We start from the raw sequence: 72089 nt of genomic DNA, 5'->3' as shown, positions 1-72089 counted from the left end.
TAAACATGACCAGAAATCATTTTGATGTTAAGATATTTTTGACGCACTTCTCGTCATGATATTGAATTTATAACATACAACGAAACGAGGACATCATAATCATAAAGACGTTCGTTGTGCAGATATGTATTTGCTTATTAATACATACAGTGACAAAAAGAATAATGCGCTATAATCATGAGTAAAAAAACCAAGAGGTTTCGGAGAAAGGTAAAAAATCATCCGAGCAGTCAATTAGGCAATTCTTCAACAATCTTTAGTATCAAAAAGTGAAAAGGTTTAACTGTCGTGATAAAAATGAGCTTGTCATAGAGATTTATTATACAAGTGAGCATCGAAATGTTTCTTTAACGAACTGCTATAAAATTTTGAAACCAAATACTCTTGTGCTGAAATTTCATATCCTCAGTATCGAGAAGCATAATGTTCCATTATGGTTGCATCAACTATTGTAAAATAGATTAAGTCCTTCGATGTCTTGTAATGCCCTAAATGATTACTCAGCTAATTATTATCTTTCTAAAGGATTGTAGATTTGAGAGTTTCTGTTTCTTTCGTGTTACATGCAATGGACATTCAATCATCACGGCTTGATGTGTTGTGGGGAAATAAATATTGTATCCTATACGTATACAGATCATATTAGCTCAAATAAAAGTTTTATGAAATTCAATTCTTATCTTGCCAGAATCATCATTTTTTTTAAACACCGTCTTTATAACGAATTCCAAGAAATATGCCGTCTGCCTAAACAACCACCCCCCCCCCCTATTTCAAATTTGACGTCTGAGCCCCGGCCACTCCCTATTTTCAAATCCTTGATCGGCCGTTTGGGGGGGGGGGGCAAGAAATAGGCAAAGAAAGTTGAGTAGACCTTCAGATTACGCACGGAATAAATGTAACAAAAACAATATTTACAACATTCTATTCTTGCTTTAATACCTCAAAAATATTTAACGGTCAAACCAACAAAATGTATGTTTTCCCGGCCTTTTCTTATAGGCCTAGGCCTACACCATTTTTCTAAACGCGTTCGAGTTTATTTCGTCTATGCGAATAGATTTGGTGGCGGAGTAACGCCTTTAACAGAGGCTATATTTGTCAACCTTACCCGACTTTCAAATGGAGAATCTCACTTTTCGGTGAACGGGGACCGAAATACCCCACTTGCGTGTCTGGTATTACAGACCGCTTTCTTTCCCGATATCTTCGCGTACACCAAGCTTCGTGAGAATGAGCAATCTCAGAATCTGGATGAGCTTGTAGTGTGAGGTTCATGAGTAATTATTGTTATAAACTACGACATATAGTATGGATGATAATGTTTGTCAAGTTTATTGCGGACTATGTCATCCTCATAAAAGTATTAGATCAAGTAAAAAGGCTTCAATTAAAATAGTTAAACATGACCAGAAATCATTTCGATGTTAAGATATTTTTGACAATTTTAGACAATATCATATTTGTGTCCATGTACTATATCGAACTAGACAATTATGATGAAACTTGAAAGGAACATAATTATAACCAGGAAGTTCCTGATATAACTATGCTTATAAAGTGAAGCAAGGAAGATGAAACTGGCATCTCCCATGTATACCGGTAGCTATGAGAATGGACATAATCCGAACCTATATGAGACTGCGAATAAGACTAGAACAAGGTTGGGCTGGCTATGTCCTGGCAAAGTTTGTTTACACTGCAGATTAGGGACTCTAACTCTCTCTTGCTCTGTGGTGAGCTTACCACCAAAATGCACCCCACTTTCGGGTCCAAAGTGGGGTGAAGTTTAAATGGACTGTTTTCGTCATGGGTTCACTAGACTGTCAACCCACGAGACCGACATTTTCCTATATTTTCCCTCGTGTAATTCATAGCTTTGTCATTATCGTTGGAAGTGTCCATCTAATGGGTCATCGGTCTACTGGGATGGTCCTTCCTATGGCAGGCCAGTCGTGAAAAGCACCCACAGATTTGACGATAATTTTTTTATTATGACGCTATTTCTGGGAAATCAATTGAAGGTTGAAAGTTTAAGATATTCATCCTTTCGTCTCGTGCAAAAATCGGGCTTGTAAAACATATTTTCACGTGTTGACCTATGGTGCACGTATCTTTCGAAGAGTACTACAAAAGTGCTATGAAGTAGAATATCTTGTAATTATGGGTCTTTGATGGAGTACGGTTGATTTCAGGCTGAACGGGCATGTGTATTAACTATCCTAAAATGATGACAGCGTCTAAGGGTAAATATCTTTAATACATTAAGTATTTTAAAATCAAGACTTAACACAAAATTAAAATGTTTATTAACATGCTTATTTTCATTTGTAAGTTTATTTGAAAAGACGAGATCTAAAATTAAAACGCAAAATTGCCTAGGCGTGCAACTACGATAAAAAGCCTTTGTAGTCTAAATTTAAGACGCTACAATAAAAAATAAAAAAAACTTTGAGAAACGTATAGATAAGTGCTTTATGGTGTCAGCCAAATTGTTTTATGTAATTGTGACGCTGTATGATTGTTGATACAATACTGTTCAATTCATCTCATCTTAAGATAAATCCATTTCATTTGCAAATTGTTATCTTCTCATGACTGAATGAAAGAATACAATGTAGTCTTTACAAACGAACGCAAAGTTGTTCGTGTATACTAAGTTTTTGTTTTTACAGAGTCAATATGGATGGACAAGGTACACATTTCACACACATGTAGGTTACTGAGCACGATTGTTGTGATAATAGGTGCCTATTCACATTGATATCTGTTTATAACAGGGACTAACATTTTGAACAACATAGGAGTATGGAATTCTAGACTATAAAAATGAACTTAAAAGTCTACGATTATTATAACAACCAGCACGCACATTACATGCCTTCTGAAGTCACCTCATTTCGACCTCGAATATACATGATAGTTAGAAATTGAACAAAATTGGTTATCGTAGGAATGTTCGCAAACATTTAGATGCTCATGCGTATTTAAAAAAAATTAAAAAGGGATAGGGGGAAAGGCACTATAATTTTATATACTTTTGTTTGTGTAAAAACACAATATGTCATGAACAATACCATATATATTCACGTTCGAAAAACAAAGTGATATGGTCAATTATGATACTATTGTGCAAACATTCCATAACGATGAAAAAACAATACAATTTAGTAGTATTCCAGTATTAAATAGATTTGCATAACACATATTGAAGATCATCATGGGTGAATCCAGAAGGATGACAGGGGATGCAACCGTGAATCTCCCCCCCCCCTCCCGCCCATTTAACATAATAATCTTGCCTGTTTTGTATCAGTCCCACTTTTATTTTTCCCTTTTACAATTTGTCCCATTAAACAAAATGATTTCGTCATTAGACCCACATTTATTTTCTCTTCTTTATCGAAATATTTTGGGGATAGAACTCCCTTTACAGGAAGAGATATGGTGAGGGTCCAATCACTGGATCGTCCCCCCTGAAATGTTGACAAAATGCAAGAAGAGAGTATGCTATGTTTTAAAAATGCTAGACAACCTAAGACCTATTTAAAGGGAAAACAATACAAGAGGACAAATAGGGGGACGCATCTCCATGAATTATTAGAGGGGTCGTCCCCCAAAATTTAGAAAAACAAATCTTTTTAATGCATTTTTGGTTTATTCCGTCATATTTTTCAGCAAAAGGTGAGTCAAGACTGCCCCCCCCCCCCCCACCCCACATTTTGTCATGGATAATAGACTAGACTGTGTGATGGGAAAAGCACTCAAAACCTTTAAAACCACAATGCACCCCGCCCCCCCCCCCCCCCCAAGCTAAGACCAAAACAAAAATCGCCGCCATCAAGTTCAATTAACATTAGCAAATAACACCAGAAGAAACTAAGGTAGGCCTACTCCTGCTATACCCCCCCCCCCTCTCGGGCTCAAAATTCAAACAACGTCTTTTTAAAATGTAATAAATAGGTCTACATGCAAACAGAAAAACTATTTAAAATCAATCAGCATCCTTTAATACCAAGCGCCATTATTCGCTTATAATGTTTGTCTACGTATATAAAGGATAAGCGTAATGTATATGCTGCTATACGGAGACCAGTTTCCCTGGTTAAACCTTGGAATTTGCGTCACTAAAGACTGGGAGACGGCACTGGCCTAGGTCGTACCTACGGATATCGAGCGCAAGGATCCATAGTTCTACCTAGGATATTATGTGGATCGGCTGTTCTCTTACCATGAAAATCAAATGCTTTACCAGAATTAATTGATTTACCAATTGTTCCTTCCTACTCTTGCGCAATGACCGATTATAATGTATGGATCGATTATATTACACAGCAGATGTAGATAAACGTTTTATGAAAATTGTTAGCAATAATAAGTTACAATAGTTCTCACAATCTACTAAAATTATTGCATTTGATAGATAAAAGCAAACTTAAGATAGAATTTTAGCATTCGTTAAAGACAGGGCTTGTTTTATGTTTTAGAACACAAATATTAACCTGGAAAAAGTACTATGTAATGCACTATATATAACAAAACGTGTACTTTATAAGACTAGAGGTAGATATTTACTACTCATTATTTTGTCTGCGGAGTCATTACGATCCATCAGGCAACACACACAGTAACCAAGGTGATTGAATCCATAAATGTCTTAGAACAGACAATTAAAAATATTTTGAACAATAATAATCCCTGGGCACGCAACAGGAAAAATTGTTTGTTAAAGTTAAATTTATGATAGAATTTTAGCATTCGTTAAAGATATCAAGCTTTATGAAACAGGGCTTGTTTTATATGTTTTAAGAACACAAATATTAACCTTGAAAAAGTACATAAATATGTAATGCACTATAATATAACAATAGGTAGAGGTAGTACTTTTATATTCATCTCTTTGGGCAACATCGTTTCATGATTCTTCGCTGCACTCAATATGTAAGTAGGCCTACTTTGATTATTTTTCTGCCTTTTTTTCCTTTTGTGTAATAATATCGTATACAAATTCTCTCGTTCTGTCTTTAAAATTGAATATATTTCGTTATGTTTATTATAATTTTGAAGGGCAATATTTTGAACAATTCATTGCTACTTCTAATCTCAATTTTTTGTTCCCTGCTAAGTTTGATGAATGAATAGAATTAGTTTATACAACTTTGGTGAATGTATCGGATTCTTTTATACAATTTAAAAAATGTGCAACTATGTAATCTATATCAGTCTTTGGACTGTTTTCTTAACAGGAAATTTTCTTTATAAACCGAAATGAATGATGAATGAATGAATGTGCATTAGCTATTACGAATGTTAGCAAATATGCACAGACTTGCTTAAGGAAGAAAATGAATGTATGACTCGAGAAGAAAGCTAACACAAGGAACTTAATACATGTAGATTACTTTCTAGATCTCACACATAATTATCATTAATAAAAACGATTTATTTGGTAGGAACAACAGAATTCAGAAGAAATAAATATTTAAGATTTGTTTGATGTCGGTAATTTATTAACAAGAAATAAAATGAAACCAATAATAGCTTGGGTGGTACATTTTTTAAAAATCTATTCAAGTTTCAAGATTTAAAAAAAAAATCAAAGTTTATACAAATATGTGGAATTATATATCCATTGCAAGTTTGTACAGCACAAACCGATAATGATATAGATAAAATATATCAGGTCACAAAAACGAATAAAAATTGTATTAGAAAATATTATTGTCTGAAATATTTTTCATAGCCACGGACGCGTGCTAAATAAATTTTGCCTTCAAATTGAAATTTATAGTTATTGAAATCAACTAACTTTATTTTGATATTCACTAAAATCGATTCGAATAATTTCATTAATCTTCGCGATTCGCATCGCGATCTGATTCGCAGTAAGTCTTGCAATTTTTCAGAATAATCGCGATAGTTTGCCGGGCAGCGTTATTTTATTCTGCGGCACAGATTGGGGCTTTTTTTTTTAAAGGGGTCTTGATTTACAGACTAATAGTGGTCGTGTGCGTACTAGTAGTAGAGGTCTGTTTTTAATAGTGTTACATGTAATCCACTACCGTATGGAAAATCATTAAATCAACAATTAAAATGAAATCGGAAATCTGAAGAGGAGGCAGCACGTCAATAAGGAGAAAATCACAATAATTAGTCAATAAAACTTAACCAACTTAAACGAAGAGGAATGTTATCTAAACACATAGTTCGCGATGGATATTCAAACTTCTTCGCAGCGCTAAGCGCCAGCGAACATGACTAGTCTCACGTACGTGCAGACACTATTCAGAAGGGAAAGAACGGACTTCTCATAGGCTCAACACGCACCATGCCCCAAATCTGTGCCGCAGAAAAAAAATAACGCTGCCGGGCACTTTGAACGTGAATGATATTGAGAATTAAAATCGATTGATTTAATCCCGGGATTCCAAGCGCAAGCGCGCGTACGGCGTCGAGATTCAGGCATGCCCAGTTCGGACGTTCTTGCCGTCGAGCGAGTATTCTCCTGTGTGTGAATGGTCGCAAAAAACCAAAAAAAAAAAAACCTTTGCATCGCGATCGAATTGTTATGTGTAAACGTTCCTAATGCAGCTGCATTGCGAGTTAGAACTAACTTTGCCAAGGTGATGTAAAGAGCAAGTTGTATTAAATTTTGTATTTGTTTGGTTTTTGTTGTTAATTATAATTTATAGAGGTCTAAACGCCAATGTTTATTGTAATTATATAATTTTCACGTTCGTCTTCTCTCTCTCGGGAAGGAAGGCCAAAGGAAAAGTATAGTTTAGCACTGCACAGTATTAATAATCGCACCCAGTTCACGGTCGACACCAAAATTATTGCCCACATCATCGATTGAACGGAATCTATGAAACTCACTGAATCAATATTAGAGCCAGAGAAAAAGAAACAGCGCCATCTATAATCATCTTTGATGAATAACTTCAAAAACAGTCATAGCCAGGCGGAAATAATTTTTTTTCCAGATTGGACAGCCTTATAACCCAACAACCAGAGGCGGCCCTCCCGGGGGGGGGGGGGGGGGGGCAGGGGGGGGGGCAGGGGGGGGGGCACAGTGCCCCCCCCCCACACTTTTTCAGATACCCCAAAATGCCCCTTTTTACATAGGAAAAGTGCCCCTTTTATTTTGTAAGAAGTGCCCCTTTTACATAGGAAAGGTGCCCCTTTTACTTTGACAAGTGCCCCTACTACTTAGTAAAAGTGCCCCTTTCCCCTTTTCACCTCTGACGAGTGCCCTTTTTATTTTTGACACGTGCCCCTTTTCCTTCAACATGTTCCCATTTTCCTTTGCAGTAAATGTTCATTTTCCATTCTCATGAATCTTGAAATTATCTTGAATAAGTGCCCTTTTTAATCTCTAGTAAGTGCCTCTTTTTAGGTACGAGAAGTGCCCCTTTTCACTTTTAATAAGTGCCCCCTTCACCTCTGATGATTGCCCTATTCAAAACTGAGAGGTGCTCTTTTTACTTTGACAACTTCCCCCTTTTTCCTTTGTAAGAAGTGCCCCTTCTCCTTTTAATAACTACCCCCTTTTTAAACTCGGATGAGCGCACCTTTCATTTTAACTTGTGCCCCTCTTATTTTCTAATTAGTGCCCCTTTTCCTTATGATAAGTGCCCCCATTAAAAAGAGAGAGCTCCTTCCCCTTCTCATAACTTCCCCTTCCCCTTCTCATAACTGCCCCTTTTAAACATCTGAACGGTGCCCCCTTTTCATTCAACAAATGCACATTTCCTTTATTATAAGTGCCCCTTTTACATTTTCATAAGTGCCCCTTTTCATATCTGGTCAGTGCCCCTTTGCCACTCTGATAATTCCCCTTTTAATAATGATACGTGCCCCTTTTCCTTTCTAATAAGGGACCTATCCCCTTTTCACCTCTTATAAATGACCCTATTAAAATCTGATGGGTGCCCCTTTTCCGTCAACAAATGCCTATTTCCCATTTTCGTAAACGCCTCCTTTTCATCACTGGTGAGTGCCTCTTTTCAAGTGAAAAAATGCCTCATTTTCACCTCTTATAATTATCCTTTGTACTTACACGTGCTCCTTTTCTTTTCTAATAAGTGTCTTATCCCTTTCGATAATTGTCCCCTTTTCATGTGATCATTAAACGTGCCCCTTATTTAAAGCGACTAAGAGCAGTTTCCCCCAAAGTTCGCTCGCTGCGCTCGCTCGCATTTAAAGATTATATAACTATGTTACTTATCAAAGGTCTTTTCAGTCTTCCGTTATGAGAATGTGCTTATAACCCCATCACGATTGGCTTTTTTCCTCTTTATAAGATGTAATTTTTCGCACTGCGACCTCACAGATCTTTAAAAATTTTCTCGCTCGCTTCGCTCGCTCGTAAATGCATATTCAGACATCACACCCAACTGTAAAGTTTGATGCTTAAGCGATATCTTGTATGATGTATGAAGAGAAACAAAATAGAAATCATCCCTGATAATGTAATCACAATGTAGGGGTATATACCAATGTCTAAAATTGTATATTTTCGCTTTGAGATTTCCCACTGTAGGTGCCCTTTTTTCCAGAAAGTGCCCTTTTTTGTTGGTGCCCCCCCCCCCCACTTTGAAAGTCGCTTGGCCGCCCCTGCCAACAACAACAACAATAACAAGAGTGGCAGTTGAAGGGTGCACACACGAAAAAGAAAGGGGGTGCAATAAATGCCAACAAAAAGAGAGGAAGAGAAAGGGGAGAAATTAAATTAAAGTCATGATCCATTTTAATAAGGGCGATCCACCCCTTGTGTCCATTAATTTGTGTGAAAGCAAAAACATAAGATAAACAGAAAGGTGAACGTTTAATATGAATCGGATCAATGAAAAGAAAGCTAAGGATGATTTAAATATGAAATCACTAAGTCTATGTAAATCTCAAATTGGCAGTTTGGCCAGTGAATTGTGACGTAGTCGCGGATAACTCTCTCGGTTGTAGTGTACACAAATATCATTGATTTATATTTTTCTCCTAAGTGCCTTCTCCCTTGGGGCACTACTCAAATTTAGTTTGGTAAGCATTTTTATATAAGTCATTTAAAGAGAAAAGATCCTCCTGAGTAATAGCTTTTTGAAAAATTGACATTTTAGTCAAATGAGAAAGTGTTGTTCTCGACTACATCACAGACTCTTTCCTATAGTGATTAAAACTTTCATAAATTCACAGCCAGTCTATTTTTTTTTAAATTTCTGCTTTCATCTACTGTAGTTTATATTTACTTTTAAAGATTATGCGCTCCTCTTACGCAGGGTAAATTGAATTAGTAATAACAGTTTTTTGGGGGTTTAACTCTATACCGTGTGAGTCAAAAAAAAGTTTGCACTTAGAAAATTGCTAAATATTTTTAAAATCATCTATGAACAGTAAATTATTATACATCTTATGAAAGCGTGTTTCATCCCGAATCATTTAGTATAATTTTGTGTGGTATGTGTTCACGCTTGGAAGAACAGGAGGTATCGTTTGCGAGAGAGCAAAAATCGACTGGCGCCAAAGTTGATTATGTGATGTTTGAATAAAACAATTGGGATTTGGCTAGTAATTCGGTCTTTGCGGATCCAAATAACACCCCTAACAAAATTGATCATGCCACACATATCAAATATCGAATATCAAACATCAACGAACATTTTGTGCGCCTGTGTGTGTGACTTCGCTTCTGCAAAAAACATATGCAATGCATTTCATTTGATACATTCAATTCATTCTCTCACTCCGTTAATCTCAACATAATACATACTGTAGGCATCACTTTGGCGCAAGTCGATCTTTGCACTCTTGCAAACAATGCCTCCTGTTCCTCCAAGCGTGAACACTTACCACAGAAAATGATACCAAATGATTTGGGATGAAACACTTTTTCATACGATGTATTATAATTTACTGTTCATAGATGATTGTGTAAACTTTTTTTTGACTCACACGGTATAGCCTGGGCTATTTTGAAACTACATGGCCTGGAGGGGTTCTAAGGACCACCCCCATGATCTCGCTGCGAAAATTTGCTCGAATTTCATGTGAAGTGTATAGAATACTATGGTAATTTCACTTTTTTGAAAAATTCACTCATTTGCATGTTTATGGTAATTTAAGGTCATAAAATTCACATTTTTACCCATAAATCATTATATTCCTATAATTATGTAAACATTCATTTTCACTATTAGGAATAATAATACAACAACATTTGGAAAAGCAAGGTTATTCCTTATGTTATATTGTCTTGATATTTTTTTTTTTAATGTATTTCTTTGTTTTTTCAACTCATGTATTTTTTTAAATTTAATTTTCTTTTCTTCTTCATTTCTAACTATTACTCAACTATTTTGACCCCGAAAACAAACACCTAAACTGTAAACTAGACCAAATAACCAATGTTTTATCTCTTTCTTGGAAAATGATATTTCGATATGTTTTATACACATATCACGAAAATGAGCGAATTTCGGGCTGACATGCAAAGACAAAAAGTCATGTGACTTTGTAACTGTAGTTCCGATTTTTGAAAAATTTGTTTTAAAAGATGCGCAGAACTGGAAAACAAAGTCGTTAAATTTCAGCGCAATATTTTTCGCGTTAAAAATTATCGCGAAAAATGTAGGGGGCTTCCAAAGCTCCCCAAGCTATACAGTATAGGGTTAAGCCGCGAAAATTTTCTTAAGTTTCTTCGCATGTGCTCTAGGATCTCCTTATTTCACCCGCCAAAATCAATTACATGTTTTATATAATATTTAAGGGTTGTAACATTTGTATACTAGTTGCTTTGCTCCTTATTGCCCCCCTTAATATACTGTATTTAAAAAAAAAAATGGAATTTGGGGGAGGTTCAGCATTTAAAAAGAATCCTCATAGTTTGTTATACCTCGCTAAATTCTTAATTTGAAAAATCATATTCCTCCAGGTGGTTCGTTATTATAGACCAAAGATGAAGAAGAATTGAATAATAAACCATGTATTAATCAACAGCCGGGGGGGGGGGGGTTCCCCGAAGAATTTTAGAGTCCCAGTTTGTCCATGAATTTACCTTTGTTGATAAGCTGAGTCGTTTTGGAGAACAAACAAAAATCATCGTGAACAATTACAAGTACCCGTGGACTATTAATCATATAGACAATTACTGTCCATGCAAAGACAACTCACCTCTGAAAACTACCCTTACTACCTTTGGACTATTACACCCGGAGAGCCAATCCAAATAAAAAACTATCTTCTAATTCAATTCCACCCCCAGTCCAGATTATTCCCCTTTATAATTTATAGTTCTTTTATTCTTTAGTTCTCTTTGTCCTTCTCGGATAGTTATCCGGGTCCGGAGTATATTGTCTTGGTGGATAGTAGATATAGTTGTTCCGGTGATGGTCCTTGTTTCCGATGGGTTGGGGTAGGCAGTGATATTATCCTGAAAATGCCGACTGGTATATGGATGGAATCAGCGTGCTGATAAAATAATAATGGACGTTTCCGAAAATTCCAACCAATAATTATTTTGATCACTTTCCTACAATTAACGTGAAACCAAATTCTGATTCTACTGACACAAAATTCTGATTCTACTGAGTTTCCCCCATTAAATCGCACGTCTATTTTCGCATCTCAGTCTCACCAATTCGTACTTACACAACAGAAAGCAATTGATACTATATTCATGATGTTGTAAATAGTAAGTCATCTACTACACATAGCTGTGACGCAGAGCTGATTCCACATTGCAAACTATGCTATAACACTCAAGATATAAACAAAATGCATTACCTTACATTTCAGTTGTGTATTCCAATACTAGTATACATGTCTCCAGTTCATGTCGGATAAGGAATGAAGAAAGTAATATATAGTTATATATTAACAAGTCGCAACGCAAAGTATCCTTGTCGTATAACATGTTATATACGTGGCGGCGTGGCGCTGTATTTTTTTACACTCGTGAAATTATAGACTTTGGTCTTTGCACGCACGAAGCCAAAATAGACAAAGGAAAGGTTGTGACAATACAGTTCAATATCAACACAAATATACAAGGAAACATTACATTCACGACTATATCATCACAGTCCATTGGACTCGTGGTGCAATCCTTGAAATTCACTTTTTCAGGGGGGGGGGGGACAGATGGACTCCGACGTTTTTAGTGGAAATCCGCTCTCAATAATAGGGTTTTCCGGTAACTGGGAGAGGTTTCAAATCCAAAGAATCGGTCCCAAATATGACTATTCAAAACGTCGATTTCTGCTCATCTGCATTAAGAGAATTATCATCCCTAAATCACTCATGTTTATGTCGTGTTTTGTTGAAATTTTGAATTAAAATTCCATTACCTATAGGCATGCACTAAAGGGTGCACCCTGGAGCAATTGACAAAGGGGCATCGTGCTCTGTGATGTTTTTCAAGCACCCCTAAAATTGTCTTTTCCTTTAATGATTAGTGCCCTTCTCATTCTGTTGTTATAGTACAACTTACTTATGCCTACCTATTGTGCCCTAAATCTCCTAGGAATTGGAGCAGCTGTTTAGGGTAGGAGAGTCCGAAAGCCCCCACAAACATCGAGAGTACACCTTTTTTTAATCATAGTCTTGTTCCTTTTAAACGTTACCAAGTGCACCTACCAGAAAATAAATACTTTTCATGAATTTGTCCATTTACCGAATCGTGTCAAATAAAAATGGAGACATGTGATGGGAGATGTTTTCTGATATAACTGAAGAGGTCCATCTGGTTTGGGATGTAACTAGAACATTATTCCCCCTCCCCCCCCCCCCCCCACATAATCAGTGAAAAACTTCCTATTCATTTTGATAAGCTTTCACTTGCTGTGCTGCAAGCTTCTTCAAAACTCTGTCGTAGCTGGCGCTGCGACAGAAAGTGACAAAGAATAACACAAATAATACTCACATACTAACAGATACTGTGATAATTAAAGGGACAATATACTTTTTCTTCAACGTAAACGTTCCCATTCTACTATCTCGTTGAACTGCATCAATGTTTTTACCTTCTCGTCTATGATTTTCCCTCATTGAAAAGTAAAGGCTTTGTTATTGAATTTGAAAGTCTTTCCAATTAAATCTTGGTTACATTTACAACTCCAACTGGTACGTCACATTTTCAAGTAAATGGCTACGCCCATGTCATGCTAAAAGGCATAACATCATGCCAATAAATCTTCATCTCGTATACACGTTGTACATGTTAGATTTTATGATCATCAATAGGCAGGAATTAATTTCATTTTACAGAATATCTATATATTCTTTGGGGGTAAGTTCCCCTTTAAAAAAAGGCGCCATCTACGACATCGGTCTGAAGAAGCCTGCTACACAGCAAGACAAGTTATTTCCATAGAGATATATAATTACTATTAAGTATATATCTCTATGGTTATTTCCCACTGGCACTGATTGTAGAGAAAACATTAATTTTCTTTGTATTAACTATTATAGTGCTCCTTTTCCAACAAAAGAAAACAAGATTTGGTTATTAATTTTTAAAAAAATGGTTTTAATGCTCCCTCCATCCTTTAATAACGCTCCGCCGCTTCAGCCTAAGTTTTGAATTCTAAATTGGTTATGAAATATAAAATACAATATTTATTAATTGCCTCTAGTTATTTTATTAATGATGAAATCCGCTCTCACACACTCATAATATGCTTTATATTTCAGCCATGCAATGGCAACCCCCAAACATCAAGAGAGAGGCAATTCATCTCGTAACATTGACAGAAGCAACAATGAAGGGAAATGGAAGGTAAGAAAGGAGGGGTGTCAAAAGTCGAAGGATAACATTGGGGAGATGGTGAAATATATTGGTGAAAAAATCATACCAGCTTCCAGAATTAGGAATAGCCTTTAGTCCTTCGAGACTCACTTTGGGCAAGCCGTCGAGGGTTGGAAGTGGGGGGGGGGGGGGGGGGGGGGGAAGAAGCAATCTTTTATTCGAGAATATTTGGGATTCCATGTAGAGTTAGGGTTAGGGAATCGTTGAGTTATGGGTGGGTTCCCCAGAAAAATCCGGGGGAATCCTCCCACTTTATTAACAAATATGAGGTGTGTGTCTCTTATTGCCATTAAAAGGCTTTCGTACAGTGGAAGAAACAAAGCTTGTCTAATATTTTATTAATTCTGTTATATTTGGCAGGTGTCCGTGAGTGGTCCACGATCGACTGTCCAGGTTGAGTTCACGCTCAATCCACTCAATCAATTCTCGGATCAACGAGGAATAAAGATAGAAATTATGTTGGATGTCAAGGTAAGATGACTAGAGAAAAGGGTATTCAAATGAGTGTAAACACTAGAAAATGATTTCATGCAATAATACTAGTCTAAAAATTTCCTGGAAATGACAGATAAATGTTATGAAAAATGACTTGCTTGCTGAGCCAACATAATGTTAACATTTAAAACAGCAAAAGGAACGAATTATACAAGAGGCAGACATTTAAAGTTGATATTGTAGTACTGTCAATATTATAGTGTCATATCCAATCGTCACCATGTTAAATCTGAAATTTGCCATAATCATTTTAGGAATTTATCTATCCATAGTCATGAATAATTTATTGTTATTGAATCAATAAATATTATTTTGTGATTTTTTTTACCGTGACAGACAACTGTTTTAGTCACTAGATTATTTGAGAGATCACGTGCCCAGCCCTAAATAATAATGGAAGCTTTGAAATATTCTAATGATGCATCGACCTCGATGATAATGTCATGTCGTTATGATTTCATATGGGATCTTGTCCTGAAATATTCTCACAAAATGTTACCGATAAGCTTTGACCCTCATTTAACTCATTGACAAAAAGGTTGTCAGTCTGAACGTAGGTGGCGGGTTTAGCCCCTGAGCCCCCAAACAAACTCCAAAGTCGGGTCGATGTTACCCCGTGAAGGCCAAGATGTGACCATTTCTTAATCCCAGCTCATGACTTTGCAGAGTTAGTGCAGTAATGTTGTATGACATGCACCAACTGGGTTACTAAATGAACTCATTTAATTTTATACCACTATACGTATTAAAATGTAATCATTTTCTCTTTCATTTTTGCAGGAAGGAGACAAATCAGAGATGCTGCCAGTGAGCGTCCAGCCCACCGACGAAGATGGAAACAGCGGTGCGGAGGAAGACACTGCTCCTGAAACTGGCTCGGACCATGGACCAGATGAAGCAATGACGGAGATTGTAAGCAGAGCTTCGTTAACCTATAGCTATGTTTTAATGATCCGTTCACGTGAAAAACAAATATTAATCAGTCCAGGAGTTAGCTAATCATAATTATTCATGAATGGTGGTGGGTGGTTATTGATAATTATGTTCAGGGATGCTCAAAGCTAGACTTTGAACCACACAAGTTTCAGGGTAAGATTAATTACCCTATCTACCAACACAACAATACTTGATAGCGATTCAATTTATCAAAAGAGGAAACAAATTAAAAAGAAATGGTTCATAATGATGTTTTTCTTTCATTCACCCCATTTCCTCTTATCCATTTTTCTAGGGATCACTGCGATCTGATGAAGGCTGTGATTAGAGAGAACCTTGTGCAACCTGTACATGTGCAGTGACCGTCAAACCTCCGTCTTCCTCTTTCTTCGCACCCGGCATGCCAGAGGAGTGAAGTGCTGTAGTTTAATAAAAGTGGCGGATCCATGATTTCTTAGAGGCTGTTCACACCGCAATGAGATAGCTCGGTCTATCGTAGCACCCCTTTTTTTCTAGCGCGCTAGACCGCGCTCTCTCTCGTGGACCACCCCCAAGAGGTGCTCCAGTGGCACGCCGTTTTGGCTCGCTGTTGGGCGGACCGAAACGACGTTGTACCTTCCAAACCGCAGAGATAGCGCGGTCTAGCGCGCGCTATCTATGCCGGTGTGAACAGCCTCCTATACCCTTTTCACATCTACCAAATATTGCTTAACCCCGGGAAATAGGTGGGGCTAAGGGGGCTCTTAGCCCCACCAATTCCTTCCTTAGCCCCACCAATTACCCGGGGTAATTTTAGCCGGCTTTCTGTTCACATTACGTTTTGCCAAAGTGGGCTAACCCCACAAATAGTACGGGACTATCTGGCCCTGCAAAATAGCAGGGTTAGCCGGGCAATTGCGGGGTTAGCCGGGCAATTGTGGTGCTAAGCTGCGTAGTGTGATACCGAACCGGGCTAAGGAGAAGCGGGGCTAAGCAACAGCCAATCACAGACAGCGTGGTCGTGTGGTCGTGAATTTGCATTTATCGCGCGCTATGCATGCAGTTCCCGTTACGCATGCATGCAGTTCACGTTACGCATGCATGCTCTCTGTATTGACGTTTAGTCTTTTACGAGGCAGAGGTCATTATGAAAAAATCTTTATTATAAAATTGATTTAAAAAAATAGTGAAAAAACATGTAGCTCATAATTTTTTATTGCATTTTTCATTATCAGTCATATTTACGTAGGTAAATTTATCAAGTGAATTGGATGAAAAATGGGTAATTGATTTGGATCGGTAAAATAATAAAGGGAAAACGCTTTGCGCGGTAGCAAAAGCATTAATATTCATGAGCTATCGAATAGTCCGGGGCTAAGGCGAACGTAGTGTGAATCGCGTGAAATTTCTTAACCCCGGCTAAGCACATAGTCCGGGGTTAAGAAAATAGATGTGAACAGCAAAAAAAATAGTATGGGGTTAAGGATAGTATGGGGTTAAGGATAGTCCGGGGTTAAGAAAAATAGATGTGAAAAGGGTACTAGACGGGTAGGGGGGGGGGGGTATGACTGTGAAATTAATTAGGGTTTTCACAGATATATCAATCAGATAAAATTATTTACGTATCGGACCGACCTTTAACATCACCATCTGAAAAGCGTGACACAGTTTCGAACATGAGTCCGATCAGGGTAAGAGCAAATATATTTTTGTTTAGTCCCGGAAATCGGAAAATTATGCCGACCGATATTTGGTTCAGTGAGGGGGGGGGGGGGGGGGGGGGGGGAGGTAAGGTCATCTTGGTCATTTTCTTTTTCATTTCTTTTTCATTTCTTTTTTACACAAACAAAATATTTGAGGGGGGGTGTTCTTTTTCATTTCTTTTTTACACAAACAAAATATTTGAGGGGGGGGTTTACCCCCCCCCCCCCCCCCGCTCTGCGTACGCGACTGGTATTGTGTATGATCGAATCTCATTGAGTGCATAATATCTGCCCCGAAAGTCCGGAAATCAATGCTAAGAGGGAAGAAAGCGTAATTACAATGTTACAACCTCAATACTAGTCCAGGATCTGGCCGATTTGATTTAAAGATAATAAATCCCCACTTCAGAGTCCGTGATCTACCACTTCTTGCTGCAAACCGATGATGACGGCTCGTGATCCTCGACTTTTTGCAACGCCATCTTCGGCGGCTTGATTCAAATTTAGGGAATATTATAGAGATAAAATATAAGAACCAGTCAGATTCTGGACTAGGCATTATTGCCCAAATTATGAGGTGACGATGATTGTCTGAATATTTCAATTAGGTTAGCCTTTCAAATTTGTACCATTATGATAGCATATAGCCGTAGTACAAAATTTATATTCTTTACGGCGACGGTGTAGAAATTGGATCAATAAATTATTAAGAGGGTACATTTCCGAAGAAAAAAGATTAACATCAAAGGAATTACTCTAGGATTGGTACGCGTAGGAAACCAAATCAAACATAGCATTAACAACTAAATTACTCATACCCCTACCAAGTTTTGTAATTTTTGGAAGTAAGTGAAAATGTATTTGTCCCCTTTATGTTTCTTGATAATGGGACATTATGAAAGCTTACATCTAACAGTATTCATCAATGGCCCCAATTCAACCAGTCCATTGTTTATTCTTGAGTAATTTATTGTTACGAAAAATACAAATATATCAAATTTACTAGGGGTATGAATAATTTAGTTGTTATCTGTATGTCCAACGCTAAAGCCCGCTTAAGCCGACTTGCCATAGTTTTATTGTTTCTGTTATATTGTTTTGTGTACCCTGCTAAAGGCGCACTCGTATTTCGTATTACACTGGTTCAAGGACCTGGGTTTGAAATATTTACTTCTTTGTCAATGTTCTTTCCACAATTAGTTGTAGTAGATGTGTAGATGACACGTATTAAACAAGTTGTCGGTCATTGAGTTTAGATTCCGTGTAATTTTCATGTGTATACAGTATTTTAATTAAAGTAGTGCAGCTACGATGACATTATGAAAAAAATAGGGAAGAGAGAGATGGAGAGGGAGAGGTAAGGGGTAGGGGGAGTAAGGGGAAGTGGCGGAGAGAGTGAAAAGGGGAAGGAGGGAAAAGGGAGAGAGAGAGAGAGAGAGAGAGAGAATGGGGGAGGGGGAGAGGGAGGGAGAGAGAGAGAGAGAGAGAGAGAGATGGCGGGTGGGAGCGTGAAAGCAAATAAGGGAGAGATGGTTACAGAAAGATAGAGGGAAAAGTCATGGAAAGGAGATTAAAAATGTTTTCCCTATCCACTTCTCTCTCTGTTTCTCTTCTCTCACCCCTCTCGCTTTATCTCTCTCTCTCTCTCTCTCTCTCTCTCTTTCTCTCTTTCTCTCTCTACCGGCCTCTCATAGCCTACAGCTACAATCAAAGCGGGAACTTGTTAAGCCCTGATCGAAGATTGTGGATATCATGACAAGGCTACGACTAATACAAAGCTATAGGTTAATTCAGATTTTTCTACTACGATACTTTCTATTTCAATGGATGTTGAGAAAAAAATAAGGTCGGCGTGACTTTTTTAGTGTTCACTTCCCCCTCCCACCCCCGCCCCAAATGAGCGAAGAATTGGTCGGCGCGATTTTCAAATTTTGGGGGGCAAAATTAAAAAAAAAAAAAAAAAAATCATTTAGTAGGTAGGGCCCAGGCGCGGATCCACGGGGGAGGGTGGGGGGGGGGGGGGAGACGGGCCCGGGTCCCCCCTGGCTATTAAATATATATATATATATATATATATATATACTAAGATTTGGTCTATTCCTCCGTACAGTGCTCAATGCTTATGGGCAGAGCAAAATATATATTGGATAAGGCAGACTAATGGTGCATGGTTGCAACCATGCACCATGCACCATTAGTCTGCCTTATCCAATATATATATCTTTTCAGTTTAGTAAGTGATCACACAACCCGCTCCCCCCCCCTCCCACTAAGTGAGATATTGGTTGGCACGATTTCGAATTTTCGGGGTCAAATACGAAATAAAAATTATGCTCATCCCCCCCCCCTCCCCATTGATTGTGATAATATTTAATTTTTAAAGGTAAAGACCAGTAATGGTCATGCGATTGCATTGTGAAAGAAACGTTGTGGAATCGATCAGAAAAGGTTGATCATCTAGCATCTAGCATCTGCAAGGTTCTGGAATCATCAAAATGATAAGAAATTTGGCCCATTCTTCGTAAAGTTACAAGCACTATACACAGAAAGATGTATATGGGACTACCCTATCTCTCTCACCAGACCATGAGAGAAATAAGTTTACCAAATATATGAATTAGTAGGCGGTTTCCCGGCAAATTTTTTATCATCATGTATTAGTCAAAACATATTCTTTCACATGATTGGTAATGAGAGCTTCCATTTCATTTTTGAAATTGGGGCGTTGCCAATACTGGTCTTTACCTTTAAAATTCCATTTATTCATTTATTAATACTTGACCAGGGTATTTCATTCAACAAAACTTGTTTGTGGGGCCCTGAAAATAGATCCTATATCAAAACTACAAACAGGTAACGACATTAGTATGAATTCAACCGAAATGATAATGAAAAAGGAATATTTTGATTAGAAAACTGATGTTCAGGACGGTACGATGCACTAATGCAGACAATGAGCGCATGCGCAGAAGCCCTAACAACGGCGACGCCGTGTACATAAACGAAAAGAATCAAACGCGTAATATGACGGACGCGTCATGTGCGCGCGCGCCGTATAAATATAAACGTTTATTGTATACGTACGTACGAGCAGTACGCACAGACGAATTTGGATTTTGACGATTGTAAATATCATCAACATTTTAGATTTTGGTAAGTATGAATGAATGAATTGTAATTGTTAAAATTTAAGTAAGTAATGGTTGAATCAGTTCATGTAAATGTTAGATCACGAAAGAAGTGTTAAAAGCAAAAAGTTCATGAAATATGCCGGCGTTGGTAGATGTCGCGATCGCTCGTCCTTCACGCTGCGCCTGCAATCAACAGGATATTAGCAGCATTATCGATGCCCGTAGTGTTGGCTGAGCCGTGACCTAGGTGCTAGGCCCTCGCTAATTTTGCGAATGCCCCTTCGGGCCGGGCAGTCTATCGGGCAGGCGCAGCTCAGGCTAGGCGATCGAGTCAGGATTTGTGTTGTATTTGCGCATTATTATAGGTCTAGACTCTAAGCGCATTTAGTTACCTTTTGTGACGTGTTTATTGTTTCATCACTAATCAGGAAAAACAACAATAGCAATGCTAATAAACAACATTAGTTGCCAGTTCCCACACACAATTCGAGCACAATCATTTTGTGGGACAAAATTGAAAATAGACTAGATAGATCTACACTTTCAAATAGCTGAAAATTCTAAACTAAATTACTGAGTGTAGGCTCAGCTCAGCAGGCTGATATTAATTTGGATATCAAAGTCACATACAGAGCTAGAGGCAGATCTAACTTGTTCAAATGAACTTGTTTTAGGTCTATAGTAGACCTTAGACCTATATAGACAAATTGAAAATTCTAGAAGTTGAAGTCCAGCCAGCAGGTTTCCAGGAAATATGAAAATGAAAGGTCGTCGTAGTGAAGGGAAGGGTGGATCAAGATCAAACCAGGGTTCTAATGATGGGGCAGATGATTCTGATGAATTCCAAGTGGAAGATGATTACTCTGTTGCTCAAACTCCAATCTACATGGATGATGCATCTATTCTCAGAATGGTAAAAAAGACAATAGATCTAGATCTAGAGTATGAACTATCTAGTTTAGGTGTTGAAAATACACAAAGAGTTTCCATACAAATATACAAAACAATCTCTAAGTTAAAACTAGATCTACACTTAAATGAACTTGTCAGCCAAGTGCAATGACAGCATATTACATGTAGGTTAAGTCATTTTTATTAAATAGACTAGATCTATGCATCTATCCTGGGACTGGGAGTGGCAATTTTATGTGATTTTAACATTAATAATTCATTTCAAGAATGATCTATAACTCATGTCGATGTGAGACTAGACCTTTCAAGTTCAGTTGGAGTTGTATGTTTCTCTTTAAGACCTAGCAGCACTTCAAAAGTATTTTCTCCTCTTTTTTCTGTAGGGAGTGCTTAAATCAAGTGAAACATCCCTGATGAATAAGCGAAGCAGCAAGGTCCGCGTCTTTGTACGCACCAGGCCGACGGACAAGTTTGCTCAGGATATGATTGAGCTCAATCCAGATGGCAAGGTAGGTCTTCAATCAATCTAGACCATAAACTGCTTATCAGCCAACTGAGCAGAGTCATTGTTTAGTCTTTGTTTGAAAAGAATTCAACTTTGCTTTCTTAAAGTTAGACATACATGTAGACCTTGGTAAATCTAAATAATATTGTTTTTCAAAAACTTCTACTGTGATGATGTTCCTCTTATTCTTTTGTTCTTTTATTAAAAATAAACAGACAAAGAAACATAAAAACACACACACACATGACACACCCTCAAAAAAAAAAAATCACCATCAACTAATTTACTTTTCGATAGTAGAAATATATTTAGTCTACTTTGCTTAATGTTCTTTCATTGATTTCAATCACTTTTGAACCATAAATTCCAATATAATCAGTGACAGCTAGGACAATTTACTCAAGGAAACTGAGAATTATTCTTAGTATTTGTTCAAAAGATTTCTTCAGTTTTCAATGTTATCATAGATTTAGGATTCTAATTATATATATTAAAAAAAAAGTTTTTCACAAAAGCTTACAATTTGAATAACTGATCAAATTTTGGGTCTTAAAGCTGAATTGGCTGAGTAGAATTAATGATATCTTGGTTAAGGGATGACCTGTAACTTATATTTTCAAACCCTGGATACAACAAACATGTATCCAGAACAATGTTATGTGTGATCTTCATGGTATGATTACAAATATGAAATTAAATGAGTGCATGATAAAATATCACTCTAATCTTTTTTTGCCACAGACTGTCAATATCCATGCCAAGAAAGATGTAAAGAGAGGCGTGGTCAACAATCAGATGTTGGACTGGTCATTTAAGATGGATGGAATTCTTCATAATGCTAGTCAAGATAAGGTGTATGAAGAAGTGGCTTCCCCTCTTGTCACACAGCTACTTGATGGCTATAATGGTAAGCTTTTGACTCATTGAATAATGCTTGAGATAACTTGGGATAGCACCCAAGTGAATAGAGGTTGAATGAACATGAAATAATTTTCAGGTAATGAAACATGCTTAATTGAGAATGTTTATTTTCAAAGACAAATTTTAATGTATGTTTTCTTTTACTTTTTGTCTATACCCATATCATTTTGGAGAGATTGAGATTGAGTGTGATCTGATATTAAAGATTTGAATTAAGCTAACTTTGATGCATTTTTTTTCTTCTTCTAGGGACGTTATTGTGTTATGGTCAGACTGGTGCGGGTAAGACATACACAATGACTGGAGCAACCGAGAACTACAAACAGAGAGGAGTCATCCCCAGGGCTATAGCACAGGTATGTATTGAGTAGTGATACATACTATGTTGTAGGAAGGGAACACAATACAAAGGTTAAGCTCTCTCATTTGCCATTGGAATCGACAAAAGAATAGGAACAAGTAGCATTATGTACTGTGAATATCTTCCACGTATGTGTTTGTCAATTTATCTTTGTTGTATACATGTAAGAATATTGCGGGGATACTTTCTGGCAGGACGGGACTCAAAATAAAATATTAAAAAAGAGACAAAAATATAATTTCTGTATTTGGGACAGAGAGATAATTCATTAATATATTTGTCACACTTTTTTCCGTTTTCTCATGCTTCAGGTTTACAAGGAAATAGAGGATAGACCAGAGCAAGCGATCACTGTTCGTATCAGCTATTTAGAGATCTACAACGAGACCATGTTTGACCTCTTATCGACCCTGCCTTACAGCATTCAGGGACTTCCCCAGATGACGATCACAGAGGATGAGTTTGGTATCAATATCAAAGGCTTGAGCGTTCATCTAGCTCACAATGAAGAGGAGGCCCTTAATCTGCTCTTTGAGGTATATATTTGAAAGTAAAATGAACTCTTCTGAATAATTACTCCAAAGAGATATTTCATCCAGTACAGCTGCATTTTGCAGAAATTTTCACAACTAAATCAAGTTTGCATTTTCTTAGAAATATATTCACCTATTAGTCCAGGCTTTATGCAAATTGATAAATTCTGTTTAGTCAGTTGATGCTTGAATGTTTTCTTTACAGCTATGACTATTTGGCTTTCCTGGAGAAAAAGAAAATAGAGAGAGAGAGAGAGAGAGAGAGAGAGATAAAAAATCGTATTGGTAGCAGCATTTTGCTTTGGAGATACTAGTCTATACCTTTAAGATATATTTTACATCTAGGCCCCTATAGGCATTATTGTGTCATGATTGAAACCTAAATGTTCATTTTCTAAGATGACTTTTCTTATTTCTACAGAGCCTTTGCATACAGTACATGTAAACATAAATGTTTATTAGCAAGTAACATGTACCAAGCAATTTCAAAATTTATATATTTTGTGAAGCAATGAAATATATGTTACCCATCTGTTAAGTCCATCAAATGATTTTAATTCTTAGGGTGAGACCAACCGTGCCATCGCCTCTCATGCTCTGAACAGCGTCTCTTCTAGATCTCACTGTATCTTCACCATCCATGTGGAATCAAGATCCAGAACCGAGTCCAATGCTAAATACATCCGAAGCAAGTTCAACCTGGTTGATCTCGCTGGCTCAGAGCGGCTTAGCAAGACAGGGGTAAGTAAGAGCTAGTTATCAATCTCTAAACGTCTGCTGTACTAGCTTACTCCAAAGATACAAGAGCTAAAGATATGGAGCCTTTCTATAGAGTGGTGAAGTGTGATGTCATCAAAAATCTATTTTTAGAATTTCTCAATTTTTTTTCTTCATTTTCCGAAAGAGCATAAAAAATAATGTCCAAATTTCGAAAACCAATTGACTAGGTTAAGTATTGGCTGAGATATGTTTATCTGAATACATATATTTCCTATATGAACTCAGCGTTATTTTGCTCTGGTTCATAACATTTCCAGCGGTACTACATGTACATGAGAGATTGCTTAGGGTCATTTGCTCAAGGACTCAGTCTCAGTATATTTACTTACATTACAGTTCTTTAATCAGTTTTTGCTTATTTACCAATTTATTTCATGAACTGTAGATGAGATTTTACTTCAGTTTAAAGTACATATTTGCAGAACATTATATGACAGGGTTATCTTGAGAAATTGTTATTGTCATGTGTGCTGATGATTGGACCAAAGCTCATCAAAAGTATGCATAAAATAGATAGTTGAAGTGATACATATACATATATCGCAAATTTAAACATTATTTGTAGAATAGAGGTATAGCGGTACTAGAGACGTTGCAACTTTGCCATCATCTTTGTGATTGTTTTTTTTTCAGTCTGAAGGTAAGACTCAGCAAGAGGCTGTCTACATCAACAAATCCTTGACATTCCTAGAGCAGACGACCATTGCATTGGCTGATCGGAGACGAGAGCATATACCGTACAGGCAGACCAAGCTAACACACTGTCTCAAAGATTCATTGGGTAGGTTATAATTAACATGTTCAGAAAGCTTTAACTGGCACTACTCAAAGTCTCCTTTTACTACGATGGATTCTTGCGACATGGTGCCATGTATTTGAAATCTAAATGCTTCAGATTGGAACAAAAAGATTAGAAGTGAAGAAATTAATTTAAAGTTTTGCTCATTTTCATTGAAAATACTTAATTTAAAGCCTATCTGCACTAGTTTGGCCAGGAGGGATTAGACCTCCCTGCATGGTCACTGACAGGTGGTTGTCTTATCAAATCAGCTCTTCATTATCATAGGAAAAAGGGGACCATGGGGGACTAACGGGTACTGCTTAGGCATTGTTTGCTATATAGAGGGCGTAAGTAGCTACAAGTAGTGCAGTCCCGCTTTGAGAACTCACACTCTCTACTGCAACAAACATAAAGAATCTATTTTGACATGAGTAAAATTCTGATTGTACTGAGACAAACAATTTCTTCAGGTCTGATGAAAAAATGTAACATATGTTTCTCTTGACTGTACTTTTCTATGCCACAGGTGGGAATTGTAACACCATCATGATAGCCAACGTGTGGGGAGAAGCCAAGCAGATAGAGGAGACCATCTCAACCATGCGCTTCGCTACAAGAATGATGTGTGTCGCTGTGAATCCAGCTGTCAACGAGTTCTTTGATCCGGCATTGCTGGTCAAGAAACTAGAGAAAGAGATCAGGCATTTGAAGCATGAACTCACTATGCATGATACGCTGGTAAGTCTAACAATGCATTACTACAGGGAATGCAGGGTTCTTACTGCATGTCAGAGCAGGGAGAAATGTGTTGTAAATATGATACAAGATGTTATTGAAACTGGTATTTAACAGATCTTGGCAGTTTATATAGCCAGCGAGAAATGAATGCATCGATCAAAAACATTTGAAATGTAGTGTATGGTGTATACTTGTAAGTCTTTTTCTTCTTTTGAGTTTTATTAAAAATCTATTCTGAAATTCAAGATGAAAGCATTTTGGAGTATTTCAAACATGATGAATATTTTTAGATATGGTAAGAGGAAATTTTACCATTTTCTATTGCATCTTCTTTACTATTTTCTGCATTTGTTTAGAAGCAAACTTCTGAAATTGATATATTTGTAGTATTGAGTTATTCTTCTGAATCATGCTAACTCTTCTACTAGCTACGCCTTTGTTAGGAAACTTTCCTCTTATTTCTCTTCTATTGTATTTTGATTCATCCTATTTTTACTTTCACATGCACCATTTGTATGAAGTTTTATAATTTTCTGAAGAGAAGAGGAATACCCTTAACCCTACGTTAACTGGGGGGGGGGGTCAATTTGACCCCCCCCCCCCTGTAGAAATTTCGCGAATACTCCGAAACTGCGGCAGATAATAAATTTTCCTTTCATGACTTTTTTCTTTTGAGTCTTACGCATCTTTTAAAACAATTTTTTCAATTTTTGTCTTCGCATGTCGGCCCGAAAATCGCTCATTTTTGTGATTTGTGTACAAAACATATGGAAATGTCATTTTTGTCTCGCCTGCGTAGCAAAAAAGCGAGACATAGGCGCCGCTTTTCCGGTGACGACGGCGACGGTGACGGCGGCGGCGGCGGCGGCGGCGGCGGCGGCGGCGGCGGCGTCAACATCAAAAACTTAACCTAAGGTTAAGTTTTTGAATTTTCAATATAATTTTGAAAGTATAAGTTCTTAGTCAATGAAACCTGGACTATAGAGTTATCAAGTATCCCCAATCATGTGAGTAGAATTTCAGGTCACAAAGTCAAGGCCAAAGGTCATTTCAGGTCAACAGACTTGGACTATGTTGTGGCATCATCATCAAAAACTTAACCTAGGGCTAAGTTTTTGAATTTTTTATATAATTTTGAATGTTTAAGTTCTTAGTCAATGAAACTTGGACTATAGGGTTATCAAGTATCCCCAATTATGTTAGTAGCATTTCAGGTCACATAGTCAAGGTCAAAGGTCATTTCAGGTCAACAGACTTGGACTATGTTGTGGCATCATCATCAAAAACTTAACGAAAGGTTAATTTTTTGAATTTTTTATATAATTTTGAAAGTTTAAGTTCTTTGTCAATGAAACTTGGACTATAGGGTTATCAAGTATCCCTAATTAAGTGATCAGTATTTCAGGTCACTAAGTTAACGTCAAAGGTCATTTTAGGTCAACACACTTAGAATTTGTTGTGGCATCAACATCAAGATTTTGAATTTTTAGCATATTTTCAAAATTGTTTGTTCAAATTCCATGTAACTTGTACACAAGGGTTATCAAGTATCACAAATCATATGACACAAATTCCAGGTCACAAGGTCAAAGGTCATTTTAGGTCAGTAGACTTGGATTATGTTTTCACAACTTAATATGAGAATTAATAAATCATTTTTTTATATTAATTTGTTCATATTTCATTCAAGTTATCGATCGTGGTACAATTAATATTAAATAATTCTTTTGATGATTCTTAGTCAATATTCACTTCAAAATGCTGATTATATTCAAAAGGATTTCATTTTGTGGGGCCTGCTAATGGGTCACCGTGCCTATAAATAATGTTCCAACCTCAATTTTTCATCATATCGAATTGCGTAATGCAGGCGAGACCGCCGAGAGCGTTTCCCTTGTTCCTAAAAAGAGATAAAACATTGGTTATTTAGTCTTGTTTAAAGTTTAGGTGTTTGTATTGGGGTCAAAATAGTTGAATTGTAGTTATAAATGAAATAAAACAACAAAAACAACAAAAACAATAAAATACATAAGTTAAAAAACAATGAAATATATAATAAACTATCAAAACAAGAAATAACATAAGGAATAATCTGGTTCTTCCAATTTTTTGTGTTGTATTATTATTCCAAATGGTCTAACAAATATATGTAGTGAAAAAGAATGCTTAAATAAGAATAATGTATGATTTATGGGCAAAAATGTGAATATTATGACCTTATTTGCATAAATTACCATAAATATGCAATTGAGTGAATTTTTCTAAAAATTGAAATTACCATAGTATTCTATACACTTCACTTGACATGTATGCAAATTTTCGCGGCGATCGGCAGTGAAACGGCCGAGATCTTGGGGGGGGGGGGGGGTCAAATTGACCCCCCCCCCCCTCCCCAGTAAAAACCTGGTCTGAAATAGCCCAGTTAAAATAGGGTTAAAGGGGTTGGGCAACTTTGTCTCAGATTCTGAAAAAAAATTCTGGATTTAGCTCTTGCTGCGATGATAATTATAAACCTTTAGGTCAGTCAGGAACCCCATGACTTTTACAAGCCGATCATCTGTCTAACTATCAAGATATTTATGATTGGAAATCAAAATTTCATTTTTTTTTTTTTTCCTAACGGTTTTCATAACACTACCATCTATTGGGGGAAATGAGTATGGTAAAACCAGTCACTCAAAGATTTTTTACTTTTTTGAAGTTCAATTTTTTTCAGGGCTTCATTATTACACCATATCACAGACACTGATTGCACGTAGGACCATGCATCTCAGATTTAACATTGTTAAACGATGCCTTTAACACATGATTTATTACAGGCCAACCGAAGCCAGGTGAGTTACGAGCCACTGTCAGACACTCAACTCTTAGAGGTCAATAACCAGGTACGACGTTACCTCGATGGCTCACTGGACGAGATCGATATCGTCAACATACGACAGATCCAGAGCATCTTTGGCACATTTAAAAGCATGGTTAGTCAGATGGACAGTGAGGTTGAAAGTCGTCTAAGGCAGAAGTATACCATCATCGATCGCATGGATCCTAATGCTGTAGCTGCTGCACAGAAGGTAAGCAGCCGTTGTAATGATTGTAGGAATAGCAACTTCAATGGCCTTCTAACGCTGAATAATATGTCTAATATCTGTCAAAGCCTTCAGGCCCATGCTTTGGTACTATTTGTTTCTCTAATAAAAATCGCAGTTCCTCTCTTAGTTTGACATGGTTGTGCTCAGAACTATAGTTTTAATTTCACGATGTGGTATTGTACATACATTTTTAGATATAAATGCTTGAAAGGATATATTACATGTATTTTGTCTTTAAAAATAGAAAAGCTAGAGCAAAATCTCCAACATGCCGCCTCCATACCCCAAATTGAGCTAATGCCCTTCTGATTTAATTTTGTATTTGAACATGCAGGCTGGAGTAGTGTTTGATGAGGATGGTGGTGCTACGTATGTAGGAGAGGTTGATGGACAAGGCTTTGGTATAGGAGTTGCTCCAGCCTCATCTAAACCAGCACATTCATCTGTTGTGTCGGCGAGAAAGGGAAGAGGAAGGAAAGCTAAGGAAAGGGGAAGGTGAGTCTTTGTAATTTCCTTACATTAATTTAGTGCTAATGCCTTAATATATGCTTTGATATTTATGTGTCTTGTTGATAAATTTCGTTGATGAGAAAATATAACCTTTTAGTCAATTCAAATGTGACACCAGTACTTATACCCACAATTTTATTGTCTGCAAAAGTGCCTTATTACTAGAGTTTCCACAAAAAACATTCTTGTGAAACTTTGTATTTATAATTTTTGACTTGAATACATTTTCCTAAAAGGATGGATATGCCCAATGTTGATGATTCTAGGTAAAATTATAGATGGAAGCTGAGATTTACAACATATGGTCAGCAATGATTAGAAGCAAGACTTGAAAAACTCAAATTTTGTTTATCATGGATTTATTATATATGCAGCCCTCAACCTAAAGGTGTCTCAAGCCCTTCACCTACCATGGAACGTGCCTCACCTGTCAGGAATGGTAACGTTGGACCAGACACTAAAGAGTCTGCAATCCGCACTGAGACGGCCTCGGTGGCAGGGTCACAGGGCCCAGCAGCAGAGGGCGGTGCACAGGGAAGAGCCACTCCGCCACTCAGGACGGTTGCGTTTGAGGAATTCAAACATGAGAAAGGCAAGGAGATCAACAAGATACTTGTGGAAAACAAAGGTGAGAAATTATAGCTGGCAGAAGTTTAATTGAAGTTTAATTGAAATACTTATAATTATGTTAGTGGTCATATTGTTGGGATTCAGGTACGGTATTCTATTTAACATTTCTTTAAAAGTCATATAATGCAATTGAATTGTGAATGAATTTATTGCAATATGCTAGGGAAATCCATTCAGAAAATACTGTAGAATAACCCTGCGATGGACAGTTGAAGCCTAAAAAACGTCTGTGTTAGGGATGAATAGTTTTCCACTTCAATTATCTAAATGTACCCCTGATGAAACTGCAATGACAAAACAATTTTCATTAACTTCAGAATATTTTGTGTCTTTCATTCAGACATCCTGAAGGCCAAGAGGAAAGATTGCAGAGACTTAGCCAAGTCGATCAACATGACCAAGCAGGAGATTGATGTAACGCGAAATACTATTGAGAAACTAAGGCAAGAGAAGGCTGAACAAGGTGGGTTTATGCAGGCATTTTCATGATTGATGATCGACTAGTTTTTTCTCTATGTGATGTTTTAAAAAATACTTTTTGAGCATGTGTAACTCGCAAATTTTAGTGCATATTTTATATTATAAATATGTTTTGATATGCCACGGAACGTATACTACAACATAAAAGGATTCAGACTATACAAGGATTTGTAATCTAAATGACAAATTTATTGTATTTTTTATGCCTCCGTTACGAAGTAGCCGGAGGCATTATGTTTTCGGGTTGTCCGTACGTCCGTACGTACGTCTGTACGTACGTACGTCCCGTTCTCGTGATCGCGTTATCTGAAGAACTGGTTGATGGATTCCTGCCAAACTTTGGTCATGTATGTATCTTGTAGAGCCGATGAACTGATTAGATTTTGGGGTTACGAGGTCAAAGGTCAAAGGTCACAGGGCTCATTATGTATGCAAAACGAGCTCGTGATCGCGTTATCTGAAGAACTGGTTGATGGATTCCTGCCAAACTTTGGTCATGTATGTATCTTGTAGAGCCGATGAACTGATTAGATTTTGGGGTTACGAGGTCAAAGGTCAAAGGTCACAGGGCTCATTATGTATGCAGAACGAGCTCGTGATCGCGTTATCTGAAGAACTGGTTGATGGATTCCTGCCAAACTTTGGTCATGTATGTATCTTGTAGAGCTGATGAACTGATTAGATTTTGGGGTCAGGAGGTCAAAGGTCATAGGGCTCATTATGTATGCAAAACGAGCTCGTGATCGCATTATCTGAAGAACCGATTGATGGATTGCTGCCAAACTTAGGTCATGTATGTTACTTGCAAAGCCAAAAAACTGATTAGATTTTGAGGTCACGAGGTCAAAGGTCAAAGGCCACAGGGCTCATTATGTATGCAAAACGAGCTTGTGATCGCGTTATCTGAAGAACCGATTGATGGATTGCTGCCAAACTTAGGTCATGTATGTTACTTGCAGAGCCGATGAACTGATTAGATTTAGGGGTCACAAGGTCAAAGGTCAAAGGCCACAGGGCACATTATGTATGCATAAACAGCTCGTGATCGCGTTATCTCAAGAACCGATTGATGGATTCCTACCAACTTAGGTCATGTATGTTTCTTGCAGAGCCAATGAACTGAGTAGATTCTTGGTTCATAAGGTCAAAGGTCATGGGCTCATTATGTATATGCAAAAATAGCTTGTAATCACAATATTCTGAAAACCTGTTAATGGATTACAATTGAACTTGAATTCGAAAAATTTCTTCTGTTTTGGTTTGTAAAATTGCTCTATGACGGAGGCATCATTTTCGACTGCGCGCAGTCGAAGTTCCATCTTGTTAATCATAAGATAATGTACCCGAACATATCAGAGTTCTCTACTCTCTAGTGAGTATTGGATATGAAAATTATAAGCATATGTTTACCATTTGTTACCCACATTGTTGGAAATCTATCTGCACCTGATTCATACAAAATACTTGTCAAAGGCAGGGTACAATATAATATATGGTGACAACAGTTATGATCACAGAAGAACCATACATTTTATATACAATCAATAAGAGTTTTTATTACCAGGCATGGTGGCTCAGTGGTTAGATCGCCCGCCTCATGAATGGGAGGTCGTGGGTTCGAACCCCGGCCGAGTCATACCAAAGACTTAAAACAATGGGACCTTCTGCCCTCTAACTAGGTGCTCAGCATATTAGATTGGAGAAGGTAATAATAACAATTATTTTACTGTATTTCAACAATGACATTAAAAATTGTATAAATATTCCAGTTTTAAAAAGAAAGGACGGTGTCACAGCACTAAATTTTTTGAGACAGGAAAGTTTTTTTCCCTCTCCTGAAAATTCATAATTTTTGAGATACAAGGTTTTGTCACCCCACCGATGATATTATGTTATACAGGGCCCGCTGGAAGAGCAGTTTTATAACTGAAGTGGCTACCCTTGGTAAATAACACATTAGTTATTATTATTATTATTATTATTATTCTTTTGTTTGTCAGGAGACTTTGTGAATGAGGAAGGTGAGATGGTGATTAGCGAGGAGGAGTTTCAGATGATCAGGAAACTAAAGGAACTCAAAGCATCCTACCGTGGTGATTACGATGCCCTACGGCAGATCAAATCAGAGATCCAGTACTGTCAGAAGCTTGTAGACCAGTGCAGACAGAGACTTGTTAATGGTAAGGACGTTGAACATAGTTTATGGCTTGCTGTCCAATGTTCTGCATGTATTAAATGTTGCTTCTTAGTTTTCATTCTACGTATATCCTTCTATCTTTTCTCTGCATGTAAGTACCGTGATTAAGTACTTCGATTGGGACAAACTCTTTGATTTCCATATATTTCTTTGCTTATTATGCGTTTTCTACCAGAATTATATGTCTTATAGCCTTGAAAAGTTGAAGGTTTGTTTGAATTAGTAAATTTCTGTTATTACCAGAACTTAAGACTATGTGCTTTTGATCTTCCTCAGAATTTGACAACTGGTATAGTGAATGTTTCTTGACAACTGAAGAAGGCCAGAGTAGTGCAGTGGCAGGGGTTGGAGCAAGACCAGGAACTCAGTATGACATGGTGAGTATATAGTTCCTGAAGTATTATTCTGTATATCTCATGCTACTGTGTCACATAGAAGTGGAACTACACTATCTATATGGAGAGTGCAACAAGATGAGAATTTCAAAACTATTGAAATTTGAAAAGCACTTTAAAACCATACTGAAGGATAATTCTTAACCAGCTAATTTTGAGCTGAGCAAATAAGTTTTGTTTTCTTTTTTTCTTCAGCCTGAAGATGAAGGAGAGAAATTTGAAAGACTTCAATCCGAGCTTCTCATGGAGAATCCTGACTCGGCCTCCTTCTACAATGCTAAGATGAGAACCGATAGACGGGTAAGTAAACGCTCTTTCATTAATTTATAATTGAGAGGTTACAGCTATGAATGTGGTAATTAGAAAGGATAAATATTTCTTCTGAAGTGCTAGGAAAAGGGCAGATAAAGTGTTAAATGAAATTTCAAAAACATTCATAATTGGCATTTAGAATATGATATAGTAGAAATAGTTGATGATAATATTAGGATCATAGGAGGAGTAAGCAAGCTCTTATTAATATTCATACCGGTAATTGGATGTACTGAATATTCATCAAGTTTTCATGTTCTTTATTGTTACAGCAAATCTTGGAGAGTGCTGTGAATCAACCACAACCCCACGCATCATCGAACCGTCCAAGAGATGTAACCTCTCCAACGATCACCATCCGCAACAAGCCACCATCAATGATGATCCTTCAGAACTAGCCGCATTAATCTATCTGCCATGAACGTTATCAGTTCAACATATGCATGGGACTTGCAGTAGCTGCGTGTCCATTCAGAGTTATCGATGCCTCATAGGTCGCATAAGCATTTTCTGATTGCTTTTATTTTCAATATCTATAAATGGTGACAATTAACCATCCATATTCAAGTTCTGAAAAATCCATAAAAAAAGCACTTTACATAGTACTGGTCAATTCAGGTGAGCAATTAACATAACGATGCCTTAGTATTTTTTCTTGTTGAAGCCATAACCACTTGTGCACTGAGTATTGCTATCATATGGTGGAGAATCGTTCAGAGGATTAGTGCACTTGGCTTCTTCTGTAAACAAAGCAATATCAAATTAATTTAGTCTATGTGATTGGTAACACGAAACTCTTAATCGTGCTAGGAGAAATGCCACGTTTATGGAATTATTCTAATATTTGGAAGGTTCAAAGATGATGTTGATTATTCAAGGTGCATTGAAGACTAATAAACCACATTGCAACCAGTTCAAAACTTGATTTGATCGTAAACACTTCTAATCTTGCACATAAGACTAATTTGGAAGCTTAATAGGGTAAAATAAAGTCAAATTTCATTTATCTTTCATCTTTATATATGAAATTCATCTGTGATGGGCAATTGAGTTTTCTGTATGGTTTATAAGAATGATGTTGCAATAGTTGAGGTTGTGAAATTTCCATTTCTTAGAAAGTCTCTCTGTTACGGTACATGTAGCAGATTTCTCACTGTATAGGAAAGTATGTGTGTGCAAAAATCTAGCTTTGCTCAGGATAGCTATCATGTGAACCCGGACGAGGCTACCCTGTTATTGACATGGAAATAATCAAACCCTATGAGGACCTGCTCAGATGTGTAGACTAAATCCAAAATATCTCAATTCAATTCATTCCAAAAGTTATTGGTCATGCACAACAAAAATCATTCTCTGAATGTTTTTGTTAAAAGAACAAAATGTCAAATGTAAGAGATGTAGAGGTAGGATTATGTCAGAGATCTGCATCTGTGTTCCCATAACAATTTATTGGAACATTGGAGATTCTTTCTGGAGTTGTATATAAATGTATATAATATACAAGTATATGTAAATAATTTAATGTATATTTGCTTGAAAAATCAGAGCTTGTCAATGTAAGTTTTCTTCATCTAAATTATTGTTATGTTATCATTGGTTACTTTGTGCAGCCTTGCAGCAGAGAAAGCTGAGATGTATGGACATCTGTTCACATTGACTTTGAAGTTTTAGGATTTTTTCGTTTAGAAATAAGTGATCCATTATACATTCTTTTTACATGTTTATAAATTAAAGGATAATGATGAGAGATACTATATGTTAGGATTCATTTATCACTAGCATGCATGTAGCTTATGTGTATCTTTAGTATTGTAATCATTGGAGCCATGCCAAGACTGGATATTTCAAAAATCTATGTTGACCATCCTCGTTCCCTTGGTGTAGATTATTTCAGACAACTACAAAAATTAGTCAGTAAAATTGGTTAGTGAAATTGGTTAGTAAAATTAGTTAGTAAAATCAAGTCTATTGGCTGCTCCAGTGGGGATTCAGTAGGCAGCATAAAAATCTCAATCGTAAAAAAAAAATCATGATATGTTTAAATTTTGTAAGATGTTCAAGACATTTCTCATACATTTACATCTGATAAAAGTTATCTTTGATCCGAGATTCAACCTTGTAGTACTAAGGGCAAGACAACCCTGATATTAACAGTTTGCATTCATTCAAAGCAGAATATTAGAGCTGGAAGCAGTTTATCGATGAATATTGTAGAAACATTAAACAATTGTGGTAAAAGGGTCACTGTGAAAGTCGATCAATATGAATATTCAAATCTAATTTTGTTGAAATTGGTAATGTGATTGCTCGCAGAATGTCAAAGATTTGTTCTCTCTTTACAAAAATATATAGATAAGGGAAGAGTGATCTCTGGTAGTTTACAAAGATAGTTCCAGTACAGTCAGATCTGTCTTAGCAGCCACCTGTATATAGAGACCACCTGTATATAGCAGTCACATGTATTGTCTCTCTACGGAATGAAATATATGTTGAAGAACCTGTCTATAAAGGCCACCTGTCGATAGTAGCCACATTTTGTGTGTCCCTTGGCTAGCATAAATAGACAGGTTTGACTTTATAAGAACTTAGAAATTTGGCAGCTTTGAGAAAATTTAGCAGACTAAACAAATGGGAGTATTTTGGTTTAGAAATTTATATTAGATCTTCACTGTTAAAAAATCTTACTTTTTCACTGATTGCATTGTTCTCAAATTTTGCATACATATACATTTGCTTCTCTAATTTCTGCTTCAAATTAAAGTAATCTGTTTTTAAATATTTAAATCCCTTTGAACTGCAAATGAACAAGCCATGAAGTTTCAATGTCAAGTTCTTTCCATGAATAGTGTGTTTAAGGATCGCCGTATATGATGAAGAGAAGTCTTCATATGTATTACTGTAAGCCTATTTCAGTGTGTGCATTGTTCCGTCCAGCATGCATTGTTTTTGTTTCTTGGTATACAGTGTCTCTTTTCAGCTCATGCATACATGTCTGGAAAAAGAATGTAAAAGATATTGAGACGAAATTCAGAATATTTGCCTTTAATTTTGTTTTATATATTTTCATTTATACTACTCTCGTCAATCATGCGAGAATTTGCTTTTTATAGTTGTATCATATACATGTTACAATAAATGTGAAAATTGTCCATATTCAAACAACTTTAGGCTACCATTGTTTGTTCATTCATCTTGGTTGGTTAAAACTTGAATTGTATTGAAATAGTAGTTTCTAGGAATTCTTTGCTCTCCAACATCACTGAATTCCACATTTTTTATGATGCAGTTTAAGGCCATAGAATGTATTTCTGTCTGTACCCGCTACCTCTATATCTCCTTTCTATCATTCTTGTGCCTTGCTGTTGCTTTTAAATTCTCCATTTATTCCTTTCCCATTCTTCTTTAATATGACATTAACATGAATTAGGCCTAAAAAAGAAGAAGATGTTGTATTGTCCTTTAGGTGTCAAAACATGGGTCGGTTGGTTAGCAATCTTTTTACAAAAAATTTTAACTCCCTCTTCGGGCTGATATTTTTCAGTTTTGAATGCAAGTCTCTCCTCTCCTATTTTCGACCTCTCTCTTTCTCTGCACCAGTCTATATATCCCCTTCTCCCTCATCATTTTTCTATAAATCTCACTCCCCCTCTTTTTCCTCATATCTCCATCGTAACTTCTCTTTTTTCTCATTTCTATAGATCAATTCCCTGTCTCTATCCCTCTCCCCTCCTCTCCTTCTCCCCTCCATTTCCAACCATCTCTTTCTCCTTCTCCTCTTCTTCCTCTTTCTGTCCCCACCTCCCTTCCCCTTCCCCTTCTCTCACTCTCTCCCTTCCTGATCAATTTTTATTCGAAAAAAAAACCCAGTTTAGACTTGAAGTTCATTAGCCTTTACAAAATGTACAACTTTATTTACACTATAAGCATTCATTATCATCTTTCATCTAATAACATCTGCTTTATCACTTGGCTTGTTGACATCCTCTGTATCTATTGGAGTTCCTTCACCTGCGCAGGGTAGGGTCACTGTGACTTCTGATGCATGCTCCATGATCCAGGAATGCATCTTATCTTGTCCAAGCTCGCTGTAAAGCTCATTCTGTCTTCTCTCTGCCTTGTTCACCTCCGCATCCATTCTACAAAGACGGAGAACAAGATATAGGATTTAGAAATAATAACTAGTCATTCTGAATCACTATTTATACTCTTGTGCAATGTGCAGTATGTGCAGATTTACAACAACAAAACAACTAACTTGCTTAAAACCACAATAATTGAAATCACTATTTATGGAGCAATGTTTTGTAATATACTGTCTGTAAACAGATCCAACCTTGCTTATACTGGCTAGTAGGCATATATATCTTTGCCAATTGCTATAAAAAATGTTGAAAGTTAAGACTCTGAGACCCCATGAACTAATTCCCTGTGGACAACTACACCCTTAAACAATTTCTGCCCTCCCCCTTTAACTCCCCCATTCATTTAGACCTGTTAAAAAGAAAAATGAGATTTGAATGAGCCTCTGTCTGGTCATCGGCCTTTTGCTGTTCTCTTATAGCCACTCAACATGTATTTTTAATTTGCTTAACTCCTTTAAAAAAATATTAAAAAAATAGATTCTATAATCTGATGCAGTTTGGAATATTTCAAACTTGTAAAAAAGTTGTATTAAACTATAGACATACCTTTTACTCTCACTAAGGGCTCTTTGCAGGAACGCATCAACCCTTTGATCCTCATGGGCTTCACCAACCCGCTGTCTCGCCTCCTACAAAGAGATGATAGTATTTGTCAATGTCATCTCCAGAATCTAGATCTATTTTATTTATTCAAAACTCAAACTCAGAACTCATTTTACAATGTCTACGACTATATCAGGCAAAAAGCCTGGCCACATTTGTGGACAGAATTCTGTAGTTCTATTTTGCAATCTAATTAAAGGAAATCACTTTTTTAAAGATTTGGAAATTCTACAGATTATGCCTAAATTGGAAAAAAAAGCCTGGAAAGATATAGTTACCCACGGCCACCCTGGGCTTAGCCCTGACCCTAACTACGGTAGTAACTATTCTCTTTCAAGGCTTGTTTTCAACTTTGGGCAGAATCTGTAGAATTACCAAGGATTTTTGTAAAATTCTACCATATGGGAGGATCAACTGCCCGCCCCGGCCGCGGCCCCGCTCGAATACAATCAACTTTATTCAGCAATCTTCCAGGCTTGATATCCGCAAGGATGGTTTGGTCCACCGGGCAAACGGCGTGGTACCTATACCGGTACCACTATACACTACACTCGCATCACGAAGCAGTTAGATGTACATTAACCCATTGGTCTACTGGAACCGGGTGGTGCCTGTATTAAGCCTATGGGAATGAGAGAATTCAGTAGTCAACAGGTTAATGCTGGGCGACGGAGCTCCAGAGCCTGCATAGGAAAACAATTCAAACAGCTGGTTGGGTCACATTTTTTCGAAATGTTAAGAAGTAGGTCAAGGTCTAATAGTAGTAGCCTATAGTAGATCTAATTACACTTTTGACTTACATTACAATGTTTTTCAACTCCGGCCTCTGCTCTGGGCATCTGTTCAATTATCACTTAAAATTTTGATTTAAAGAAGTCATTGATTGGAAAAAGGGTGATTTTTCCTAACCCAATTCATCCCATGTTGATGTTGTATAAAACTATGGTCGATTCAACAGGCGAAGTCGAAGAGAAAGTATGCATGCTCGGTATATCATACGGATGCAAAGAGGAGTAGCCTTAAGGGCTCCCTTGAAATGTTTTTTATGATATTATTCAAGGGAGCCTTAACCGCCTCCCATACGACTGCACGGAGAGGTAGGTAAACAACATCTCAAATGTGTCCAAAATCACACTTTGTACCAGTGTTATTCAGCGCATTATACAGCAGCAGCACATTTAGGAAGTGCCAGTCAGAGGTCATCACCATTGTGTAGAGATCGTGAATTCACACGCTACACGTGAAAAGGGAGCTAAGCTGTATCGGTCTGGTAAGAAAATTGCTATTATTTCCTTATTTTTACCTCCGATTTTTAAATTCAGGATGTAAAATTTTACGATTACAACTAACATAAAATTCATCAAAGCCACTGTCCAATATTGGTCGGGTGCGGGAGTGTGTGATTTTGGACACATTTGAGATTTTGTTTACCTACCTCTCTGTGCAGTCGTATGGGAGGCGGTTAAGGCTCCCTTGAATAGGTCTAATATCATAAAAAACATTTCAAGGGAGCCCTTAAAGGTATTACAAAGTTTTGGTATGGGGTCATGAATTTGGTTCAGATTAACATATTGGAAGCATATGCGTTCCTACAATATTCAGTGATCGTTGTAGCGGTTGAAATCAAGTCTCAAGTTGTGAAATTATAAATAATAAACTCTTTATGTTGTATAGCTCCCTCTCAAGGTCAAGATATTAATTTAGCTATGAAACAATATTTCTTGACTAAAATCGACCGATTAGCTATTCCTGTTTGGAAATTTTATATCACAACTACATATTCTGAGATTTTCGTGGTCGCAGCTACCATTGTACGGCCATAGTCTATGCGCTATTTGAAATTTATCAAGATTTACCGGGAGCACCGGTAAATTTTTATATTCGATTTTTCTCGAAAACAGAAATGTTTTAGGGGCTAATTTTTTTAGTGCTTATAATACATCCACATGGGCATCCAAATACGTCAAAATTGTAAAGATTCACTATCCACCCAATTTTCAAAATTTCCCAAAACTTTGTAGGTCTAGATCTAGATCTAGGCCTAGATCTAGATCTATTAGTATTACCTTTAAAGCTACAGAGGAGTCGAAGGTAAGACTTCCTCTTGCGACAGCCACTAAAAAAAAAAAACATTGTAAGTCAAAATTGTGATTACTGCTTCTTTACATTTCGAAAAAATGTGACCCAACCCGCTGTTTGAATAGTTTTCCTATGGCTATGCAGGCTCTGAAGCTGATCCAACGCCTTCGGCGCGGCGCGGCGCGGCGGCGGAGCTCGCTAGGCTGAGCTGACCTGAGCGGCCTGAGTCTGGCTGGGTTCGACTTAGGAAGAGATAATTATCACTCCACAGTCTCCACTCCTGAAGGCATCAACACACCATTTTTAGTTTCATTTTAATCCTTACCCGTTGCTCTTCATAATTTCGCGTTACAAAATCTGCTAGAGGAGACTGGCCATTTTCTTGTGGTAAATCTCGGTTTTCCATGGCGTCTTGGGTTGTTATTGGTGACTGCTCTCTGTAATTTCCCCTTTGTGTTTGGTGGACGCCATCTACGACAGGATTTTCAAGGCTTGCTTGAAATTCGACGGTCTCGACTCTCACTATCAAAAGCTTTGTGGGGTGGGGGGGGGGGGGGGGGGGGGGGGGGGGGGGGGGGTTATTATATATATATATATATATATATATATATATATATATATATATATATATACAGTGGCTGATTCAGGGGGCACAGGGGAAAGTGCCCCCGCCCCAACCCCGGTAAAAATAAGGGGGAAACTAGAAAGGAGAAAAAGAAAGAAAATTAAAGGAAGAGAGAAAGAAGAATTAATAAAGGAGGAAGGAGAGAAAAGGGGAGAGGCGGAAAAGGAAGAAAGTGGGAAAGACGGAGGAAGAACAAAAAAGAGATGGAAAAAAAAGGGGGTAAGAGAGAATTTTTGTGAGCGGGAGGGGGGGGGGGGCAATTACCGTCAGACTAGGATTAACAGTCGAGAACGGTTCAACGAATCGTCTTCTTTCTCTAATAATTTAATTTAATAATTTCTGGATCCACCACTGATATATATTTGATAAAGCCCTTTGATTTATTTAATTTTTGGATTGATGAAATCATGCTCCTCATATGGGACGTATCCGAAGTAAGCCTAGACCTAAATCCCATGCACGATTGTCGGTCTCGTGAACGATTAGAATATTATGTCGAATCTCTCGGTCTCATGGTGCATGATGGTGCATGCTTCTTCTTCTTTCAGATACTGCGGCCGACTGCATGGGACACCCCTAAGAAAGAAAGGTTTAACGGACAGGGTAGGATGTGATGTTGGTAACAGAAATTGAGGAGAAAGAGCCTGGGATTGTGGACTGTTATTTCAAACTAATGTTTGTCCAGGATTGTAAGGCCTAAAAAAAAAAAGATGTTAATTGTATTGCCCTTTGCGACCGACCCAAAATCTTGAAATCTACGGTCGGCTTTTTAATTTGTGTTATTTTTACCGTTTTCAAAAATATCAGCCTAAAGAGGAGGTATAAAAAAAAGGGTTAAAAAACAACAAAAAAATCTGACCGACCCACCCATGTTTTGGCACCTTTAATGCCTAATAGCAAACAAATGCTGACGATTTGTAGTGGCTAATTGGAGTAACCTTAATTGTAGGCCCGAGGTCCGTGCTCCGGTCCGTGCCGGGGTCCCTGCTGCATAATATACATCAAGCTATTTTCTTCAATTAATCGAAAACAACATCATTTTATGTTTAGGCCTATTTGCGCCTATTTTGTATAATTATAGTTTTAGTTACATCCGGAAATAAGATCATTATCAAAGTGTGGCACGGTCCTCCTCGGAGCACTGATCAATCCTCGATCTCCACCCTTTCATTTTTTATTATCCACTTAATTCCCCTCTTGAATTGGTCATTAATAACGCTTCTCCGTCCATCGACCTGTGCTATTTTTGCCCGGTCCAGAAGTAAAGCTGCATGAGCACCTTTTCCAGCTCTATACCCAGTAGCAGGGGCGTACGCAGGGGGGGGGGGGGGGGGGGGGGGGGGGGGGGGGTTTGGGGGTTCAACCCCCCCCTTTGGTATTTTTATGTGTGTAAACCCCCCTTAAAAACCTAAACCCCCCCCCCCCCCCCCCCCCCCCTTTGGATTTTTTTTTTTTTTTTTTTTTTTTAAATTATAAAAAAAAAATAAAAAAAAAAAATGGCCACGGCTAACCTAAAAAAGGTGACGTTACCCCCCCCCCCCCAACGAAGAAAAATGTCAAATTTTCAAATTTCGAGACCAAAGAAAAAAAAAAAAAAAAAAAGTGTTCTCTTACGAGTCCGGGTACATTTCGTTTAGTGAGAATTTAGCAGAGAGATATTTGCACAGATCAAAGAGATTCGACACGACGCCCTCCAAAGATTTTGTTATAGCGCCATCTAGCAACACAGTACATTTAGGTAAAATTAGTAAATACGTGTCATTTCCCTTTGCTCGAGTCGTCACAAGCTGTCCAAATCACACCGTTCATTATGGTAAGATAACCTAATTTACTATTGTTTTTGAATTGTTTTTCTATTTTTATATTTATGTCCGAAAACGTTAGATTTTCTGGATAACTGTTAGCCTGAAATGGAGAAATTATAGAGGGAAATAATTTAGATAAATGTGGGGCTTCGAAAAGCACAGATCAGCAGCTGTTTAAACTGAAGTCCCATCCGCTTTAAGTGGCGTTTCCTATTGTTTGGTATTGGCTGTGCAAAAAAAGTTGGATCAATCTTATAAAACGCAACATTTACTTGATCATTTTCTAAATTATAATCATGCGATTGATACCTTTGTCCTTAATTGCATGCATTTGGTGCTTGAAAGACACAGTTATAAATACAAATAATGAATACAAGTTATACAACTACAACTTAGGTCTAGATTGTTCCAAATAAGAAAAGAACAGACCAAAAAAAAAAGAAAAACGCGAGAGTCAAAGCCGGGGAAATAATTGTCAGTTGGTAAGTTTTCTCAGGAGCATGATTTAGAAATCCCATCAGTGATCTCCAGGTGCTTATCGGTTTGTTATTTACTCTGGGCTTTCTCTTGTCAATACAAATTTCCCTGATCAAAAAAAGAAAGAACAAAACAAAGCAAAAAAATTCTAGTCAATTCAATGTTTCAGATCCATATAATTGATAGATTTAGACCACAGCTCATGGAATAAAAGTCAAGAAACTGCAATGTCCAAATCGTCATGCTCCCTGTAAATATTTAGACTTGCTCTTTTGCATTTGATAATTCATACAGACTGTCTCATCACCAAGCTCAACATCGGTAGGAGGAGGAGGACGTTCCCCGTCGTCAAAATCTGTGTCACCAAGGTCATCAAGTGGAGGGTCACAGGTCAGACAAAGGTCAGTACCTCATCATCATCATGCATGCTTGATTACCTTGCAGTCTTATCACATATTATCATCGTCTCACTGGCATAGTTTCAACAATTGTGCCTGAAACTCGAATCTCTGGCTGCAATTTGTTGAGTATTGAAGAGTTATAAATATTTGATGGCAAAAAATATATTTGATTATGGGAAAAACAACCTCCACTGTATTTAAATCTACATGTTACCAAATTGTTGAGCTTTTTATAATGACAAATTGTTGTATTTTGCAATGAATTGTGGGCATCTTATTTCAATGCAAAACGCAGCAAATAATTCATCTTCTTAAAGACTGTCAATACTACTGGGCCAGGGGGTGTTTCATAAAGAGTTTGTAAAGTTACACATGACTTTAACCTCAATTAAATTATGGCAAAAAATATACTTTGCATTAAAAATGTTTGTTATAATAAGAATAGTAATCTACATTTGCACAGTTCAACTTAATAAATAATAATCAAGAATGATTGAGCATCCCATTTGGCTTTTCATATACAAGTCATTCGTAAAGCCATGCATAACTTTACAAACAGCTTTATGAAACACCCCCAGAAGGGATTAGACCACACAGTGAGTTCACTGACAGGTGGCTATCTCATTAACTCAGCTCTCAACTAACATAAGAAAAAGAGGATCATGGGGGACCAACAGGCACCGATTGGGGAAGTTTTCTATATAGAGGGAGCAAGTAGCTACAAGTAGGACAGTAGGGCTTTAAACTAAGGAACCTCGTAGAAAGAGTGCCAAATAATAAGAAGTGTGTATTGTCATTATGTAATTTAGTTTAGTGTCACTAATGTGTCACTTCCACCACATCCATAGCCAAAGACAAGTGTGTATGGAATGCTTTGTATATAAAGGTATTAGTAAATACATGAACTTGCACGGTATGATATTTATTTAATTCTTTGTAGGAAATCTGCTGGTGCCACCACAAGAGGGCGCACTGCAGGAAGTAACAGCGGAGGAATGTGGAGATTCTACACAGAAGACTCCCCAGGACTTAAAGTGTAAGTAATATCAGAAAATTAAAATCATTCGTCCTATACGGTTACCTGTACGATGTGCTGATGAGTAGCATGGGGTATATTTTCATGATCAAATCGCTTCATGGTACAATTATATTTGTCAGATTTTAGTAGAGGATGGATGATCTCAAAGAAAATCTCAACCTTTTTCAGGATACTTCTTAATTGTGAAAGGCAGATACGTACATTTATGCTGATTGTTGACATTTTTGTAGTAAACCAATACTATTAACTTGATGACATGAGAGACTCCCCTATTTATTTCAAAGTTCACAATGTTCATCTCCCTTTTCACTTTGTGCCAAATGTTTGTTGGTTGTTCATTATTCCTGACTCATATTTTTAATCCTCTTTTATTCAATCTTCTAGTGGACCAGTGCCTGTTCTTGTCATGAGCCTCATCTTTATTGCATCAGTTTTCATGCTTCACATCTGGGGAAAATACACCCGCAGTTAGAATGACTCTTCCCACATCTCAATGGAGCGCAAAGCTATATGGTTAGGAGTGGAACAAATGAACTGTGTAAAACAGGGGGAATGCATGTACTGAGGGACAGAATACTCAACCGATATTCTGAATCATGTTTGATAATAGCCTACAATTGATTTCAACAGTGATGAATGCCACAATCTATGAGAAAGTCATCTTAAAGTCTACAAGTCTATGCTGTTTTTCCAATTTCCAACCGACAAGTCCCAAGTCAAACTCACTCATCAAAGAAATAAGTTTACTGACGGTTCTAAAAGATAGTTTTTCAGTATTCACGGCATTAGCCACATAGTTTTTAATTTATCGTTTTTTTTCTTCCTCACAACGTTTCTTATCAATTCTGGAGTTGCAGGGAAAAGTGGTCAATTTGTAAGGGGAAATTATGATTTGTCTGTCCTCTATCCTGCCAGTCTGTATATTTCAATGCCTGTTTTTCTGTGAAAATTCCCTTTGAACAAACCAAATTCCATACTGCATATAAAACTCATGCAAATTATGCGGTGATTTTTGTCCTTTCTACATGTTTTTGTTGTGTAATTTGTAGCATTTACTAAGTACATAAAGATAATATTACAAAATAAACAAAAGTGTGGCACTGGACATATATCACATTGTATTGTAATGCAGCGGTCACATATCTCCCAATATCTGTATACGAAAGGTCAGTTCAAACATTCCTTGGGATTTCAATTTAAAACTAAAGTTATGTAGTTATAGATAAAACTTATTTTATTCCTAGTAATAATAGTAGAGTAGTTATGTATGATGAAGGAATCTTGTCAATTGCGTTTGGATTTTAAAGATAATAAAGTTTCTGTGTAAGTTGTCTTATATACATTTGTGTTCCTCTTTTTGTATGTTGTGACTACATTTTATGGATATAGGGCTAACGGGACATGGTGTTTTTTTGTTTGTATTGAAGATCACACTTTATATTAAACTCTCTAATTATCAAGTGATTTCACCAATCACCCTTTGTATTATGGTGGTTATGACTAGCCCTTTAAAAACGGGCCATTTCCATGTTCTGAAAGAGTTTTTTTAATTACAAAAGTCCACTAAGGTAAATTAAAATTTGTATATAAACTTGAAAAACATTATTGCCTATGTCAATGGAAGAAATTTGTAAATAATTTCATGTTAAAACCAGTGCAAGGGTCAAATGTACTGGTAGTTTAAAAATTTGCAACACCATTTCCCTCTTGTGGAGACTGAGCACATGCCCCCTGTGCCCCCCTAGATCCGCCACTGTACGTGACTACACGAACGTGTTGCATAAAAATCTGTTCCAATCCATGCTTTTCAGGGAACATTTTTTATCTGATGTTCTTCCACACTTGCATGATACAATGATAACGCTCACAAATTATTTTTCACCTCTTTCCAGAACTCAACTTTCTCTTTAATTGCCCCAAAACCTCTGCCACAGCAAAATGAAATGACTTGGAGTATGGTATACAAAGTGAGTGTGGTCAGAAATACACACAGAGAAGGAAGGGCAATTTTTTTAGTTTATGTAGCTATTTCATTTATCTCCAAATTGTGATATTTTCGTTTTACATTTAAAACAAATTTCCTTGCAGCAATTTTATTTGAGGCAGTTTAGCTGGTTATGTTTGTATGAGGCTTGAGGTGTCATTATGAAGCGAAGGATTTTGTTTCTGATGACAAATATTAATGTTTCCCTTTACTATTCACAAGAGGAAATCTCGTCTCACTCTCTATGCACTACAAACACCACATGAGCACTCCACCATCAAACATGTATGCAACACCCCTGTCACTCTCAGTTCTCTCTTTTTTTTGGGGGGGGGGGGGGGGTCACAACCTGTTAATGGGAATCTGTAAATCTTTTCCATCCCTCAAGGAAATCCCAATGTGAATGCTGCACATATAACACCATGACAGATTTTGAGACAAACAATTTCAGTATTCAATAATAAGTTTATTAAGTTAATATTTTCTATATCACACATCTCACCATATAAGATTTTAGAATAGCTGAAATGCAATAATATCATTTGCATAGTACACCTTAGATTTTAATTGCTGTAATTCAACTGACTGTGAAACTAATCCCATATAAAATTCATTAAGAACATAAATTAAATTTAGATTTACATCATATATGTGACTTAAAGTCTATAGAATAAAACAAAATTGCGTAAGAGTTTATATATGTATATTTAAAATCACTGCATTAGAGTGTATTCCAAATTTACCCCCTTCCTAAGGGGGAAAATGGAACAATTAATAGAAAAAACATATGTAGGTGATTAGATCAGATTATAGTAGAATTCTACCATGTGGTCTCTATTTACTGTAATAAACACAAAAAATGTAGTACATGTATATAATCAAAATATTCTCTCTATTTTTTCATTTTTAATACACCCAACATTGTAACATATTGCTAAATGAGAGATTTAAAAATGTTCATTTCTACATTGACGTCCAACATAAATACCCTGTTAAGATCCGAATGACTCCGATATTACATGCTACGATGTTAATCCTCAGGTAACCTCTAAGCTCAAGTCAACAAAGTTAATGGATTTGTCAGCTAGCTTACATCACAACCAACTTAGTGTATAATTTTACTTAAAATCTATCATACTTCTTGTTCTATGATACTAAATCATTCATAAAATATTATTCCCTGAATAACTGGATAAATAAACTCTACGCATATCTACTACCTTGGGAATACATCCAGTCACTGTTAAAGTCTGCTACCCCAAACGATTTATGAATAAATTGTGCGTATAGTTACATTTTCTTGGAATCAACTTACCCTGTGGGGAAAGTACCTATACAACCAATAACAATAGTAAAGATAGGACCTTCCTTATTATTCAGAATTTGTATTGTCATTTACTCTAATATAAATACATATATTTTTATTTTAGGCAACTATGCATTTCTATTACATTCATGTTGCCTAACATGACCCACTGACCCTTAAACAAAGCCTTTTGAACGTAACCTAGATGATCTGAATGATCCTGAGCAACGAAGGTACAACCATTCGTTTGACCCAAGGTGGTTATTACAGGCTAAGAAATTGAGGTAGTAGAAACTATCTGGTCTCTAATCCAGAAAAAAAAGCAAAGATAGATGAAGACACACAAGTGATGTAGCAGTATACCCATGAGAGATGGAGGATGAAGGTAGGTGAAGGATACAATCAAATGAGGGTTTACTTAGGATTGGCACACAACCAGCAGAACAGATTACAGAAGGACTCGTCAGTTTAATAGTCAAGCACACATGCCAGACATGGAGAGAGAGAGAGAGAGAGAGAGAGAGAGAGCGGAGAGAGGAAGAGAGATACAGAGGCAGAAAGAGAGAGAGAGGCAGAGAGAGAATCACAAGATGGATAGATGTCATCGTAGAATGAGAGTGTAAAAACAACACAGGTACATGTAGTGCAATATGGATTAATGATGACAAACCTGCCTTCTGCAGGGCAAAGAGACTAGGTAAATAGACAATTGAAAATAGATGAATTAGGTAGAGAGAAAAATTGACAGATAGTTACATGTAGATCCAGCGGTATATCCAGCAATTGATAAACAGGGACAACACAATCCTGAGAAGGGCAGTCCCATCATGTGAGGGGGAGGGGGGTGGATTATGATATAGCTTTAGGCTTCACCCAATACTGGATACACCACTGGATTCTGCACTCAAAGCTCCACCAAGATACAGAGATACAGCCTATGGTTATAGAGCACTTGTGTCAGTCAGAAAAACCCAGATCCCACAAGGAAGCTAATGCCACTATAAATGTAGTATATATATGTAAACCATACACTCCACCAGGAGTTTTAAGCAGTACATTATCCGTTCATGTTTCTACAACCATCCACAAACCCGCCGCCATCACAATCCGCATGAAGCTTTGCCACTGCAGACTAATATACCATGTACACCATCCAGCCTCTACGTTTTCATGTTCCCTCTGTTTATCATGACATGATTGGAAAAAAACAGAAGAAAACAAAAAATAATCTTGACAGTAAGCATTGTAAAGATTATTATGGCAAATAATAAAAGGAAAAAGAAAGAAAGAACAAAAAAAGAAAATCATATGTGATCCAATATTTGTAGACGTTTACTTTTCAATAAATTTTTTAAAACTGTGCAGCCTTAATGTTAAAGCCTATCATCCATCACTCTGCACATAAAATAATAATATATGAATAAAATCAAATAGAATAAATAAATGAATAAAATCAAACAGATTAAATATGAATGAAAATAAAATAAATTGATAATTCTTTAAAATTATAAACCACCTAAGTATTGTGGAACACAAACCACAAGTTTAGTTGTCCATATAAAACAGAATAAATAAATGAATGAAATCAAAATAAATTGATAACAATTCTTTGAAATTAAAAACCACTTAAGTATTGTGGACCACAAACCACAAGTTTAGTTGCGCATATAAAGCCCAAATGTATTAATCTTACATGTATGACTCCTTCAAAAATATGCTAGTCAATTAATTTGTATTTGATTGTTATGTCTATTTTCTAACCTTATTATAAGTCTTATCTAAACCATGGTGGGTCCATGATATCATATACGGTATGTCGTCTTCATCAGAAAGATAAGCACGATGTAACAATTTCCACACACTATGGTGAGTATTTATCATTAAAACATGTGGCCAGGAAGATTATATTACATTACAATGTATTTATGACTGATGTCTTAACTCCACACAATCACACAGCACTCGATACACATACCATGTAGAAAACATACCACACAAGTATTTTTAATCAAAACTCATATCCCCCTTCCTGAAAAAAGTGAATGTTGACTATAATGAGTTATGTATGTTTTTATCAATCATATAAAGACACCAAAGAAATGGAGGTGCATGAAAATGAGCACTCAAGAGACACATGAGAATATCAATCATTATCAGTTTCTTCACAATAAGTATATTCAATATGAATAATATGTTTCCAAAGAGGGGCACACTGAGACAATGAGTTTACTCATGACATCAAAATAGCCTTACAAGTAGAAAAAACAACTTTCCTTTATTTTTCTTCAATAGAAATATATAAAACACTCCATCTAAAATTGCTGGTGCTAATTGCTGGTGCTAAATGAATATCTCTACCCATCACATGAGTATAATAAAGAAGATATAGTAAAAGAATTGCAATCAATATATAGTTAATATTAATAACATTTAAAATCAAGATCAACAATCTTGTAACAGCATTTTTTTCTAAAAAATATCTACATTACTAACAAATCTTTCCAGATTTTAGCCAAGCTGCCATATACACCCCTACCAGTACTCAAAGTATCCAGGAAATTGCTTTCTAACAACAAAGCCATATAACGTTTACATAAAACTAGTTAATATAGCCTCCAAACACCCAAAAGTTTACATCAAATTGTGTATTTGACAGATTTGGCTCAAATTGCATATTTCATAAATAACAAATAGTTATATCTACATTACTATATAAACCTAAAACATGAGGAAAGACAAAAGCATTTCTACTGCAGCTTGCTAAAGGTATATTATTTCTACTAGCATTTCAGAAAAAAAGAGTAAAAAAGTATCTATTATTCTTAATATTCATTTACTGTTGCCAAGTATACACATTTGAATGGTTTTTCTATTAAAAAGCATCTTGTTGTCAAGGTGGAGTTTTCTTTTAATAGAATCAAAGTTCTGTTAGTCTACAGTCCTTTAAATAAAAAGCAAGCTTAATTACATGTAACTCTACAGAAGAGGAATAATTAGTTATTAGCTATAAAGATATTCCCGAGCATAACAATTGCCTATGACTCCTAAAATATTCTGTTCTTGTATAGCGCATATCACATTAACGTCCCTATGTGCTTCCAAAGAGTTTTTTGAAAATCATTTATTACCCTAGATTTAGCTCTGGCAGCCTATATCAGCGCACAGTGCATTTCAAGGAATAACCCTACCAGGTACCCATTTACCTCACCTGGGTCGAGTGTGGCAAATGGACATTAATGTCTTGCCAAAGGACATTAGTGCCGCAGCGGGACTCGAACCGCGAACCTTGTGATCCACAGTCCAGTGACATATCCACTCGACCACGACACCTCTATGTAAGTGGATTTGAATGTAATCATGAATTCTGTTGGTGACAGAATTTTTTTTTCTTCAGTCAAAATCGAATGAAATTTTCACTGAATGTTCAAGACTACACACACACAGATAAAAAGATTCTGCTAAGCAATTCAGTATGAAATATGATATCAATGAAAGATCAAACGGGCTTCCACATGGACATAGTCTCATGCTTGTGTATATAGGATGTGCAATTCAATGAATCAATGAAGATGACTTGGCAAACTTTTGTTTGTTTGTTTAGATTTCCATGCATGGAAACCTCTGGCATGGAAAACAATTTAGAATTACTTTAAGCGAGTTTATCTAAAAATGGAATTTCATTCCCTGACTGAACTTGAGGTAATTTTTCACTGGAATCTATAGGAATCTACTGCAATTTACAGTAACAATCTATATAATTACTGTACCACACATATAAGAAAATTCAACGACAAATACAAAATTTCAGTTTAGCCTTCATTTGGAAACGGATTTCGGTGCACATGAAATTACTAATTAAATACTTGATATGCTCAAATATAACAGCCTAATTTATCTTTGTATTAATTCCAGATAATTAGTATGTGCAATTGAGTAGATCACTGAAATAATTTCATTTAAACCTGTCTTCATTGCTACTGTTTAGTACAGATTTCATCCATACAATGGAGATTACAATCAAGGTACAGGTTATACAATGTACTGGTACTTGAGAAGCTCAAGAAGCTTTAATATTAGTATAATCAAAACTGGTTAGGTGACCACCTGTCTACAAAGACCACATTTTGTGTTTCCCTTGAAGATGGTTTCTCTATGAAACATGTACTAAAGGAACCCGTCTACAAAGACCACTTTTTTGTGTTTCCCTTTGGCGGTCGCTGTAGACAGGTTTGACTGTATTTCGAATTGGTTAATGACACTGGACTATTGTCACAACCCTGTACAGACCATCAGAATTCTTCATTCAAGAAAGATTCATCAATATTAATAGATTGATTCAGTGTGCAATCCCTCTACATTAAAATTAAGGAAGATCACTGCTATCAACTCTAAAAGAAAAAGTTTGTTGAACAAAAGGATGTGTGCACTTTAAAGCAAAACTAGTTTTCATTTTATGTCTGAATTTTGTTGAATGGAGAGAGCCATGGCATGTACAGGGGAGATATTAGGCAAGAAAAGTATATCAGTTACCGGCGAATGCACTAACATGTATATATTATGCGGTTCAAAAATTTACCTTATTATTATTATCATACCTAAAGTATGTAACTTTCAACAGAGGTTGAACATGGGTTTAATGTTAATATTTTTTATAATATTAGTACAGATAAGCAACTTTCCTTCATTAACATTTATCAATATTTCTCATTTACCAAAAATTATTAAATTCCAGAGGGGTAATACCAGATGTTAGAGAGATTTAAAAAAGAAGAAGCTATGACTATCTCGTCTAAATGCAGTATATTTGTGTGGTTAAACAAAGACCTAGTTTCTTGTTAAAGTAATGGTTAATTTCAGACTGTATTCACATAATTGCATTCATGTTTCTGTCTAGTCATTCATATTTTTGGAACACAATTATACAAAGCTCCCATCTTCTCATCACTGGGACTAAGCAGAACATAAGCATACTACAAGAAAGTTTATCAATGCTGAAATAGTTGAACTTCATCTAAATACACATTGAAGAACTATCTACAATATGTGTTTTGAGCATAAAATGTAGAAGGACAAATTCATGTCATTGGGTCTAACAGTATGACCGAGCTCATGTAAAAAAAATTGAAAAAATCACACCAGCTAAAACAATTTCTTCATTGCATCCATAATAAAAACACCCTTTGTGCGCTTAGACAAGCTTTGAATGTTCCAATCAAAATGAATTTTAAAAACTTCTATATACCCATGTATATAGTTCCTCACAACAAAATTCCTTAAAGATGCATATAATCCCTATATCATATGAAATAAATATACAAAAAACATTAGATATTTCTGATAAAAAGATATTAAAGACAAAGATCTTACACGTATATCTATACACAGATCTTCATATACACACTATTAAATGACAAGATAAGGTTAAAGAAAGAAAATAGAAAGAGGCGTAGAGAGGGGAGTGAGAGAGAGGGAGAGAGACAGAGAGAGAGAGGGAGGGAGAGGGAAAAGGAGCTAGAGGAGTAGGGCCTGGGGGGGGGGGGGGAGGAGGAGAATCAAGGAAGAGAGAGAGAGACAGAGAGAGAGGGAGAGGGAGAGGGAGAGAGAGAGAGAGAGAGAGCAATAGTAACATAAATACATGTATAGTAAACATCTTTCTTGATAAATATTGTAAGTAATACCTCTAACCCATTATTTGTGACACAGCCTTATTCATTGCCTATCAATGCATTATCCGCTATTAAAACGTGAATGTACACAGCATCAGTCTATGCGAAACAGCAACCATTGCATGATAGAATGAACCGTGCACCACGCTAGAGAAGAAAACACAGCATTGTCTATACTCCACCTCCGCTCCTGTAGGTAGGAATCAGTTTACGCTCCCATTTGTTGAGCGCCAGCTCCAGGCGAATGTTGGCCATTGCTCCAGTCCTTATTGCACTCATGAGCTGGAGAATGAAAGAAAACCACAATTCTCAGCATTAGCCCACTGTATGTTGCCATCATTAGGCGTATTACAAAGTAAAAGTTTACAGAATTTATGGAATATATTCATAAAAATTAATAAGCTAATGTAAGCCAAAACCATGATTGAAAAAAAAACTAGATGGTTTTAAGAGAAAAGAGTGACATCAGTTCAATTCTTATTCCATTAATTTCAAAATGATAACCTCTACATAAAGAGTGTCATTAGGATACTTTGAAAACTGAGGCTTGTTTCACAATATTAAAATAAAAATTATTATATTATATTAATATTGACAGAGAGTGTAATTACAGATAAAATGTGATTTTTTATGGCTATGACTTCATCCGATCCCCCCCACCCCTTCCCCCCAAAAAGAAGTCACACAGCTCTACACCTTTATGACTGTTGGCTTCATAGATCATGGGTTACCTTGTGAATTATGCTGTAGTATGTCAGTTGAAGTATTTAAGAAACATCTCAAAACACACCCATTTACTTTCTGATTAACTGCATTACATTTTCTATCATATTTCTGTTGAGTTTTAATTCATTGACTTATTTGTTGTGTAAAGCGCTTAGATCAGTTGTAAATTGGATACAGCGCTAAAAAAGAAACAGTTTCTTCTTCTTACTATTATTATCCTGTTTCTTACCTGTAGGAATTCCGTGAGTTCTACCCTGCCATTCTTGTTACAATCTACTTCATTCATCATGCTGCGTAGCTGATCTTCAGTCAAATCATCTCCAGCACTCTATGGATATAAAAAAAGCAACATCAATAACTAATAATGAAGACAGATAAAGACAACACGTAGTTCTCATTAACCAGCCCTCGTAACTGTAAGTCTGAACACAGGTTGCACACCTTTGCAATCTTCACAAGTGTACCTTTCACATACAAGTATGTGCATGCACAGAAATGGCTCAATGGGGACCTAATATATCCTCTCCTACTCCATCAAAGTTTGACTTATTTGACTTTAAGTTTGACTTATCAAGAATTCAACATCAAATTGATGAACTCTGACATGTTTTAAGTAAAACAACAAAGCTATTGCAAATAATTTTATAAGGACAAATTCACAAAGTGCTTAATAAAAAATAATTTAAAAAATATATATATTTATTTACATTGTACCTCTGCTTTTTCCCCATTGACTACTGGATCCTCTAATTACCAAAGGCTTAATTAATGGACCAGCCTTTTCTGAAGACAATTGGTTAAAAGGGAAGTACTATTTTGTGGGGTTAGATAACATCCTGTTAACTATTGTCATTCTTCTGATTCACTGCAGACGATATACGGTACAGACATGACTTATCCTGCTGACTACCTGTAGAGGTGTCGTGGTTGAGTCCCGCTGCGGCACTAATGTCCTTCAGCAAGACATACATATTCATTTGCCACACTCGACACAGGTGATGTAGATGGGTACCTGGCAGGAATTAATTCCTTGAAATGCTAGCGCGCCGTAACAGCAGCCGTGCTACAGCCAGGGTAATATATTAAAGTGGGGGTAGTAAAAGTCTGACAGATATGAGTGCTATACAAGAACCTGAATTCTCTCATTGCCATAGGGTTTACATAGGGGTCACCCAGTTCCAGTAGAAAATGGGTTAAAATACTTGGTTAGGAAGAATTACCTGCAAGAACTGTCTCATGTCATTAGGAGTAATGTATCCTTTCTTCTCCTTGTCTAACATCTGGAAACGCTTGGTGTACTTCTCTTTCTCCCCCTCAGTGAAGTTGATGGGTACAGTCATGAGGTCTGCTCGGCAGTTATATCCCATCTCTTCATTCAAAAATCTTCTTCCATCGGCAAGCATCATCTGTAGATGACACAAGACATTTAGAGGATATAATCTATTGAACAATTAACGTCTTGACAAATTGACAATATTAGCTTACAGCACACCGGACTGTGTGCGTCACTGCTCTTAATCTTGTCAACGGTAAAATTTTGTCTGCTTTAAGGGAAAGACATATATTCCGAACAGTCAAATGGTAATAAATTACTGCTAATAGAATTACTGCTGAACAGCTTCTTTTCCTGCTATCTTTGAATTTCCATGCATTCCAGCTATGACAAGCCTGTGCCTTTGTTGATAGTGTTTTGATTAATGCTTATAGCCCTACCAAGTTTCCAAACGTGCATCAATATACAACCTTTGAAGAGTCAAACTTTCCCCCTTTCATCTTGACAGTACATTAGGTATTCTATATTTAACTCCATAATTCATGAACAAATTTCAAATTTAGAAATGGAAGACAAGCATTTGAATGTCCAAATATACTTGATAAAATATTAACATCTAAGCACTTTAAACCTTCCACTAAGAGGGTTGATTGTCATTGCATGCAGGACAAAGAGATTGTTAGCTAACCTCTTGTTTAGTCTTGTTCCAGTTGAGTAGCTTGGCCATGATCTCAACGATCCTAGGTAGAGCTTCTTCAGCTGCTTGGACATTGAGAAAGGCAAGACGAGTTCTCCTAGCTAACACATCCACTGCAGTACAAGCATACTCCTTCACTGCATACACCACCTAAAGTACATGATGAATTATGTATATAAATTATACTACTACTAGGTCGAGCGTACTCAAAATGATTTGACAAGCTTTTTCCATTCAGTTCTGTTCTCCATGATCAATGGGAGTTCCTGCCTTGTCAATCAAAAATTGTAATTATGTATACGTGAACACTCATGGATTATTGGTATAACTACCCTGTCTTTACTACTATGTTGCCAGGACGATTTCTTTGAAAACTTGTGAGGACCATTAACTGTGCTGCAAAACTCTCATAAACTCTCATCTCTTCTCAATGACACACATATTATCTGGAGAAGCCAAAATATGGCTATGATTCTGAGCTATCTTGCTATCACATGTCTCAAGTCATTCCTGATAGAGTCATAGTCTTAAATATAAAAGTGGAAGATTAACATCAGAATCATATGAAAGATGTCATCCTTAATGTATTCAAGAGCAACAGAAAAACCTTACCTCTGCTTCAATGTACGGAAAATCCTCCACGAGTCTCTTTCCTACTACTGGCCATCTCTTTCCTGTCAAGCTTGCCAATCGGGCTACCTCTACTGCCTTGTCTCCATAGGTGCTAGACAAATGTTGGGCAACCTGTAGCAAAGATTGGTCATGTACAAATGTATGATTTACAGTGGATTATACAGTGATATTGAAACATGAATATAGAGTATAACAACGTATGATACTAAATAACATCAAATAATCAGTTGAAAGAGAGCATATCAAGGAATTAATTATCAAAAGGAACCCCCGGAAGAGACGTCACAATTAAATTGCATATAATTTTATGTACAAGGTAATAATCCACTAACCTTCACATACAATTCACGCACACATGCTATCTTGACCCGACCTACAGTCATTATTCGAAGCACCATGCTAAAATTTTTTGAGAAAAAACTATTTTTTAATATGAGACACCTCATGGGCCAACGAGTAAGTATCACTCTCACCTCATTTTCTAGTCCAAAGTCTTGAATGAGTCTGATGAACATGGTAGGTGTCCAACCATGAGCGCCCTCGAGTAGTAACCCATCAGTCAATGAACTATGCCTGGGTTCAAGACCACACGTCTCTACTGCTGCATCAATAGCATCCACGGCCATGCTTCGGTATGTCGTCCATTTACCACCTGCATAGAAATCATATAAATAGTTGGTAACGGGAATAGTAAGCATTACCTTTCCCTGCAGCATTCACTACCACGCTACTGTATTTGGTCCTTTAAAGCTCCACTGTACTAGACTTGTAGCTACTTGCTCCCTCTATATAGAAAACAATGCCTAATGCGGTGCCCGTTGGTCCCCCATGATCCTCTTTTTCTTGTGTTAATTGAGAGCCGAGTTGATGAGATAGCCACCTGCCAGTGACCACCCTGGGTGGTCTAATCCCTCCTGGCCAAACTAGTACAGATAAGCTTTAAGGGAAGTTACAGGGGAAGTTTATCCTGATATTAAGTTGGTTTAATGAAAGCAGAAAAATGAGAGAAACAAATTAGTGAAAGCAAAAGTTTGATCACTATCTAATTGAAAATAGGAAAGTTATGAATTTTTGAAATTGTCATCAGTGAAACACAAATTGGCAACACTGTGGCGTGTATCTTGCGCGCTACTGTTCAATTTGCTCTGTGCAGGAAATTTCATAAACTTTCATTTTCTTAGTTAAAATGACGGAATAGATTTGTTTCATACAGGGGTTATACAAAAACATATTTTCAATAATGATATTTGGGGTGAACGTATGATTGAAATTTTCTTTAAGGGAAAATACAGATTTTTGAAGTTTTTTAAGTTCAGGGCAATTGGAAGGGGACCTCGCAAGAGCGTCACAGAGTTTCCAATATGTGTTTGATTGGTTGCACCTTCAAAAATTCACAACTTTCTTATCGGGTTTTTGCTATAACTTTCACTGACCATTTTCTCTTATTTTTCTGCTTCTATTATTTAATATCAGGGTGGACTTCTCTCTTAAGGGCTATATGTTGTCATATACATTAAATTGTGTGATGTCAGTTGACTTATTAAGGCATTTATTTTTCTTAATATCTACATGAAAAAAAAGGAAAGAAGCATGCATTTTCAGTGTACAGGTAACCAGTATTAAAGCAGAAATAGGACATCTTGATCAGACCTCATGTTCCTGCATGGGACAAATGATAAAATGCTACTCTGATCAAATATCACAGAATGAATAAGTGCGATCTTAGTTTTATTTCTGTGCATGATTGATGCTGACAAGTGTATTTCTACTGCAGACAAAACTGGTGAAAAACCATGGTAATGGATCATTATAAAGAGCTTGCCTTTAAGTATGAAAGTCAAAAGGGAACAGCTGAGGAGGTGCGATAGCTCAGTCGGTAGAGCAGTGGTCTCGTAATCAGGTGACCCGGGTTCCAAACCAAGGCGATACGCTAGTGCCCTTTGGTAAGGCATTAATCCTCATTACCAGGTCCCTCGGAGAGGACCTAAAGCCGTCGGCCGTCTGGTTGCTTACTTACAAGCATTTATGCTTTCTTAGCAGTCAGGTAAAATAACCACCATCATTCATTCATTCATTCATTCATTCATTCTTAAGACCAGTGAGAATAACTGATTGTGATTGAAAATGTAATATTACCATTACGCCACTTCTAGCTTACCTGCAATTGTGACGAGTTTGTTATGGGAGACATCAATAACATGATTTCTTGAGAGAGATTCGGTGTTCTTAGAGTTGGGGTCCGTCACTAGAGGTCTGATCCCACTCCATGCCGCCATTACATCACCTCGTCTTACTGTAAGCATGGCAAAATCGTGATCAGAATAACCGATGTATTAAATGTAAAGACCAGTATCGGAAACGGCCCAATTTAAAAAAATGAAATGGAAGCTCTTATTACCAATCATGTGAAAGAATATGTTTTGACTAATGTATGATGATAACAAATTTGCCGAGAAACCGCCTACTAATTGATATATCTGGTAAATTAGTTTATCTATCGGACTGTGAGAGATAAACGCACGTGTCGCGCACGTGTGCGTAGTCCCATATACATCTTTCTGTGTACAATTTCTTATAATTTTGATGATTCCAGAACCTTGCAGTACACACCAATACTTATATGCTAGATGATCAACCTTTTCTAATCGATTCCACAACGTTTCTTTCACAATGCAATCGCATGACCATAACTGGTCTTTATCTTTAATAAAGAACAAAACTACTATACAAACATACACTGACTGGAAGAATAGAAGGGAGGAGGAGTAGGAGTAGGGGTAGAAGGAGGATTCTTTGGATGAGTAGCTTAAGGAGTGGGATTTCTGAAAGTGGAATTGATCTCAGGGAGAATGAATTACTTCATAGAATATCGGACAGAGAGTTGTGGCATTCCATGGTCGCCAACGTCTCAGGAAATTGCACGTAAAGAAGAAGAAGATACAAACATACTCTATTGTGCTTTAATACAAAGTATCATACCATTACCCTGGCTATAGACAAGATACCATAAGGCACTCAAGCATTCGATTGACATTCGATTGACATATTACATCGTATATTAACTTTAAGTAGTCTTCCATTCATAAAAGGTTCTTCCTCAACTATTATCATCGTTTGTGTCCTTTGTGTGGACAATTTCCTCACATTTTCCCCCATTACTGATATCATAGAACCCATCGGGCTGAACACAGTGAATTAAATCTGTGTTTCACAAGATATCATCTCAGATAAGGATATGCTATATAACAACATATGGCAAAAAACAATATCATTTTATCTACCGGTATATGCAAACATAAATCTTACCGGTGACATCTTTACTGAGGTAGTCTTTGATTTCTTTCAAGATGAACTGAATATCAGCTTCTGATGGGGAAGGATGATGAGTGACTTCACAAGGTCTATCTGTTGTGCCGGCAAGAGTAAACTTCTGCCACGGAAGGAAGAAGATGACACGTCCATCGCTGGTAGATGGATCTAACAGACCCATAGCTTCAGGGCTTAGGGAAGAAATTAAAAAAAAAAATTACAATGACCAGTGAAAAGCAATGAATATTCAAACAGCAATGCGCTCCATTCTTTAAGAGATCATAAACAGAAAAATATATAGGTAATGCCTCTAAAATTACATTATTTGTCTTTAATAACATATAAATATTACTTGGTAATAGAAAAAAACCCATGAAATCCATTGATGCATGTTATAAAAGACTGTTAGCAACCCTCGTTGTCATAGTGTGCGCTAATTCACAGATGAGTACGCCAGGAACATGGTTATTTTAAACGGGGCAAACATAATACCATGAAAGTGTAGGAAGTAAATTCATAAATGAAAGAACAATTGGCTAAAGTAATAGGGCAACCATAATGCGCTGTAACTACAATTGAGAAACCATTTGTTGCTGTTGCAATAAGAACCTACCTGTAATAATCTGGTAGTACTATGTGAACCCCTGAGCTTGGTTGGCAAATCTTCTTGATTTCTGGGACAGCCATCTGTCTAATGCTGTCTGTAAACGGTCCTGTTGCATTGATCACACACTTGGACATCACACTGAATTCTTTACCTATACAAACATACATACATATTGATATTTATATAGCGCCTTCACATATTATGCTCAAAGTGCTTTACATTAATAAATAAAAACAGCATACGGTAATTATTTTGCTCTCCAAGTGCATTACACTGTAAAAATAATGATTACAAAGAAAACAAATAAGTTTTGAGATTTCTCTTAAATCGGATGCGACTGAGGTGCAGGAACGTCAACTGACAATATATTCAAATACATGATAATAAACATTTATAGAAATACATGCTACGTGATTCCATCGCATTAAATATATGTTGATAAACCACACTGTTTTTACCATCTCAGACCATGTATAATACCGGTACATAATAACGAGGTTTGTGTACTGGTTTATCTTCTTCATTGCCTGTAGACTGACAGTACATGGGAAAGGCTATTTTGTCAAGCATGTTCTTGGCTGGTGTGTGTTATAAAATACTAAACGGAAAATGTAGGAATGCTTTGAACCATTTTTAAGCAGATGTTCATTGACAGCATGTGCTCAAATATGTTCGGGAGCAAATATGGAAATAGATCTACTTCTACATAATAGCACTTGCGTAAAATGCAATTATTGACAGTTGCATGAATGTGTAGCGACAAATGTTACAGTGCATTCATTTATAATTCACTGGTATACATATTGTGTTTTTAATCCAAAATGGCCGCTTCAGAAGTCATTGAGAGTTCGAGGATTTGGTATTACGCCATGTCCTCAGAACTGGTTTTAACTCGATTTATTACTGCACGATGTTTATTCATTAGTATTTTGATCACATGACCAATTAACATAGATGTACGCGTATTTATTCATAAGTATTTAGATCACGTGCTTAATTAACATACATGTGCGCTTGTTTTGAACCAATCGCGCTGTAGTTGTTTGGCGCTCTTCTGATTTTCCTGTGCGGGAATCAGTGAGCTGTTTTAATATTGGTATACACACATGCTGTTATTGTGTTGATATTTGTACCTAGAAAATTGTATCCAACGAGGATTGAACTGCTACGTCCCCGGACCATTCCCGGTGGACGTGCTCACCTATTTACATCTTGTACGTTTTGCAAGATATATTTTGACTCTCTCGATGTTCAACATTGACGACACTTTAATTCACCAGCAGTGAGAATAGAACATTTAATATGATCTAACGTTTTTCTCACCTGCATTATTGTTTGACAACCTTTTATCATCGACTTCATATATATTGTCTCGACATTTGATTCTTCGACCTGCATCGCAAGTCACTGAAGTTGATCTATTGACATTGACTGCATCATCATTGTATTCATCTGTTAACTGATTCATCATCGTTGTCTTCATCACCGTTGTCTTCATCATCGCTGTCTTCACCAGCGTCGTCTGCATCGTCGACTTCATCATCGCTGTCTTCACCAGCGTCGTCTTCATCATTGTTGTCATCATCGTTGTCTTCAACATCGTCTTCATCATCGTGGTATTCACCTAGCGTCGATCATCGTCTGCATATCCTACGCGATCGACAACCAGCTCGTCGACCACTGTTTTCGACTAGCTAGTTTCTACATCTACCTAGAACTTGAAGAAGATCTACTTTGAATTCAACTCCAATGACTCACGTAACGTTAATTATATTGTGATTTATGCTTTGCATTGTTTATCATTGTGAGGCCTTATTTTGACTGACTGAGTGCCTGTTGTTGAGTGCGTACGCTTACTAACACATATTTTACATGTTTATAATTGCACTAGTTCTAGGCCTATGCCTGGTCTACTGATCTAGATCTGCTATAGTCTAGATCCACCGATATATTGTTGTATTCTCGTGTTGTGCATTCCGTACACATACACAAGTAGAGATTTGTTTAGCGGTTTCTTGAACCACAATATTTCGTGCCTATGTAAGTAAATCTAAACGCTGTCTAGTTTAGATTTGAGTAGTATTTTCTTGACTGTTATTATTCATGCAGTGTGAATGATATTTAACTGACTTGTTTTAGTACTGTTTTAAGTTGTACTGAACAGCTAGACTCCTAATATTTCGAGACTTGTATTCAGCGGTAATCATTAATACCATAGTGACTAAGTTGAGTCTCCTTTACATTAATGTGCTGTTGGAAGTTATCTATGTTTGATTATTAATAGTAACTACCAAGGGCCTAGTGATAGTTTAATTGTCTGTCACTGTTGAGATAGACAGAAGAGGTTTCTGATAATTCTGTAATCATTGTATCTTATGTGAAATTATAGAATATAGAACCAGTTTTTAACCATAATCAATTTGTCTGGATGTGATCATTTATTAAGTGTTTTCTTGTCTGGAGGGATACTGCTTTTTAGTAGTTTAATTAAAAAAGGGAATTATGTGGGATTACTAGTTAACACGCAACATAGTCCATTCCCCATGTAGTTTACCAAAAATGCATGAATGTCTGAGGAAGGCATCTGAACCATGGACACTGTGAAACTGTCAGTCTCCATTTGTCATAGAAGTATAAATGAATGATGCAGTAATATCTGTGGTCTTGATTACAACCAGTGGTCTGTAGAGGTGTCATGGTCAAGTGGATATGCCACCGGACTGTGGATCACAAGGTCCGCGGTTCAAGTCCCGCAATGGCACTAATGTCCTTTGGCAAGACATTGATCTACATATGATTTGTCACTCTCCACCCAGGTTTTAACTGGGTACCCCGTAGAATGTGAAAGCTAATGTGCTTAAATTAGCAAGTGTGCGCTTGTAAAAATTACACCTGGCTGGAATGCTCCCTAGGTAGTGGAGAATGTGCATACATCGTGTGCGGGTAAGCCAGAATCCGATGACCGGGGTGATAATATATATCTGTCAAGTGCTTTGAGAGGGCCTGCGGTCTTGAAAAGCGCTATATAAGAACGAGCTATTATCATTATTATCAAAAAGAAGTAAAGTGGTGAAAAGATGTCCAAAGGGTCAAGACAAGACCAGTACAATTAGATGCTTCTCACCTGTCATTCTATCCCTGAGTCTGGCTCCTCTCACCTCCTCCTCTCCTTCCTCATTCTTAAACTTGATCAGATCAAGTACCTCTGTATGGTTGGCCAGTGTGGCTCCCATCCTGGCCGCTGTCAGTGCTATTGCAATATTCATTCTAGCATCATTGTGCTGGCCTGAACAAGTGTAATCAATGTTTGACATTGAGAAACAAAGTCAACATGCTAATGAATACAAATACATGTTATAACTTGAAAAACAAAATGTTCAAAAATTTAAATTTTCTTATCATATACCGGTATGCAAAATACACAGTTTATCTAACATTTACGCGAGCAGAAAATCGCAAACTTATGTTTCATAAAGTCTGTTTTCTTTGTATTTTCAAAAGATTAATCCATAACTGATTAAAGATCATTAAAACACTGTGATTCAAGAAAATGAAACATAATTTATTTGAATTATGTAAGGATGCTACGATGTTATTTCAATTGATTGTGTATGATTGTTGATTTGTATAAAGCATATATTCATCAATAAATTCATTTTACAAAAAAATAAAATACAAATACAAATAGATGTCATAAATTACAACTACATCATAACATATAGCTTTTGACCCCAACCCATATGGCCTTTAAATGTAAGTAAGGGCAAGTTTAATCTACAAATTCAATCTAACTGGAAGTTTTACTCCCTGATACATCTTGTTTAAATGTTCTCCTGTCCATTAGTTGGTAATGTTTCCTTTCTAATGCCTAATTTAGGCAGCATTGTTTTTGAAAGCTTTTAGAAACAAGTGAAAATTTCATTAATTCATTTAGAACTATACTCTAAATACCAGACGGAACAACAATCACAAAATGTTGTGAATGCGCAAGTAAGAAACACCACACGTGTGACTGAGACTGATCACTTAGCTTGAGAAAGTCCACAGGAGTGAACGTAAGCTTGCACAACAAAATTCAAGGTTGGTAGAAGCTTAAAAAACTAAATTTTTAAGAAACGCCACACTTTGCAAAGTCTGAAAGCAGGTGATTACTAATGATGACATTAAAAGAATTGAGTCTCACCGTCATAGTAGACGATAGCGCCAACAAGTTTGTCTCGTTTCAGCATGGGGAACCTCTCCAAGGCTCGTTCCTTGGACAAGAAATAGCTTGATCGTAAGTTCTGTCTCCCGGCAACTAAATCATATGCTTTGATACCAGCCCAGTAGTAAGGAAGCTGCCATAGTCTAGGTTAAAGGATGAAATGTAGTATATAATTATAGTCAATTGTGCACCTAGACAGTAGGATATGTGACACAATTGGTTGTTCCAGTAATGTTCATTTATGATCTGAATATCAAGTGTAAAGCACACCACATGATGCAGGCATTGCATGAATGTAAAGTAAAAACAAAAAAAGCATTCTATCAATTTTCAAGCATTCTATAATTGAATAAGTCACATGTGCTTTAAATCTTGATACATTTTAGAAGTACGTAAAACATCACAACTTCTCATTGGCTATAGTTCATTATCAGACACTTGCAAATGTTGTAAGTATTTGAGATTCTATGCAGTTTCATGCCAGAATTGCCACCAAATACTTTCAATCTTAACACAGCATTGTGCAATTCCTAATAGTTTTTTTCTTGAAAATAGTCTTCATAAACAATTTGGGACTTTGCTGGTTATACAGTAATGAATAGTATGCATAGGGTAAAACTTACTTGTAAACTGGAAGCATAATAGGTAGAGGGCTAGAAAGATGTGGGGCTATTTCCAATAAATTAGCTCTCTCGTGTAAAGCCTCCTTCACTAACTTGTACTGTAAAATGATTATAATTATCATGGATAATTAAAATAGTTGGATATTCGATGAATATGCTGCACCACATTATTTTCATTTGCAATTCACATTCATGCTATTCATTTATTAATTTAATCAAGGTTGATTTAAAAATTTGAATCCTAAATTACGTACAACCATGTGTTACAAATGTGATAATTGATGCTATCTCAAATTTCATAACTGGTACTTTCCTGCTGAGTTTCAATGACCTTGCAAATTTTGAAATTCATAAACCCATTCTTTGTAATTAAAAGTAATGCTTTTAAAATGAACAAAAGCTTTTCCTGCCTCTGTAGTGTCAATATAATAAAACATGTAGTGCCAAACAGGACAAGTGTCAGTACTCAATAAGGTTCAACTTGGTACTGTAGGTATGCAGAAATTGAAGAGATGTGCCCAGAAAAACTGCAGAAAAGATGTATGGAATAATTTCCAACGAGGCAGTAAGGCATACAAGCCGCTCTCTGGAAGATTATGATATTTAAAAAAAATCAAAGGGGTTCAACCCTCTGCTGTATTTTTTTTAATGAAACAGCTGTTAAAATAGGGGTTTTCTTAGAGCATTATTTTCATATTAGCACTTAGCCAGCTGCCTTTATTTAGTTGCCATTCAACGAGGAACACCCAACATTAACACCTGGAGATAAAGTTAGGACTAACCTGGTCATAATCTAGACCTAAAATAGCTTTTTGAAGGTAGCGTACACCTCCATGAATCAGCTTGGTGCTTCGACTGCTGGTACCACTAGAAAAATCATACTTCTCTACAAGGGCAGTCTTAAGACCTGTATTGGAGAAATACATGTGCATGTTGAGTAACTTACAAGTAAATACATTTTGATTGCCAGGCCAAGCACAGTTATGATGACTTTTAGGGCATGTGAACCGTGTATTCATCAATGGGCACTAATTGGCTGTAATATTTGAACTTATAATGACAAACAAAAAGTGCCTGTTTCTCTATTGGCCTATATTACCATTTCCCCAAAATTATAAAGTATACAAGACACGAGTGGATCATAAATGAAATATGCAGGGGGGGGGGGGACCTTGAAAATTGTTATGATTATTTTCCATCAACTCCAGCCCAAGTTAGTTCAGGCTTGGTAAATTAACAAACATGTACTGAACCTGTGATCTTTACCGATGCTCCCTAAATCTAGATATTAATTCAAGAAACAGAAAAATTATTTCTTAAAAACTTGTAGAGGTAGAACATGAGGAATACTAACCTCTACTAACTGCATCAAGAGCCACTCCACAACCAGTTGCTCCGCCCCCTATAACCAAGACATCGTATTCATGCGTGTGCTGTAGTGATTGGATCTGCTGCTCTCTCGTCGGGAGAGATGATATGTAGTGCACATTGCGTAGCTCAGCTGCTACAACCTGAGCTTTTCGGCTCTGAAAATATATCAACGTGTGGGAGACATGATGGATTGCAAACCTTGTACACAGTTCCGAACAAATACTTAAATTTTATGTTTGCTTCGTGTTTGAATTTGAGATTAAAATTTCAAGATTTAAATATTTATCATCCATATATAATAATATTCGATTTTTTTTTTAATGAAAGAAATTCAGTCAAAAGACATATACATTTTTAAAAATAGCTAATTGCTCTAAAAAGAGTCTTGAAACCAACTGAAACACTCTTCAGCCACTTCATTCAATCCACAATCTCTAAAAAGAGAAATAAAAGGAAGACAGAAAAATAAAAGAAAGAAATAGATATCTAGAAAAAAAAACGAAGAAGACACAGAAAACAACAACTGCAAAGACAAAAAACGAACACCGGGAACCTACATGTATTTCTTATTTTTGTGATCCTATTCTTTTACATCAATACAATTGGCTTTAAAATATAAACAAAGCTTTAGCAAAATCATCTTTCACATTCTTACACTCCGGACTTACCTGAGCCAATTTCTTATCGTTGTCCTTGGATACGATGTATCCAGCCGTAATCGCTCCAGCCCCGAGGAGGGCACCCCCAATCAGTGCCTTTCGCACCACCATTCTATGGGGGCTTAGTTACTGGAATATATACAAAACAAAAAGTGAAAATTTAAAGGGATATTTTGTGGGATGTGTGTGTTTGCCTGTAACTTTACATTTAGTTCGAACATGACAGATTCAATGATTTATATTTCTCTATGATTCCCAATAAATGCCTGTATTTTTTTCTTCATTAAAGGTAATACAAAGTTTTGGGAAATTTTGAGAATTGGCTGGATAGTGATTCTTTAAAATTTTGATATATTTGGATGCCCCTGTGAATGTATTAGAAGCACTAGAAAATTTAGCCTAAAAAACACTTCTACTTTCAATAAAAATTGAATATACAAATTTACCGGTGCTATAATTAATGAACTTTCAATTAAGTCTTTTACAAATATATTGACAAACAAGGGCAAATATCTCAGTGAAAGTTGAACAAGACATTTCTCAACATACAGTAATAAGTTAGAAAGATGATAGTGATACCTTTATATCGGTATGTATTTTTTATATTTGCCGGGTAAGGTACTCTTCTTACTCTGTTGGATATTTTACCAGTTGTGTGAAATAATATAACAGCTGTCAAAAATATCATTGATATCTTATCATCGTGTTAAAGAAGTACCGGTAACCAAAGTTTGCAGATTGTCAATCTCAGTCAACAGACTTTTAACACCACCAACTGGAAGGTCTTGCAAGAATTAAGTTAAAGCTGGAACTAATGATTTTGATTTGATTTGATTTGGTTTATTGTCCACATAAATGGAAATTCTTTTTTCACATGGTTACAAAGTATACAGTACATAATCTAGGTCAATTTAACAAGCTTCAAATTACAATAGAGGTATAAAACCTACAATGTGTGAATCATTTTCTTTAGAATTGGGGTACTAAATAAAAAAATTAAAATGGTAGACATGCCATGGATTTCCACTTAACTGACAATGTTTGAAAGACCATTACAATTTGAAGTTATTCTATGTTACTCATTAGGTTTAACTAATATGGCAATGCCAAAATCAAAAATTAAAATTGGTAGGAAGGGGGGGGGGGGGTTGTGTTTCCAGGAGTACTTGTACACTTAACAAAAGTAAAGCTGTCACGTTTGCTGCATGCTGTTTAGTTTTATAAAAAAATAACAAGCATCAAATAACACAAACTATCATATTTTTCATTACGATATTGTCCAACATAAGCCTTAAAATATATGAAATATTGCATGTGAACCTTTATTAATTGCTGTTTTAAATTAAATGTCTAGATACACAATGTCTTGGTATAGGCCTACCACCGGTAGGTAGACAGTACCAAATGTGTACAGCTGACCAAATGAGTACAGTAGTGGCTTACAATTGCATTGGGATTTTATAATGGTGCAATACCCTCATTCTGACAATGTTTTCTATCAATATATCAATTTAATGGGAGTGACAACAACAGGAGTTCAGATTTACCTAATACTAATACATAGTCCCTAACGCTAACGCCGAGTCCAGCAGGTCGGGCCCCGCCCCACTGCACTGTCGGTCATAAAGGATGCCTAGCACTCTAGCCCCAAGCCACGCCGAAGATGCGGCGGACAAGCAAGGTCATCTTCGCTAGACGATTGGTCGCCTGCATACTGAATGTTGACAAGATCATTACTTAGGTTAACAGTATCTAGACTTTACTGTCAGATTAGTGGCCAGTTTCGTTTTTATTTCCTCTTTTAACATTCTTAGGTACATGTTCACATATCAATGAAATATAATACTTAATATTCGATATGTTTAGTAAAGGGCGTTAACTCCGTCTTCCCTATTTTAGAAGCATTTTTACTCACCGACAATGCAGAATTCGAAATTCAGCCTCTCGCTCTCGTCAAATCCGGTTCCCAGGGACAGGTGAATAACGACGTTCTTTACATTTGGCCCGTATTAAATTATTCTTACAAATTTCCAAATGTTTTCTGACAGTCATATAGAGCTCCTAAATCAAATATTTCATGTTTGAAATAAGAAATTATGATGCGATAATCTCGGTGTCATACGATCCTCCAATAAATGCCGAAATATTATGTCATCATTACAGTACAAGCAGTGATCTAGCGCTAGCTCAGCTCAGTAAAAGAACACATATCAAGAGATACCTTACATAAAATTCATGTTCTGTAGCAAATTCTAATGAACATCGCGCTCGGTGTTCGATACACGCGGAAATTTTCTTAATTTTGAACCCAAGAAATTTCTTCTTCTTATAAATAGGAAGTCAAAGGCGTTAACTTTTGTAATAAAATGATAATGTTAGTCGGAGGCAAACATATTTATAAGAATCAACTACAAAAGGCTCAGTCCTTGTTGAATAAAAAAAGAATAGTTCCCTCACAATCGGTGGTGAACTAGAATCCAGAATTGTGTGGCGGGGGGGGGGGGGGGGGGGGGAGACCCGGGGCCCCTCCCCTGGGAAAATAACAGGTAAAAACTCGTCATTGGAGACGGATCTTCGCCCCTGGTGCTCAAGGGGGGGGTGCGATTTTTAACCCCCTCGGGGGCAAAGAGTATTGCTCCTTACCCCCCTCCCGCCCCCCCCCCCACTCAGGGTTATTTAGGGTACGCGTATTCTTGTTCCCTCTTTTTGAAAGCACCCCCTATCTGAGGACTGCCAACATTTCCGAACTTCCCTCTCGCGGGCTTTTCCTGTCTTGGAGACCCCCCTAAATCATGAAAAATAGTCAATGTACCCCCCTAAATTCGGAATAATTTCTCAGGTGTCCAAATCCGACATTTTGGTAACATGCACGCATGCGGTCATTCCGACCCCGGAGTGGGGTGGGGGCCGCCCCCCCCCCCCGCTTATTAACCAGCTGGCTGAATATTTTATGATTTTATCACGAATTGGGCCCACCTTTTGGCCCCTCCCCTGCCGCCGGCTGGATCCGCGCCTAAGGGGGGGGGGGGGGATACATTAATTCTCAAAATAAGAAGAAACAAAATGTTGACATCCCAGTCTTGTGAGCTATAATATCTCTCGGACGCATGGTAATTGCGATATGGATTTTTAAGGATATACAGTGCTCATAATACTAGGCATATCCTACAGAGCAATTTTTCAAGCAACATTCTCCTTGAAATATCGAGTTGTCTTGTCTTTCAAGATTTTTGCCAACTAATAGTCTAATGGAAGGTTTTAGTCAGTCTGCAAAGAGAGAATCTGATTTCGGAACATTATAACCATTAGAATGTCTAAATTGGATGCCAATATTTCACACTCATCTTGTATCTTACATACTTGCACTGATTTTTACGTACAGATCATAGGATGGCAAGGTTAGGTTAACAAAAACGCTGCCGGGTGTGTTTATTTGCGCTGTAACAGCATCGTACTTGGGGTTCCTACGCGTCGCGGGGAGAGTAAGCTATCTTTCCTAGCTATAGCTTGTACACGGAAGTGTCGAGATGTGAATAAAAAATAATTATGGCCTCCATCGGTTGTGTATATCTGCATGGAGTTACTAACTTCATGCTTCAAGTTATAAGCAATTTGAATAAATATTATTAATGATCTGAATGACATGGATAATGGAATACACCCCGATTTTGAAAACCGATGCACCGCTCAGCGCTGTGGCGTTAGGATCGTGGGGGGGGGGGGGGGGGGGGGGCTGTATAAAATGAGTGGATCCCAAACTATTGGAGGCTGGGGTACTGTTTTTGAGCAGTAAAACAACGAGGCGAAACTTTTTAATAGTTGCTTGGGTAGCGGCGGGGTGCGTTTTTCTTTTCTTTCTGCGGCACAGATTGGGGGTGCGTGTTGAGCCTATGGGAAAGTTTAGGGTTAGGGTTAGGATTAAATCAAGACCTCTTTAAAAAAAAAAGCCCCAAATTCTGTGCCGCAGAAGAAAATAACGCCGGCGGGGTAGCGGTGGTGGTGCATGGTGGTCATGGGTGTCGATCTGTCACTGATACCTATTCATCAGGGGGGGGGGGGGGGGGAATGATCTATTCATTCATCCCCCCCCCTGATGAATAGGTATTACGTAAGTATCGACACCCATGATGGTGGTGGTGGTGGTTCATGGTGGTAGGGGGAGGGGGCAAAAACGCACCCATGTACAGTAATAGATTTTTTTTTTCGCATACATAATTCCACAATTATTAATTTTGAGCGGCCAATGATGAATGAGGTGAACACTTTCTATGATACCTTTTGAAAGGTTCGACCTAAACACACAAATAAAAGATTTGTTTAAATTTGATGTATTCAACGTTTCTTATAATAGGCTATTACAGAGATGTCCTTGTTGGCGGATTGAGGCATATCGGCTCAAAACGGTAGAATGGACTATATCAATTAAATTTCGAAAAATTAATGCGTAAGAGAAAAGATTACCCAGTATTATGATAACCCATGCATTAGTCTGGCTGAGGCGTGGCCGGTGCCAACACACTATACTGGGCATGGTTGACCTCCCCGATGGGACACTTCAGTGAACGCATTCATAATAACAGACAGGCTTTTTATCAAGGTAGTTTTGGGTACACAAAACATTCACAATGCCTACAAAAAAAAAAGGATTCTGAACTGCAAGACTACGTACGTACC

General features: G+C 36.9%; 4 protein-coding genes across 4 annotated transcripts; 2 read left to right on the top strand and 2 right to left on the bottom strand.

Annotated features, from left to right (window-relative positions):
• Window positions 1–19960: 19960 nt before the first annotated feature.
• Window positions 19961–36348, top strand: LOC579747 (kinesin-like protein KIF9). The gene is made up of 16 exons (XM_011679871.2): window positions 19961–20064; window positions 21338–21463; window positions 22201–22366; window positions 22630–22736; window positions 23053–23277; window positions 23839–24015; window positions 24688–24835; window positions 25362–25573; window positions 28393–28644; window positions 28997–29157; window positions 29547–29800; window positions 30143–30265; window positions 32283–32462; window positions 32756–32856; window positions 33070–33174; window positions 33459–36348. Exons 2-16 carry the CDS (start codon window positions 21368–21370, stop codon window positions 33582–33584), a joined length of 2433 nt encoding a protein of 810 aa, XP_011678173.1. The 5' UTR covers window positions 19961–20064; window positions 21338–21367; the 3' UTR covers window positions 33585–36348.
• Window positions 36349–37066: 718 nt separating this feature from the next.
• On the bottom strand, window positions 37067–40464 carry LOC115920514. The gene is made up of 3 exons (XM_030976347.1): window positions 40336–40464; window positions 37875–37957; window positions 37067–37322 (listed from the first exon to the last, which is right to left on the bottom strand). The coding sequence occupies exons 1-3, from the start codon at window positions 40414–40416 to the stop codon at window positions 37127–37129; spliced, it is 360 nt and encodes a 119-aa protein (XP_030832207.1). The 5' UTR covers window positions 40417–40464; the 3' UTR covers window positions 37067–37126.
• A 1783-nt stretch (window positions 40465–42247) lies between these two features.
• Window positions 42248–45697, top strand: LOC576727 (protein transport protein Sec61 subunit beta). The gene is made up of 4 exons (XM_001176097.4): window positions 42248–42448; window positions 43212–43318; window positions 44259–44354; window positions 44742–45697. The coding sequence occupies exons 1-4, from the start codon at window positions 42446–42448 to the stop codon at window positions 44827–44829; spliced, it is 294 nt and encodes a 97-aa protein (XP_001176097.1). The 5' UTR covers window positions 42248–42445; the 3' UTR covers window positions 44830–45697.
• Window positions 45698–47175: 1478 nt separating this feature from the next.
• On the bottom strand, window positions 47176–69592 carry LOC576660 (glycerol-3-phosphate dehydrogenase, mitochondrial). The gene is made up of 17 exons (XM_030976331.1): window positions 69331–69592; window positions 67425–67544; window positions 66740–66911; window positions 66168–66292; window positions 65386–65483; window positions 64742–64905; window positions 63683–63844; window positions 60565–60709; window positions 59949–60142; window positions 58801–58935; window positions 57116–57294; window positions 56622–56753; window positions 56001–56159; window positions 55260–55445; window positions 54269–54367; window positions 53496–53595; window positions 47176–48826 (listed from the first exon to the last, which is right to left on the bottom strand). Exons 2-17 carry the CDS (start codon window positions 67524–67526, stop codon window positions 48816–48818), a joined length of 2163 nt encoding a protein of 720 aa, XP_030832191.1. The 5' UTR covers window positions 67527–67544; window positions 69331–69592; the 3' UTR covers window positions 47176–48815.
• Window positions 69593–72089: the final 2497 nt, after the last annotated feature.

This window comes from Strongylocentrotus purpuratus, unplaced genomic scaffold (genome assembly GCF_000002235.5).
Source record: "Strongylocentrotus purpuratus isolate Spur 01 unplaced genomic scaffold, Spur_5.0 spur5_contig_870, whole genome shotgun sequence".
NCBI classification, from domain to species: Eukaryota; Metazoa; Echinodermata; class Echinoidea; order Camarodonta; family Strongylocentrotidae; genus Strongylocentrotus; species Strongylocentrotus purpuratus.
This window is presented reverse-complemented; position numbering and strand designations above follow the sequence as displayed.

Bases quoted from the DNA above. Each gene is read 5' to 3' on its own strand.
- LOC579747 (XM_011679871.2), top strand. From the start codon at position 21,368: ATGAATAAGCGAAGCAGCAAGGTCCGCGTCTTTGTACGCACCAGGCCG. The intron at 22,737-23,052 runs GTATGTATTGAG...CTCATGCTTCAG, and splicing joins TCCCCAGGGCTATAGCACAG to GTTTACAAGGAAATAGAGGA. The intron at 30,266-32,282 runs GTGGGTTTATGC...TTTGTTTGTCAG, and splicing joins GCAAGAGAAGGCTGAACAAG to GAGACTTTGTGAATGAGGAA.
- LOC576727 (XM_001176097.4), top strand. The intron at 43,319-44,258 runs GTCAGTACCTCA...AATTCTTTGTAG, and splicing joins GGGTCACAGGTCAGACAAAG to GAAATCTGCTGGTGCCACCA. The intron at 44,355-44,741 runs GTAAGTAATATC...TCAATCTTCTAG, and splicing joins GACTCCCCAGGACTTAAAGT to TGGACCAGTGCCTGTTCTTG.
- LOC576660 (XM_030976331.1), bottom strand. From the start codon at position 67,526: ATGGTGGTGCGAAAGGCACTGATTGGGGGTGCCCTCCTCGGGGCTGGA. The intron at 60,143-60,564 runs GTAGGTTCTTAT...TTCTTCCCTAAG, and splicing joins GTACTACCAGATTATTACAG to CCCTGAAGCTATGGGTCTGT. The intron at 57,295-58,800 runs GTAAGCTAGAAG...ATTTCTATGCAG, and splicing joins CAAACTCGTCACAATTGCAG to GTGGTAAATGGACGACATAC.
- LOC115920514 (XM_030976347.1), bottom strand. From the start codon at position 40,416: ATGGAAAACCGAGATTTACCACAAGAAAATGGCCAGTCTCCTCTAGCA. The intron at 37,958-40,335 runs GTAAGGATTAAA...ATCTCTTTGTAG, and splicing joins GAAATTATGAAGAGCAACGG to GAGGCGAGACAGCGGGTTGG. The intron at 37,323-37,874 runs GTATGTCTATAG...CCGTCTTTGTAG, and splicing joins GCCCTTAGTGAGAGTAAAAG to AATGGATGCGGAGGTGAACA.